Source organism: Hyaena hyaena, unplaced genomic scaffold, assembly GCF_003009895.1.
Source record: "Hyaena hyaena isolate Hyena2069 unplaced genomic scaffold, ASM300989v1 scaffold_30, whole genome shotgun sequence".
NCBI lineage: Eukaryota > Metazoa > Chordata > Mammalia > Carnivora > Hyaenidae > Hyaena > Hyaena hyaena.
Genome location: NW_024080662.1, coordinates 3551957 through 3622894, shown reverse-complemented (window position 1 = coordinate 3622894; position 70938 = coordinate 3551957). Strand labels below are relative to the sequence as shown.

The 70938-nt window shown below is 47.6% G+C and overlaps 2 protein-coding genes across 5 annotated transcripts; one reads left to right on the top strand and one right to left on the bottom strand.

The window, feature by feature from the left end:
- Positions 1 to 19539: 19539 nt before the first annotated feature.
- RTP3 (receptor transporter protein 3) lies at positions 19540 to 32794 on the top strand. 4 transcript variants are annotated; one of them, XM_039228237.1, is made up of 5 exons: positions 19540 to 19579; positions 25908 to 26117; positions 26993 to 27107; positions 28215 to 28423; positions 31247 to 32794. In XM_039228237.1, exons 4-5 carry the CDS (start codon positions 28269 to 28271, stop codon positions 32097 to 32099), a joined length of 1008 nt encoding a protein of 335 aa, XP_039084168.1. In that variant the 5' UTR covers positions 19540 to 19579; positions 25908 to 26117; positions 26993 to 27107; positions 28215 to 28268; the 3' UTR covers positions 32100 to 32794. The 4 variants fall into 4 exon arrangements, with proteins under 4 accessions (XP_039084168.1, XP_039084167.1, XP_039084166.1 ...); XM_039228236.1 differs by lacking the exon at positions 19540 to 19579 and adding an exon at positions 24863 to 24889; XM_039228235.1 differs by lacking the exon at positions 19540 to 19579 and adding an exon at positions 25749 to 25809.
- A 5286-nt stretch (positions 32795 to 38080) lies between these two features.
- LRRC2 (leucine rich repeat containing 2) lies at positions 38081 to 70714 on the bottom strand. Its single transcript, XM_039228306.1, has 9 exons — positions 70665 to 70714; positions 61288 to 61431; positions 52810 to 53017; positions 49811 to 49967; positions 48883 to 49019; positions 48523 to 48668; positions 46823 to 46978; positions 41944 to 42080; positions 38081 to 38292 (listed from the first exon to the last, which is right to left on the bottom strand). The coding sequence occupies exons 2-9, from the start codon at positions 61410 to 61412 to the stop codon at positions 38243 to 38245; spliced, it is 1116 nt and encodes a 371-aa protein (XP_039084237.1). The 5' UTR covers positions 61413 to 61431; positions 70665 to 70714; the 3' UTR covers positions 38081 to 38242.
- Between the last annotated feature and the right edge of the window lie 224 nt (positions 70715 to 70938).

The following is a 70938-nucleotide window of genomic DNA, read 5'->3' as shown; positions in this document are numbered from 1 at the left end:
ATCCAGAGAAATTTGGTTTGGGCTGTTTGCTTACATGGCACACCGAGAACTTCCTAGAACACCTGGGCAGTGCTAGGGAGGCAGCACTGTGAAGGGTGGGTGTGCAGCTGGCTGCAGCCATGAAGAGGCAGACCTGGACCTTAAGACCCTCAAGGAAGCCGTGGGGCCCCTCTGTCCCAAGTGTGGAGGCTGGCCAGGCCCGGAGTAAGGTCTGATCACACAAGACCTGTCTGCTTACCAGACACAAGAGTGGGGCTTGGGGTTCAGCCCTAGAATCAACACCTGGGTTTGGGGGGGGGGGGCGGGTGACAGATCCAAGGTCTCCTGTTGTTTGGAAACATAGTGTCACAACATTGAAATTTGCTTTCATCAATAATTGCAATGAGCCATTTCAAAATTAGTGAAGAAACACACAGTTGACTAATTCTCAAGAGTGCCGAAGCATCTTTGAACCTCAATTAGCAAGTCGGCTCTGCCTTTCCATGATTAGAAAGGAATGAAGAAATGTCACAAGCCATGTGACATGTCCCTGAGAGCAAATTTTTAAAATAATGGATTGTGAGATGGGGGCCTTTAGACCCTCTTACGTCTGCTACAGCTCTGGCAGGAATACGGAGGGCCTGGGGCCACAGCCAACACGCTGAGCTTCAGGGACACCCCAGAGACAGGACTGGGATCCGTTAGGCCACCGGGCAGACCGTTTTCGTGTTTTGTCCGGAGGGAATGGCCCAGCCCCAGGCCAGGCGTGTGCTTGGCTGGACACACACAGAGCAGCCCTCCATCTGCAGTGGACACTGCTGTAAGGGTGGGATCTACCTGGAAGATGGTGAGGTTCTACCAATCTATTATCAGCATTCATAGCATTCATGCATGCACGCCAGAACTGGTGAGTTCCAGGAGAGACAAGAGGGGTCTGTCCTTGACCCCAGGAGCCCACAGCATAGCCAAGGGGTGGGGGGCAAGCACAGGCACCTGGGAAAAGGCAAGGCAGCATAAACAAAGTGAGGGCAAGGGCCACTTGGGTGGCTCAGTAGGTTAAGGGGCTGACTTTGGCTCAGGTCATGCTCTCAAGGTTCGTGAGTTCAAGCCCCATGTCAGGCTCTGTGCTGACAGCTCAGAGCCTGGAGCCTGCTTTAGATTCTGTGTCTCTCTCTCTCTCTGCCCCTCTCCTGCTCACACTCTTGTCTCTCTAAAATAAATAAGCATTTTTTTAATCTTAAAAAAAAAAGTGAGGGTGGCAGGAGACATGACTGACCCGTTCCCGTCATGAGGGTTCTAGAAGAGTTCAAGGAAGAACATTTGACCCGGGTACCTGGAGGAAGGGCAGCACTTCTATAAGGAGAATATTCAGGTGGAGGAAACAGCCAAGTAAAGGCTTGGGCGCATGAGCACCCCGTGACTGATTACCTGAGCACGAGGAACAACAGAAGATCACTCGGGGCTTTCTGGCCTGGAACTCTTCTTGGAAGAAGGATTAACAAAGTCACCTCCCCTATCCTGAGCACCACACCAAGTGTCTATTGCCTCTGAACCGCTCCTCTAATGGGTCCTGTGGGTACCGAAATTTGGTGCATCTGAAATGAAATTCACCCACCCCCTCCAGCCATGTATCTTCCCTCGGATTTCCTACCACCTTCCACCCAGCCCTCCAAACAAAGAGCCTCAGAGTGGTCCTCAAATCCCCCAGCCAGCTAGCCCTGTATGGGTGATGGGCAGCTGAGATCAGTGTTGGTTGAAGGAATGTATAAATGAATGGGGAAGAGGTCCAGGAAGTGGGTGATGGATCCTGTTCCCAATGTGTCAAGTCTGAAAGACAGTGAAGCCCAGAGCTGGCTATGCCAGGGCCTCCCCAGAGCCTGCAGGAAAGTGGAGGACAGGTTTCCCAATGCTGAGACCGTGGCATGGCATGAATATAGGAGTGCAAAAAAGGGTGGCTATGGGACTATCTGCCATGCACTGGTGGGAGCTGGTGTCTGGCAGGAGGGAGAGGGAAGCCAAATAACATCTCCCACGTCCTCGCTCCCTCTCCACCCCTGAAATTCACATGGGGACCCTTGGCCAGGACAAAGACTGGCACAAAGCAAGCCCTCCCCATAGGCATGCCGTAAGCCTCATACCCTGCCCTCTACAGAGTCCTCCAGCTTCAAGCCCCAAGAGGAACTCTGAGAAGAATGGGTGGATCTGGGCAGAACCCACTCTAGATAGACTAGACGAGAGAAAAGGAGTTCTTGAGATATCTACTCACACGGGGGACCCAGCCTGGTCAGCAGGAGACCCCAGAACAGGGATCCTGTCCCTGCCAACCCAATGTGTGAGGTTGATGGCTGGGTAGAGCCACTTGTTAAATATTTAGGAATTTCGTGGTGGGTTGTTGAGCCATCGGTAGCTTGAAATCATTCATGGTGGGAGTATTTACACCATGGACACTAGCAAACACCATGAAGCAGGGCATTTTCCCTCCCAGAGAGCCAGTTTACTGCACATGGCTGCCTGGGTCTGTCACTGCTGGAGGCATGCAGTGCCCACATTAGCATGGGTATCTGGGGCTGGTGTGCCATCCCAGGAGAGAGACAAGATTATAACCCAAAGCCCTGAGTCTTCCCTGAGGCCCACAACCAGTCTGTCACCTTCAAGGGCCCAAAACTCCCAGAGAGCTCAGGATACGGAGGCTGAGATCCAGGGATATTCTCATCTCTTGATCTCGGCAAGAAGGAAAACCCACAGGTACCGAGCCCCTTCCATGGAGCAGGCTCTATCCAGCACCTTCCACACGTCAGCCGTGGCTTTTGTGCTCGTCGAAGCACCATGAGCTGCCTCATTAGGCCTGCTTTCCAAACGGGGTGGAATCAGGCAAAGCAACTTGCCCATGGTCACATAGTTGGTTAGATCTAGAAATCCACCACAGACCCCTTATCCTTATCCAGTGATACTTTATTGCCAGCGACCGTTCCTTTGCTGACCTCCCTGAAGGAGGGAGCAGAAAGGTGAGCAAAACGGAGGATGAGGTGGACAGAGAGCCCCTTGCTCGTTGGCCAGGGTGATGGTCATGATCTCCAGAACGTTCGGCCCCAAGTTGGTGCCCTGCATATAGCCAAGGGCCCTGGAGACTCTTCAAGCCTGTCAGTGGGTGGTGGGGGCTGCGATGGGGAGACAGCGGAGCTGAAGGGTGGCAGGCAGGAAAATGGTGGCTTTATTAACTAATATGTCTTGTTGCCAAACATTGCCTAATTTACAAAGAACCCACAGAGACAAAGAGCTTCTAGCTCCTTGGACAGCGCTCTCCCTCCGTCTCTTCCTCACCTACCTCCCCTCGTAATCAGGACCCTCTGCCCTCTCTGGACCCTCCCCTCCCAGGGCCAGCACCCTCACATCCTGCCCGATGGTCCAAGAGGCAATGGAAACTTGCCAGGTTTTCCGGTTGCAGATTTCAATCCTCCTGGCCGGAATAGAATCCCAAGTCCCTGGCAGAAATCCCAACTTCACCAACACCTAATCACCGTATCCACGGAGAGGAGAATGTGCAGCAGGGCTGGGCCCAGGGAAAGTCTTCCTGGAAGGTGCCAGCCAAGGGCAGCCTGGATGGCGGCAGGGGCTGGCCCAGGGCCAACCATGCAAATTTCTTCCCAGAAGGAATGAGGTCCCTGCCAGAGAAATCCTCTAGGCAGGAGGCACCTGAGCCTGGGGCTACCGCTGTCGCCCATCCCAGGGGACCGCAGTCTCGTAGGAAGGGGGCCTGGGCCATGGTCCTCAGGGTCTGCAGCTTAGCTGGCCGGCGGCCTCCACGTCTGCTGTCTGCACCTTCCAGGACAGAGGTGGTGGGCCATCCCCGGGAAGGAGCTTGAGTGGGCACCCAGAGGAGCAAGGAGCCCCTGTTTGCCTCCACCCCCCTGGGCACTGCTCCTCCCCAGCTCCCTGAGGCCGGGAGTGGCCAGCCCCACCTGCTCCAGGTAGACTTCTCTTCCGTATCCCCTCACTTATTTCTTCATTGGACAGCCTTACCGCCCAGGGGGACAAGGGACACACAGTTAGAAGCACGGGAGATTGGGTTGGATACCTGCGCTGGAATGTGCTCCACTCTAAATAGCACCTGGACCCGTGCTAGTCTCTTAACCTGTCTAAGCCTCAGTTTCCCCATGTGTAAAAAAGGCATAGAAATAATACCGATCTCATGGAGTGGGCAGAGTTAAAAGCATCTGATGTTTGAGATGCTTACAAAATGCTCAGCAGATACTCACGAGCCCCGTTGAGTGGGCTTGGGCTGGGCACGGGTGTCCAGGGGAAGGGGAGGCAGGAGGGGGCAGGCACCCCTGGAGCGGAGACCAAGGCAGAGTTATTCTTCCCACATGCCCCTCCTTCTACCAGAGCATATGGCAGCCCTCAGCTGCCCGCATTTTCTCGAGTGTCAGTCTTGCTCCTCGGCTCCTTCTCCAAGCCTGTCTCTGATCCTTTCCTCTTCCCCTCTCCTCCACTGCGGATCCTGGCTCAGCCTCCTGTCATCGTGATTGTAGCACTGACCCACCTGCCCATACCTGTCCCCTGATGCTGAGCTCTGGGAAGAAAGGGCTACAGCTGACCCATCTCTGGATCCTCAAGATCAAAGATCAGCTCATGGCCTGGCCCAGAGGAGAGTCTCACTGAGGGACTTGTTCCCTGGGTGAGTGTCAAGAGAGGCAGGTGGAGAGGTCGAAATCCCCACCCCAAAATCCTCTGATTACAAGTCTAATTGACAGTATCCTTCTCATCCTCACGGAGGCAGGAAGGCACTGGGTGGCTGGGGTGCTTAGGATGACTGGGGCGCTGAGCTCCCCCATGGCAGGCGTGGGGGCGGCCACCCTATCATTCCTTTTGCCCAGTCTGTGCCCTGCAGACACCTCCCAGCAGGTGGGACATTCCGGTCCTGCCGATGGCCTGCCCTCTATAGCATCTGGTGTCCTGAGGTCCTGAGCAGCGTCAGTATGAGAATAGCAGCTGGGGCGGGGGGGGGGGGGGGGGTGATGGGGAAAGCTGGAGGAGAGAGTCCTCCATCATGGCCAGCACCCAGCCCCCTCTCCTACAGGGAGGCTAGAACCACCTTTTACTGAAAGCCCTCTTCCCTCCCCTGCAGCGCACACTGGCTTCCAAAAGCAAAGCAGGGAAGCGTGAGGAGGGCACCAGGGAAATAGCAGATGTGAGCTGAGAGGACTGTGGAGTCAGGGGGTCCAGAGCCCCCCAAACTCTAATGTACCCCTTTTCCAGGCCAGTGTTTCTCTCATCTTAAGGAATTCGTTTGCAGCCAAAAGCTTATTGGCATGTCCAGGGGGGCCTTGGTGGCCTCTTACTCTAGCTCCTTTTCAGTGCTCTCTTCTCCGGGGATGCCTGCCCTTCCCATCCCCCCACCTCTCCCGCCCAGCCCCAGATTCAGTCCCCTTCCTCCCTGCCCCCCACCTACTCTTGTTCAGCTGAAACCAGAGGTAAAGCTCCCAGGAACCCAGATATCTATAGGGGGTCCCTGCATGTAAGTGGTGGCATTCAGTCCTACAAGTGTATTTTATCACTGAACTTGGACTCTCCCAAGGTTGCAGAGAGTCCTGCAACCCCTAGCTGGGTTCTCTGCAGGGCACCCTGTCGGCTCATCCTTAACCTCCTGTGTGCTCACATGGAGTGAGAAGAAGGGCGAAGAGGGGGAGCAAGATGGCCCCTTGTCCGGATCCACTGAGCAGGTCTTGATCCCAAGCAAAATCTTCCTCCATAAAGTATTAACCTCCAGAGAAATCCATCTGGGAAAAGACAGTGTTCAGCCACCTGCTGGGTCCTCTTGAAGCGAGAGCTGAAACCATCCCCCCACCCGGCAGTGTGGTGTTTGAGGGAGGACTGGGGGAAGCTGGGGTGGGGGTGGGGCACAGGGGAGCAAGGCTCTGACCAATAACATTGTTGCCCAATGTTGCCTCATTTGTAAAGGAAACTCGGCAATCAAAGAGCTTCTCTGCCCATCCTGCCTGCTGCTTCTCCCCTTCTCCCGTGCCTTCCTTCCTCTCTGGAACTCCTGCCCCCTTATAGCTTTCTCTTCCCCCCAGTCTGGCAGGGCTGGGCCTGGCTCCCAATCTCTCTAGGTCAGTACTTGGGTGCGTTTTCAGATTCCCCCTCTCCTTCACTCACTCCGTGCCATCTGCTGTCCAAGAGCACCCAGCCTTCCTGCATCCTGCCTCTCGGGCCCACGTGTCCCTTTCCATTCCGTGGTCAGGAGATGGTCCTGGGCTCCCGCCTCAGCTCTTGATCACCCTCCCGTCTCTCTCGACCCCAGGGAACTCTCCGGAAACCACGGAGCTGACAGGGGTCCATGGCTTCTTTCTACCCCGCCCTCCTTCTCCCTCTGCTCTTTCCCCCCGAGGAATCTCATCCCCCCTCTTCCTTAGGGCTGAACTACATTCTCTGTGCTGAACACTCCCAGGGCGGCACTGCCCACCCAGAGCTCACATCTCCCCTGATGGAGGTGTGCTTAACTGTGAGCCAGGCAGGTCAGCCTGGGGGCCCCAGCAGCACCTCAGACCAGCATGTCCGCCTTCCAGTTCTGGATCACGATGAGGCCAACACACCTCTCCCTTCCCTCCCAAGTACAGCTTAAAATCCTTGGGGATGATAGCTCTCGTGGCTCCAAACAACACAAATTTATCCTCCTAAAGTTCTAAAGGTAGAGGTTCATATCGCCCTCAGTGAGCTACAGAACACACAGCTGTCTGTTCCTTCTGGAGATTCTCAGAGGAATCCATTCCCTTGCCTTTTGCAGCCTCTGGAGGTGGACTGAGTTCCTCGGGTCTTGGTCTCACATCACTCCCAATTCTGTTCCCATCGTCACACCTCCGTCTTGGATTCCCCTGCCTCCTTCTTCTAAAAACACCTGTGATCCCATTGGGCCCACTTGGATAATCCGGGATACTCCCCCCAGCTCAAGACCTTTAATTTAATCATACCTGCAAAGTCCCTTTTGACACATAAGGTAACATATTTATAGGTCCTGGGAATTAGGACATGGACATCTTTGGGGCCCATAACTCAACCTAATAAGCCAGTAGATTATGATAAATCATGAATGCAAAGTCGTTCCTAGAGCAACCACTGAGTAAGCCACACAAGGAGATACACTCAAAACCACTACAGATAAATCAAAATGGAATTGTGAAAAATGTTTAAGCCACCCACAGGATGGTAGGAAAAAGATAATGATAAAAACATAAAACCAAAGGAAACAAAATTAAAGTGGCAGAGGTAAGCCTAGCATATCAATAATTATATCAGATATAAATAATCTAAACACTCCAGTTAAAAGACTAGGATTGACAGGTGGTTTTAAAAAAGACATAACCCAGCTATCAGCTGTCTCCAAGATACTCACTAGAAAATATAACAGCCTAGTTAAGTTTAAAGTCAAAGGATAGAAAAATATATATCATGTAAATATTAATAAAAAGAAAGTAGGAGTGGCTGTACTGATATCAGATAAAGTTAAATTCAGAGCAAAGAAAACTGTTAGGGGCACAGAGGGACTTTGCCTAATGACACCAAGAGATCATAAAAATCTTAAATATGCATGCGCCAAAACACAGAGCTGTAAAATACATAAAGCAAAAACTGATAGAACCGAAAGAAGAAATAGACAACTCCACAATTATAATGGGAGACGTCAAAGCTCTCTCTCCACAACTGAGAGAACAAAGACATAGCAAATCAACAAGGGTGCAAAAGAACTAACACCACCATCAACCAGCAAGACGTAGGCAACATTTATGAAACACTCAGCCCAACAGCAGCTGAATACAATTCTTCTCCAATTCCCATAGAACATTTACTGAGACTGACTGTGTCCTGGGACCCATAAAACAAACTTCAACAAACATAAAGAAGTTGCAATCATACAAAATATATTCTCTGATCAAAATCAAATCGAGCTAGAAATCAATAACAAGAAGAGGAAATTTTCCAAACCCTTAGAGACTAAGCACCCAAATAATCACTTGTAAATAATCAGTGGGTCAATGGGACTGTGAGATGGGGCAGGGGGTGGCAGGTAGGACTGGGGACCGGGAGTGCTTTCCCACAATCTCCCTCTTGGAGCTGAACCAAGCAGCATGTCCCCCATGCTTGACCCATGACATCTATCTCTATGATCCCTTGTTCCATCCTGTTATCTGTCTGTAACTCTCTGTTGCTCCCTCCTTCTCTGTCTGTTATGACTTCTAGCTCTTTCTCCATCTTCAGATCTCTCTCTGCCTTGTCCTCTCACTACATCTCTTGTTCTCGCATCACCCCTGCCCCCTCCCTCAGCCCCACGGCCCCAGTCACTCTCCTTGGCGCTTCCTGGTCTGTCTCCCAGCCCACTGCCTCTCTGCTCTCAGGTCCTAGTCTGCTCCACAATGCTGTCTCCCTCCCACTTGCACTTCCCTGGGCTACCGGGGAAGCTTTTCTAGGACCCTGTGGCCCCTTGATCTCTTCCCTAAGAGCTGAAGGTCATTGTATTGGCGATTAAGGACAGATAACCGTGCTTTGCCCATCAGCAGGCAATGGCAGGGGCCATGGATACTGCCAGGGACTGGATCCAAGTGGGTCCAGGTGAGTCCAGGTGAATCCAGGTGAGTCCAGGCCCAGTTGATTCTTAACCACCATTCCCTGGTCACCCGGGAAGGGACACCTTGCTGGGAAGGCAGCAGCGGGAAGCAGCATGGATGCCAGAGGGCCACTGTGAGGCTATAAAGGCAGAAGATGTCTTGTAGAATGAGGAAGTGGTTGGCAAAGGAGATGGGGGTCTGGTAGATGAAGCAGAACCTGATGGCTATTTGGAAACGGAGGAAAGAGCCAGGGAAGTGAGCAATTTCCAGGATATTTGGAAATATTTTGGCTTGAGGTTGCTCCCATGAAATAAGCTGACCAAAAAATCAGACACTTTCAGAGCTGACATTTAAAATGGAGTCCCTGAGCACAGAAGGAGCATGTGGCTCGCCCAGACCCACCCGGGTAGGGCGAGGTGGACTCTGGCCTCCTGACCTCTTGCACTTGGCAGAGAGAGGAGAGTGGGGAGAGGCAGGGTTCCCTGCAGTCGAAGACATCCTCACAGAGCATTTGTTCTGGGCCAGGCCCTTGTCAAGTGCTGTAGGTCATCAACTTGATCCCTGCCCCCAAGGACAACAGACAAGAGAGGTACTGGGGAAGCTCTGGAGGAGGCTGGCAAAGCCCTCACACTCCCCTACCCTGGCATCTTCCAGCAACCTCCACAAGGTGGACCTGGTTAGAAGCAAGTGACTGAGGGAGAGGTTATAGGGAAATGTGGGGCCTTGTGGGCAACTGGAAGAACTTTTGCCTTCACTCTGGGGGAGGGAGGAGCCACTGGGGGAGCTGAGAAGAGACTAAGAAGGAGGGGCAGGAGGAGAGCAGACAGATAATTGTGGGGGCTCAGCAACAATCCCTGAGAGAGACAAGACAGCTTGGCCTGGGTGCAGCAGTGGGGAAGTGGCAGCATGGGCTGAATTCTAGATGTGTTTTTTTTTTTAATTTTTATATTTATTTATTGTTGAGACAGAGAGAAACAGAGCATGAGTGTGGGAGCGGCAGAGAGAGAGGGAGACACAGAATCTGAACGAGGCTCCAAGCTGTCAGCACAGAGCCCGAAACAGGGCTCGAACCCACAGACCGTGAGATCATGACCTGAGCCGAAGTCGGACGCTTAACCGACTGAGCCACTCAGGCGCCCCTAGATGTGTTTTAAAGGTGGGCAACGCAGGGTTTACTTACATGACCAGGGGCTGTGGGATGTGAGCATTAGGAGAAAGGGACCCCGTGAGTGTGCCTGGCCAGAGGAGCTACAGAAAGGAGCCACATTGCTGAGAATGAGAAGGCTGGAGAAAGCAGATAGGGAGAGGTAGACCAGAAGTTCCATTCTGCACGCCGTCAGTAGGATGGACCCTTGGACCTCCAGGTGGGCCGTGATGGAAGAAGCCCCCTGATGCACTCCCACCCAGAGGGGCTCTGGCCCTGAGGAGTCAATGGTAGAAGTCTGGCACTTTATTTAAAATAATGCTGATGTCTAGTGATGCAAAATACCATTTCCAGCTCCAGGGCTCATGAAATACTGTGCATCACGTCCGTGGGTCGTTCTCAGGTGCTGGGAGTCTGGGGCTCCGCAGCTTTCCTGACCCCTCCCTCAACCACTCTGACCTCTGTGCCCCCCTCTTCCCCTCCAGTGTCTATGGCGGGGGTGGGGGGAGCAGTTAAGCTCCCGTTCCAGCCTTTGGCTCATCTCACTGTGTCATGGAAGTTGGTTCTTTCCTCACACGGGAACTTGGGAGGAGGGTGAAGCTTTTCTCTGTACGGTCACGTTGAACGCAGAGCCTGCGTCTTCTGGTTTCACGTCTAACACTCATTCGTGATTGATGGTTGACCCCACCACGGCCTCTGCATGAAAGAAAAAGCAGGAAATGTCCACCATGGCCGCGAGAACAACGGGCACATTCACAAGCCTTAAGGGCTTGTGTGCATTTGGGGACAATGTTTATTCATTATTTATGGGCCACTCAGTGTTGCCCACAGATGTCAGTGCACAAAAGAATTTATTGAGGTTGGAACTGAGCAGTGATACACGAGACATGAGACTTGAACCTGCAAGAGAAAGGAACAGCTTCCTCAAGCAAGGCTTCTGCCCCAGGGACAGCCCTTCCAGGGGGCAGTGGGTCTGATGCCTGACGGACAGGAGACCTGGGCAGTTGGGGCGCATCCTCCAGTGCAAGTGCCCCCAGCTCACTTGCCCCTGCTGTTGCTGATGAGAACGCCCAACATCTGTCCCCAGCACTCCCGGGCTGTCCTCACCCTGCACCTGGTGCCTCCACTGTCTACTCGAATCCTCGGGGCCATCCGAGTACAGCCCCCGCCAGTAAGCCAAGTGGCCACGTCTGCGGCCCGATTTCCCACAGTGGCCCTTATGGAAGTAGCATTTGCTTATGGAGTCTTTTCCAATAATGATCAACCAGCCTAGACCGGCTTGTTTGCTCAGCCTTAGCCTTAGTTTCGAGGAAACTGTGGGTCCTGAGATAGGAGTACAAAGTACAGCTAAATTTTGTCGTTAAAAGCCCACCACCAGACACAGAAGTTGTCATAACCGTTTGGGAGAAGGGTTTGGCGGGCCTGGCAGGAAACGCCCTCTGCTCAGTGCCAGGCTGATCAGGGCTTCACCCTAACTGCTTCTGGGAGCACGGCTCCAACAGAAATATCTGGGGGCTAATATTTTTGTTTGTGTTAAAATGTAACACGAAGGAGAAACAACATCGAACGTCACTCATTCGTCAGTGGTGGGAGCAGCTGACTTCTCTCCCGAATCAGATCACCGTTTTCCAGAAGTGGAGCACTACAGCTTCAGTTTTTCTGCGCCATTCACAAGGTCACCGCTGTAGAGGTGGCACCCTCGTGAGCTTAAGCAGCATTGTCAACATTTTCTCAGTCACTTCCTTTAGTCTAACTCGAGGCCATCCACCAAACAATACATCTATTAAGCCTTGATCAGTAACATTTGCTGATTTCCACCGTGGAAAGCCTCCCCATGGGTGATTTTATGCCACCCCTGTGGATGGTTATTGCTGAGGTGGGAGCTGGAAAGAGATAAGTAATGTCACGCTATATGGCACAGATACAATAAGCGTAAGCAACCTCAGGAGCCCCAGGAATGCAAGGGAAGGAAGGTGAGAATGGGGCAAAATGTTGCAAATTCCTGACAGTCTAACAGCAGGTTCTCATGAGCCAGGAGGGGCCAGGTCCGACACAGCACCGCCTACGAGTGCCTCTTCCAGAACTACGCTCGACAGAGATGAGCACGCGAATGCACCAAAAATAGGAGTGTCAGTGTGCATCAGAGCATCCCCCCAACATCCTACATGTCTGTGAGAGGTAGACTAATAAGACATACATGACAAGGGGTGCCTGGGTGGCTTAGTCGGTTAAGCGTCCGACTTTCGCTTAGGTCATGATCTCGCGGTTCGTGGGTTCAAGCCCCGCGTCGGGCTCTGTGCTGACTGCCAGCTCAGAGCCTGGAGCCTGTTTCAGATTCTGTATCTCCCTCTCTCTCTGACCCTCCCCTGCTCACGCTCTCTCTCTCTCTCTCTCCTAGAAATAAATAAAACATTAAAAAAGAAAAAGACATACATGACAAATAAATAAACAAAATAAATAATAATACTATAAACAAACCCAGGAGAATGAGCTTGTGGCTGCCACCTCCTACTGCATAGCTGAATCTCACAAACACAGAGCTGAGCAAAAGAGAAGGGACACAAAGGAGCACTGTCACCTTACTGCAGTTCTACAAGGCTCAAGGTCAGGTCAAATCAGCCTATGATGTCACAAGATAGAAGAGTGGTGGGGGCTCCTGGGGCATTCAGTAGGTTAAGCGTCAGACTTCAGCTCAGTCATGATCTCGTGGTTCGTGAGTTCGAGCCCCGCATCGGGCTCTGTGCTGACAGCTCAGAGCCTGGAGCCTGCTACGGATTCTGTGTCCCCCTCTCTCTGCCCTGCCCCCACTAGCACTCTGTCTCTCTGTCTCTCTCTGTCCCTCTCTCAAAAATAAACATTAAAAAAAGAAGAAGGGGGCACCTAGGTGGCTCAGGCAGTTGAGTGTCCAACTTCGGCTCAGGTCATGATCTCACGGTTCATGGGTTGGGCCCCGCGTCGGGCTCTGTGCTGACAGCCAGCTCAGAGCCTGGAGGCTATTTCAGATTCTGTGTCTCCCTCTCTGACCCTCCCCTGCTCACGCTGTCTCTCTCTCCTCTCAGAAATAAATAAAACATGAAGAAGAAGAAGAAGAAGAAGAAGAAGAAGAAGAAGAAGAAGAAGAAGGAGAAGGAGAGGAAGAGGAAGAAGAGTGGTACTTTTGGAGAGTAGGAGGGCAGGAAAGTGATTGCCAGGGGCAGAGGTGGGGCCTCAGGGTACTGGTACCATGGGGTACGTGGGTAGTGATCACGTGAAGGGATCCATGTTGTGATCACTCATCTAGCTCTACAAATATTAATGATGCACTTTTCTAGACATTGTTATACATAAATAAAAGCTTATTTTTTAAAGCCGTCAGTGTGAAGGCATATGCGTGGCTGCAAGCCCGGGCACAGCCTCCTTGGTGCCCCCACAGGTGCTGCCCGTGCTCTGGACACGCCGGAACTGCTCCTCCAGGGGCCCTCTGGAGACTGCAGAGCAAAGCTTTTCCTGAAAAATGACCCTCTCCCTCCAATGTCGGTGGCTGAAGAGAGAAGGGATGGGTGGAAGAGAGTGGGGAGGAATATTTGTAGATGGACAAAGTTATGGTTACCCAAGTCACGGTGGGATGGGTGCTTGAGCTGGGGCATGGCTCTGGGGGAGGAAGGGAAGAAGGAAGGAAGGGAGGGAGGGAGGGAGGAAGGAACAAACGAAGGAATGAAGGAAGAAAGGGAGGGAGGGAGGGAGGGAGGGAGGAAGGAAGGAAAGGGAGGAGGGAGAAGAACAGAGATATTCGGCAGACCCTGGCGAGCTCCTGAGCATATGACCAAGCACTGTTCTGGACACTGTGTGTACACTACTCATAGGGTCCTCGGCCGCCCCTGTGCGGTAGATCTTGCCATCATCTGCCCATCTCACAGATGAGGATGTTGAGGCTTGGGAACAAGGTGAAGCTGAAATGCCCTCCAGGCAACTGCAGGCCCCACAGCCTACACCTCCTCCTCTAGAAAACTGTTTGTCCCTGCGGGCAAGGCAGTGCCAAGAGGGGCCCGAAACGTTCTGCTAATGTCACCCTCCTTCCACACTGGCACTGAGCCCTCATGATCCTGGGGCCCCAGCTAACGCTGTTGATCAAGATTAACTGTGGTCGATGAAGCAGAGATTTCAAAGGAGCCCACAGGAGGAATAAGAAAATGAACGAAACATGGAGTCAAACGTTCCCAGCGGGTGCTGACATCTGTTCCCAGCCAGGGCTGACCCCTGACGGCGCAATGTCATCTCCCGCCCCCGCCCCTGCCAAGCTCCTGGGGCGGGGCAAGAGGCTGCACCTTAGGGCAGAGAGGACAAGCCTTCCACACACGTGGGGGCTGCTGAGTGGGCTCCAGGCAGAACAGAGTCACGGTGGCCTCTATGTCCGTCCCCTGGGGCCGTGCTTCCTCCCAGGCCAGCCTCCTGCCCTCCTGAGCCCCGGGCAACCCCAGGAGGAGCGTGTCTTATTCCTTTCATTGTTGACTCAGTTCTGAGTCAGGTCGGACCTCAGTCCAGGCCCCAGGGGAGTTTCAGGGAGCAGGGAAGACGGAAGCTCGGGGGTACAGGCTGGCCGAGCCAGAGGCAGGTGGCCCAGAAGGTGATGACAAGTTGGGCTGGCTGGGCTGCAGGCTTTGTCCTCCCCGGTTCCGGGTTCCGGCTGTGCTCTGGGCCCCGACTGGCCCGCCGTCCACTGGGCTCCCCGCTGGGGAGCAGGAATGAGCAGGAATGGGGTGCTGGGGCAAGGAAGGAGGCCTGGTGGGAAAGAGGGGGTTCTTCGGTGCAAGATGTGCACCCGCAGTTCCGTGACAGCCTCAGATGGCTATGGAGGACCGTTGCCTGCTTCGTGGCAGTCACAGAGACACTGAGGTCACAGGCGAGGCTGTGGGGGGGGGGCTTCGGAGGACCCAACACGGCTCCTAGGGAGAGTCATGGAGCCTTCTAGAGAAGAGGTCGCAGGCGGTGCCCACCGCCTAGAAGGCCCTCCGGCCGCTCCTTTCCTCTGATTTTACAGAACCCACTCCTGCTGGCTGGCTCCTTCACGCCCATGGGTGTTGGCAGTCACACCCAGAAACTGGTTATTCAAACATCTTCCTCAAAAGGTCAGAGTTCATAGCGGTAATGCTGGGAATTTGTGGCGCATTAAGTGTGGCCACTATTGGCTAGGAGTGGAAACAAAGGCCCAGTCAGGCGGGCTGTTGACCCGTCATTGCTGGTGCCGGGGTCAAGGTGTGTGCTGTGACCACTGGGTGACGACCTTTCCTCGTGTGACTGTGTGTGAGGGGGGCTCAGGTCTACACTGCTGGCTCACTTCTCCGAGGAGGAGGAAGCTGGGAGGCGTGAGCATGACACCCGCCAGGACGGCCACCCTCCACTCAAAGGCTCAGGAAGGAGCTCAGGAGAGAAGGGGTCCCAGAGAGCGGTGGGGCAGCCCTGGAGGGCATCTGTGGCCCCGGGAAAGGAAAGACGGAAGGGACAGGAGTGACGGGGGAGCGTCCTTTCTATGAAAGGAGGCCGTGGTTTCAAGACGGAGCGGCGTATCTGTGCTCAGAGACCCTGCTCTCCCTCAGGCCACACTATAGACCCCGGGCCCCGGAGGGAACAAGGAAGCTCTGGGGCATCCCTGCTTCCCGGCCCACGGCAGTGCCCACGTGGGCTATGTGGGAGGAAAGCCCAAGGCAGAAATGCCACCACGGGTGGGAAGGGATGATCTGAGCCAGGGCGGTCACCCAGAGCCTGATGGACGGAAACCAGCTGCAAGGTGAACGGCTGCCTTCAGCTTCTGTGCACCCGGCCCTACAGGAGTGGCATTTCCAGTTTGCTGATTTGAACCTCAGTTTTCTCATCTCTAAAATGGGAATGATAATGTCCATGGTGGTGGTGAGCATTGGATGACTTATAAGAAGCTTAACACGGTGTCCGGTCTACTGAGGAAAGGCTGGTTCCAGTCTTCCTTTTTTTTTTTTTCTAATTTTTTAATGTTTTATTTATTTTTTAAGAGAGAGAGAGACAAGATGAGCAGGGGAGGGTCAGGGAGAGAGGGAGACACAGAATCTGAAGACAGGCTCTAGGCTCTGAGCTGTCAGCACAGAGCCCAACGTGGGGCTCAAACCCACGAACTGTGAGATCATGACCTGAGCCAAAGTCGGACGCTTAACGGACTGAGCCACCCAGGTGCCCCTCCAGTCTTCCTTTTTGTCCTGTCTGCTGTGCACCAAAGCTACAGGCTGCTAGGGTTGCATCTACTGGTTATATGAATGAATCATTGAATCAATCAATGAACAAACGAATGAGTGATGAATGAATCAATCAGTCAATGAGCGAATGAATGAATGAGTGAGTGAATGAATGAGAATGGGTGAATAAGTGAATGAATGAGTGAAAGGAGGCAGGGAGGAAAGGGAACAAGGAGGAAAAGGTAGCTACTAGGAATGTCAACCAATACCGATTCCACTTCCAAATTCCTCAGAGCCTCCCTGGGAGGTTCCAGGCTGAGCCAGGGCTGTTCCCCACCCTGAGCCCTCCCTCCACCACACCTCACCCAGAGGGCCTGTCAAAGGCCTGCAAACTTTGCTGAACTTTCCAGGAGGTGGGGGCGGTTCCCAGCAAGAGCCAGGCTGCATCACCCATAATGCAAAAGTGCTTGAAGCTCTCGAAGCCTCAGTGCAGGCTTCTTGGCCTCTGTCATGGCCGCACAGGGGCCCCAGAGGGATGAGAGCTTGAGGGACCAGGTCTGGGAGGGGTCTGGCTGGCTCTGTGGAAGCGGTCTGTAACTCTGCTGTCTCTCTCTCTCTCTCCCTCTCCTCCTCCCCACCTCCTCCTCCTCCCCTCTCCTCTCTCTCTCCCCTTCTCTCTCAGATGGATCAGACACCCTTCCCAGAAGCCAGAGAGCTGTAGGCCCCAGAAGCCAGGACCCCCACCCCCACCCTGGGAAGGGCGGCCACAACTTGTCTCTAGAAGGAAAAACAGAAGCCCTGTTCCCAGTGCCGTCGGCAGAAGGGCTGGAGGCTCAGGCAGCCCGGGTTCAGGAAGGCTTTTAACAGCAAAAACTAGAAATCCAAAAGGCCTCCCCAGCTCAGCTAGTTCCCTGAGGGTAGAGGGAAGGAGGCTGGCAGCCGCTACCTGCCCTCCTTCCCTGGGGCTCAGATGCAGCGGTTGGGGACTCCTGCCATCCACTCACTCAAGCACTATTTATCAAGTTGTGGGCTGGGCGGGGGACCCACCAGTGTGAGCGCAACCAAAGTCCCTTTCCTTTAACAGACATTTCGGGCAACAGTGAGGTGGGGAGAGGCGGATAACGTCAACATCCTAGGGCGGAAACGTGACTGGAATTCTTAGAAGATAAACTAAGACTGGGGCGCCTGGGTGCATCTGACTCTTGATTTCAGCTCAGGTCATGATCTCACAGTTGGTGAGTTCCAGCCCTGCATCAGGCTCGGCACTGACAGCGCAGAGCTGCTTTGGATCCTTTGTCTCCCTCTCTCTCTCTGCCCCTCCCCAGCTCATGTGATGTCTGTCTGTCTGTCTTTCAAAAATAAGTAAACATAAAAAAAAAGATAAACTAAGGCACATTAAAATTTTTAAGAGTTTTTCTGAGCAAAAACCCAAGCAAACCAGGCAGTGCCAAGCCAGAAGTGGTTAGGAATGTTCCAGCGACAGGAGCAGAAAGCAAAGGAAGGAAATTCTTGAGTGGTTGTAGTTTAAAGCCTGGTTGGCTGTTTGTGATAGGTTGTCCTTATCCTTTTGTTTTTTGTTTGTTTGTTTGTTTTATGTTAGAGACAGGGCGTGCAAGCAGGGGAGGAGCAGAGGGAGAGACAGAGCATCCCAAGCTGGCTCCATGCACAGCACAGAGCGTGATGCAGGGCTCGATCCCATGACCCAGGATCATGACCTGAGCTGAAATCAAGAGTCAGACACTCAACCAACTGAGCCACCCAGGTGCCCCATCCTTATCATTTTGATTTCAAACCCTTGAGGATGTCCCAGGCTCAGATTTTACATTGCAGGTGTAAGGGCCACCCCAGGACCAGAGCCACCTCAGGCTGGTGGCCTCCCGGCCACAGGGGCTCCTGCAGCGGGTCCCAGCATGCTCACTCAGCATCCCCTCCACCCAGAGGGGTGCGACGGGTCCTGGGGCTCACAGCTGAGTGTGGCGGCAGGGGGGAACCCCACTGTCCTCACTCACAACTTTGTGCCCTGCCCCTAGAAGGGCTGAGGCTCCATTCCCTGGAAGTAAATCCAGCCAACCCGGAAGAGGGGTCTGGTCTCACCGCCTGGAGGGGGGTGGGAATCTCTGCATCTGCTCCTGGGAATTCTTCTGTAAGGATTTGTCTTTCTCTCGTATTTTTAATTTGCTCAATCATTTATTCCTATCAGTGTGAATTCATGTATGTCTATTTTATACTTTGGGTTATAATCCAATACTACGTTACTTCGTGGCTCAGACTGTTCCTTGGCGAGAGTCAGGTTGGTCCCGGCGGTGGACCCATCTTTCTTACCTTCTGGCACCACACGCTGCTCCGGGATCATCTTGTACTATTTCCTACCATTTCACCAAGGAGCCGTCATTCTTTTACTAGAGAATGGTATTTAAAAACCCAGTTGTGAGCACTGGGTGTGCTTGCTGCTCCCAGAGCCTTCCGCAGACAGAGCTGGGTGGATGCGTGTATGGGTAACAAATGTAAGCCTGGGCACAGACATACATCGCCTGTTTCTGCATCCACCCCTCTGTGCACACACTGAGCTCCCTGCGACCGTCTCCGGTTCTAATCCAGCGCTCGGATCCATCCCAGCCTCCTTCCCTGTGCACCTGCGGATGCAGCTTCCCTCTCCTACAGTGCGAACACCGGGCCTCCACCTCTGTCGTCCGTGTCCTTGTTTGTTCCGCCGCACGCCTATGAAGCAACTTTAAATTTTTTAAATATTTTTGAGAGAGACAGAGACAGAGCATGCGTGGAGGAGGGGCAGGGAGAGAAGGAAACGCAGAATCCGAAGCAGGCTCCAGGCTCTGAGCTGTCAGCACAGAGCCTGACATGGGGCTCAAACCCACCAACCGTGAGACCATGACCCGAGCTGAACCCGGACTCCCAACCGACCGAGCCCCCCAGGTGCCCCTAGGAAGCAACTTTCAAATGCTCCCCTCTGGGCAATACGTTTACCAACTAGAGTGCGATACATGCAGGTCCTTTTAACCATGCCCAGGCGAAACACTGCTTTCCAAAGTTAGTCGGATGGGCACCTTTTCCTCCAGCGGCTTCGGGGTGGTTCTGTCATGCATTTGTAGAAAGTTTGGGTCAGTCCTAACGGAAATCTCCGGAATCTGAATACACACTTCGGTGGATTTAGGAGGGAGCACGACTACTTTAGAGTAAGCTTTCTCGCTAGAGGGCGCTGGAGGGACACCGCAGGAGGAAGCCCTTTCGCCATCTGGGAGGGGCAGGCGGAGGAGGGGGCGGGGGAGGGGGGGCGAGGGGCGGGTGTGAGGACCGGCATCGGGGCTGCAACTTTACAGCCCGGGTCTGGTGCTAACCCTTTCAGCAGCCCTCGCGACTCAGGGCTTGGGGCCCCGTGCGACCTGTGTGCCCCGCAGGCCTGCTGTGCGCTGGCACCCAGGCTCCCTGTCGCAGGTTCTGTGTGGCCTGCACGCAGGGACCTGTGGCTCCAAGGGTCACACACTCCCCTGCAGCCCCCTGTACAAGCCTCCACGCCGCCCCGGGCACCCAGAAGGCCTCCTGCCCCCGCTGGTGCTCAGCGAACCTCACCTTCTCCACGGAAACCTGACCCTTTCCGAGTGTGTCTTTCCTGGAGTTTCCTCCCGCTCCGCAGCACCGTACAGAGTGGCCTTCTACCTATGGTTAGTCTTGTATAGTTATGTTTCTGTATCAACTCCTCTGCTACCCTCGGGGCAGCCCCCTGGGAGAGAAGGTTGGCCTTGGGCTCAGAGGAAGCATCCTAATTTAATAACGCTGCCCAAGTGTGGCACCCACCCTTATGCTGTATGAATGTCCTTATGTTTTAGGGTGAGTAAGTGATTCCCTGCACGACATAGACCGTGCTGTGGGTTCTGTTCTTCATATAAGTGGTATCATACTGTATCTATTCTTCAACAACTTGAATTCTTTGCTCAACACTACATTTGGGAGATAGGTCCGTGTTGATATAGGTAACTTTAGTTCAGAGGTCAGCAAGCCTCTTCCTGTAAATGGCCAGGTACTAGGTATTTTACTTTTTATGAAAGAGGCAAAATTGAGGGTATTATGTGTTGATGTAACAAAACGGAAGCCAAATTTCTATAAAACTTTTATTGATGAAATTAAAAATACAATAATAATAATTGAATGAAAATTGTATTCTAGGTCTAATGACAAGAAGACTGAAATTCTTTTTTTTTTTTTTTTTTTTTTGAGCCACCCAGGTAGAGTGCCTGGTATTTTTTATTAGATTTTTAACATCTATCAAAATAAATCAGTAGTGATGATGTCCCCCCTTTCATTTCTAGTATTAGTCATTTGTGTCCTCTCTCTCTCTTTTTTTTTTTTTTTTTTTTGCTCTGATATAATCATATATTTCCATCTTTGGTTACAAAATAACGGTGCATATGCTTAAAAACATAGCCACAAATCTTACAAACATTAAAAAGAATATTAAGGTAATATCAACGTCTTTATATTATCCTGATCCTCAAAACATATACACCAATCCTAAGGATAAAACTATAAACTAATATTCCTTCACATAAATACAATAATTCTTAAAATATATTATCAAATCAATTGGAAAATATATAAAACTAATACAAGATTACCAGTAGCATTTATCCTAGAAAGAAATATTGGTTTCATATCCATTATATGCATCATTGGAATTTGCCATTTTATTTTATTTTTTTAATTTAATTTAAATCCAAGTTAGTTAACATATTGAAATTCTGTTTGATTAACATCAGAGTTAATGTTCCCTGTCTACTGCAGTTGTTCATCTTTATAAACCATTCTTTGTTCTTGAGTTGTACAAAAACAGGTGATGGGTCAGATTTGGCTACAGGTGGTAATTTACTGACCCCTGGTTCATTCATTTGTACTGCTGTATAACCTTCCGTTGGGTGACTCTAAAAAATTCATTCATTTATTCAAGGGGAATGGAGGAGTTTCAGTTGTTTTGATATTAAAATGCCATTTGTATAAACAGTCTGGTTTGTATCTGTGCGCTGCATGTCTAAGTGTTTCTCTGGGTAGCATACATAGAAATAAAATTGCCAATAGTTGAGTAGGGCATGTGGATCTTTAATACTGAACTGCTTTCCAAGGTGGGTGTACTAATTTCTATTAAGGTCAGTAATGTATACATATACGTGCTGGGCCACATGTTTATATATACTTAGTATATAATGTTTTAGATTTTTCAAATATGTGTATGATACTACCTCATTTTTACTTTAACTTTCATCTCTGGATTACAGGTGAAGTTGAATATCATTTCAGATACTCATTAACCTTTCATACTTTCTCTTCTGTAAATTGCCTGTTCATACCTTTTGCCCATTCTTCTATTGAGTTGTTTATATTTTTTCTCATTGATTTGTGAAAGTTCTTCATATATCGATTAACCCTTTTTTAGTTCAGATGCGTTTGTGGCTTTGTGGCCTCTATTTTCCATGTTCAGGAGCATCTCATGAGGGAAAAAGTTTAGTTAAATGTATAGCTTTTCTTCTTGTGTCTTGTTTAAGCATGTACTTGAAAAAGTTTTGAAATTTTCCTTTTCATATTTAGGTTCTTAATCTACAGGAAATTAAGGTAGGGACCTAATTGAATTTATTGGATAGCACCTTGTCCTGGAAAAATGGATTGATAGCTCTACCATTTCCTAATAATCTTTAGAGCTGTCTCTCTCATATATCACATCTCTACATATGGGTGGGTCTATTTCTGGGCTGGGTCTATTCTGTTTCATTAGGTAATTAGTGAGCAATTTGCTTTGATTTATTAGTTGTGTGTGTTTTAATTAAATGTTGATACCTAGTAGGGAGAATTCCTGCCCCAACTTGATCTTCTTTAAAACGGTCTTAGTTATTTTGGCTCTTTCCTCTATACAAATTCTTCAATCAAACTTGTCAAGTTCTGTGAAAAATCCTGTTAGACTTTTTATTAAAACTGCATTGAGCTTTTAGATTATTTGGGGAAATATTGACATTTTTATACAGACTTATCTGACCTGTGCACATGTCATAGATCTCCTTTGGGAAATATTTGGGTTTTTCTAAAATGTCTTTCATAAGATTATAGAATTTTTCCATAAAACTTTCAACATCTTTTGTTAGATTTATTCCTAGGTCCCTTAATTTTTCATTGTTGTTTCTGTTGTAAATGTCACTTTAAAAAAGTGTTTTCTAATTGTTGTTTTGTTTTCTAATTGTTGTTGGTGTATAAAAATGCACATAATTTGGGTCTATGCATCCTGTATGTAGAAACCTTGTTGAACTCTTAATAATTCTTATCATTTATCTATAAATTCATTGGGGATTTTTTTTCCCTATGTAAACAATCATACTGTCTGTAAATATCGGCAGTTTTTCTTTCTCCCTGCCTAATTCCTAGAACCATTTTTTTAACAACTTATTGGGCTGCCTAGAGCCTCTATTACAATGTGGAATAGAATTTCACATGTTAAATGATGGCAGGTACCCTTGTCTCATTTCTGATGTTTAAGGGTAAACTTCTATTGTTTCAGCTTATAAAATGATTTTGCTGTTGAGTTTTATTAGATGTTCTATCAAACAAAGCAATTCCCTTCTATTCCTAGTTTGCTAAGATTTTTTTTCTTTTTGTCTTACATGGATGTTGGATTTTGCCAAATATCATTATTTTATTTTATACTATTTTGAATATTATATATCAATTGGGTGAATTACAATAATAATTTTCTATTAAGACATTCTTGCATTCCTAGCATAAATTCAAGTTGGTTAAGATGCATTTTACAATACACTGCAAGATTGACTTTGTTGGATTTTTTGTTATTGTATATGGGGTGTTGTTCTTTTTAAATATATATATGTTAAGTTCTTGGCGACATGGCCTACAATTTGTCTTTTTGATTGTTTTTTTTAATCAAGGTTATAGTGCACTAATAAAATGAGTTCTCAAGTATGACTTCTTTTTCTATATATGTAAAAAAACATTGTGTAAGGTTGGAATGATCTTTTCCTTGAATGATTTATAGAACTCAACTAGAAGACGTAGCTGGATCACATAACCTAGACCCAGTTTTTGTGGCTTTCTTTAATAATTATAGAAACATTAAGATGTTAATTGTAATGTTTTATAATTTTAGCCAAGCTGTTCATTTCCTTTATTTTTTTATTTTATTTATTTTAGGTAATGTGTATTTATTCTATTTAAGTTTATTATTATCAAGATCTCCTAAGTAGAAAGATGAAACATGTATTTGTCACACATGGAGCTGAAAAAGAACCAATATGGAAGATATATGTATTTTTTAATTCCAACAAATCAAAAAAATAAAATAAAGTTAAACCATTCAGTTTTCAAACTGAAGAAAAAGGGGAGCCTGGATGGCTCAGTTGATTAAGTGCCTGACTCTTGAGTTGGCTCAGGTCATGATTTCATGGTTGGTGAGATCAAGCCCCGGGTCGGGCTCTGCACTGTCAGCTCAGATAGTGCTATCAGCGCAGCGTCTGCTTGAGATTCTCTCTCTCTTTCTCTCTCTCTGTTGCTGCCCCTCCTCTGCTTGCTCCCTGTCTCTTTCTCAAAGTAAATAAACATTTTAAAAAATTGCTTTAAATTTTTAAAAGAATGAAAAAAAGACTTGACCAAGTACTTCAGAATAAGAATATCCAAATTGTCAATCAACTTTATGAAAAGATACTCGATTTTCAACAATAATCAGGAAAACATAAATTTAAATCATAGATATTTCTACATCCACTAGAAATGTTACATTTTAAAGTAATAATATCAGGGGCACCTGGGTGGCTCAGTCAGTTAAGCGGCCGACTTCGGCTCAGGTCATGATCTCAATGTTTGTGAGTTCAAGCCCTGTGTCGGGCTCTGTGGTGACAGCTCAGAGCCTGGAGCCTGCTTCAGATCTGTGTCCCTCCTCTCTTTCTGCCTCTCCCCCATTTACTCTCTGTCTCACTCTGTCTCTCAAAAATAAATAAATGTGGGGAAAAATTTTTAATAATAACAATATCAAGTGTTGATGAGTACTGATGCAATTGAAATACTCATAAACCCTGTACTGAGGGCTAACATATGCATACTCTATAACCAAGGACTTCTACTCTTAGTTGTATGTCCACCAAAAAGGCATAGAAAGGGACAAAAAAGATATGTCTAAATATACGGATAGTCTCATTATTCATAATAAGCAAAAGCTGGAAACAAACCACACAGGCAACAACAGCAGTGTGGGAAAATATATTGTCGTTTTCATTCAATGGAATATACAAGATCAAGAATGGAATGGAACAGTATGGATGAATCCCACGTATATACTATTGAGTAAAATAAGGGATGAAAGATAAACTGAGGTATATTAATATTTGTCAAGAATTTCTTTCAGCCTATTCAAATCAGGCAGCTCCGAATGCAAAGTGGCTAAGTGGGCTCCACCCACAAGAGCTAGGGGAGAGGTTTTTAGAGAGAAGTCTGAGAAGCTAAGCAAAGAAATTATTTGATTGTCTATAGCTTAAGCGGTGGCCTTATTTAGGGAAAGTTTGGTTGGCTGTGATGCATTATTCTAAAGTTTCATTTTTCTCAGTTTCTAATGCATTGACTCTGACTGAGTTTTTGGTTTGCTTATATATGCTACCAAGGCAATGAGCCACCTCAGTCTAACAGCCTCCCCACTTAATTAACAGAACCAAAACAGGGTGCCTGCGTGGCTCAGTTGGTTGTGCCTCTGACTCTTGATTTGGGCTCAGGTCATGATCCCAGGGTCACGGGATCAAGCCCTGTGTCAGACTGTGTCCTGAGCCTGATACCTGCTTGGGATTCTCTCTCTGCTCCTCCCTCCCCACCATGTGCTCTCTTCCTCTCTTTCTTAAAAATAAATAAATATTTTTTAAGTGTTCACTGGTGGCCTCTCATTGGCTGTGCTTGCCATTTCTGGGCAAAAAGATCTTCCTTCCTCCTGCTGGAACGAGGTAAGCTATGAGGAGTGGTGTGCATGAGAGCTCTCCCTTCATGGCTTCCTGATTCAATTTCACATAACACTTCCTAATATTATTCTATTTTTTGAACTTGGTGGTATTTATTACAAGTATTTGCTTTATAATTACTCATTATGCTCGTATATATGTCTTATCCATTCTCCTGTCTGTAAATTTCATAAAACATTTTTGAAAAAAATGAGTCACGGTCTTAGAAGCCACAATGGACAGATATGAATGGTCTAAAGATATGTACTCACACCTGTTTTCTTAAAATATGGTTAAAACAGGGATATTTTAGCTGTATTTAGGACAACAATAGTGACTGTGGGCTCAAAATGATTTAAACTAGGATGGAATGAAATATATAGAAATTAAACTGGACTGGCTTTCCAGGAGCCATTAGGAGGTGAGCTGGGGGGTTTGGTGGTGAAGTCATGGCAAGTCCCCAGTTCTCTAGCTGGGGACGAAAACACCATAAAATACCTTTCACTCTCTAAGCAGTGTTTTATTCTCTCTCCAACCAGCCAAGAACATAGTTAAATCCTCTTTGTTTAATCCTAATAGTGCTCACTTTCATTAAAAAAAAAATTTACTGCAGAAAAATTTTGTTATTTTGTGGAATGTGCATATCTTCAGAATGTTCGTTCTGCTTCAGGACAATTTACTGGAACTGGAGAGGCTCGGCTTCCCGCCAGAGTGGGATGAATATCAAGGGGGCCTGTTAATCCCGAGCTTCACTCTCCAATCTGTAACCGGAAGCCCTTCCCTGCAGGGGACCTCAACTCCAGCAACCCCATCCCGCCTCGCCCCTCCCACCCTTCTTCTCTCCCACACTACCCTCTGCCTTCTCCACACCCTGCTGGTGGTTGCTACTGGACCATCTTAGGACTGATTCCCCAAAAATAGCATCTGTAAGCCTGGTTGATTGGTGCACAGCACTGGGAGTGGGGGAACACCTCTGGCTCTGACTCTGATTGCTGACCAGGACCTGCCCTGTTTTCCCTTTCAGCCTCCCTGTCTCCACCATAACCAGGCCTTGGAATCGCTTGAGGAGTTTTTAGAAATCTGATGCCCAGACCAATTCAGCGAGACCTTCGGGGCTGGTCTGAGGAATGTGAATCGCTGACTATCTTCAGGCCTGCTGAGCTTATGTGCCTTTTCCCAGGCCTTGACATCCCCCCCACCAACCCCAGAAACTCAGAAGTCTCTGGAAGATCAGGTAAATGATGTTACTCATGATAGAGGGAAGACATTTAGCCTATGTTAATGTAAACGTGGCAGACTTTCTCACATTCTTAAGTGCTTGTGTTCAAATACTTACATCATTTAAGAATGCAGAATTTTCCAATTAAAAGATTCTTAGTAGATGGGGCGGCTGGGTAGCTTAGTGGGTTAAGCACCTGACTTCGGCTCATATCTTGATCTCATGATTCGTGTATTTGAGCCTTGCATCAGGCTCTCTGCTGTCAGTGTGGAGCCCGCTTCGGATCCTCTGTTTCCCTCTCTCTCTGCCTTTCCTGACTTGCGCTCCCGCGCTCTTTCTGTCTCAAAATTAAAAAACATTTAAAAAGAATATTCTGGGGCGCCTGGGTGGCTCAGTTGGTAAAGCCTCTGACTCTTGATTTCAGCTCTGGTCATGATCTCACCATTCGTGAGTTCGAGCCCCACGTCGGGCTGTGTGCTGACATTGCAGAGTCTGCTTGGGATTCTGTCTCTCCCTCTCTCTCTCTGCCCCTCCCCTGCTTGTGCTCGCTTGTGCTTTCTCTCACAAAATAAATAAAAAGAACATTTAAAGTTTTTTTAATTAAAAAATAAAATAGAAAAAATTAAAAATAGAATATTCTTAGGAGAACAAAGGGCTAACGATAATCTTTACATGACATAGAAACACTGAGACTTCAAGACTGAGATCTTCAAGGCCTCCTTGCACATTTGCTGTCAAGGGTAATTTTAACAACACAGAACCACCTATAACATTTCACACAAGATCTCACACCAGACTAGAAAGCTAAGACAGGCTCTTGCCTCAGTGCCCTCTGATCTCCTCTGTGCTGCAGATACGCATTTGCATTTATACAACTATCGATGGGTGAGATTGCTTTCTCAGGTGCAGCTAGGAGGCTGGTGCGGATGGAGAGGGGTGAGAGGTGGTGTGGAACACGGAGCATGCGCTGTGGGACCTTGGAACTGGACACGGGGCGGAAGCCATGTGAGTAAAGGCCGGTGCTCTGCGTGGGGCGGATGTGAGCACAGGACACGGGGCTGGGGCAGCAGGAGGGTAAGAGGGTGGCATGAAGCAAGGGGCTGTGGCTTAGGATGTTGGGGTGGAGACGGGCCGGGCAGGGCTAAGGGTGGCCTGTGAGGGGTCCAGTACCATGCTAACGTGCACTGTGCAAGCGGGGGTCCACCCCTCCCCCAGCTGCAGTGTGGAGAATTGCAGGACAACGTGGGGGGGGGGGGGAGGTGACGGACACCAGGACAGAGGCTCGTATGGGCGGAGAGGCTGAGGCGGAGACCACGCTGGAGGGCCGCCGAGGCTGGGGCTTTTCTCTTGGGAGGGAGTCAGTGACACAGGTCAGTGCCAGTCTGTCCGAGGAGGGGGTGGTGTCAGGCAGACACCCAGAATCTTGCCCACCCTCCCTGGGCTGTTGCCTGCCCCCTGTTCCTCTATCCTTCCTTTTCAAGCTCCTCCTCCAGGAAGTGGGGTCAGTCCACTGGCCTCTCACCCACATGGAGAACTTGCAGGCTCATCTGGACACACAGGGTGCATCAGCTTGTCTTCTAATGGTGGGGGCGGGGGGAGATGAGGCTCAGGAGTCTCCTTGGACAGCTTGGGGGCTGTGAAATCTGGTCATACGGACACCCACACAAACAGGAAGCAGAGAGAAGGGACACAGGGAGCCGGGGTAGGGCACAATGGCCACGGGCCTCTTCTTTGCACCCCTCCTCCCCAGTCATGAGCACGGCAGCCCAATGGATAAGGACTTTCAAGTGCTAGAACGAGAAAAAAACCCGGGCAGCCTTTCTCCATTCCTGGTGAAGGGGCAAGTATTCAGTGCCGGACGGAGTTCCACTCCCCGCAACACCAAGCCCCAGGCCTGCCTTCGGTTATGTTTTATTGGCTGAAACCATGCAGGCCATGTCTTTCGAAATTCCCTGTGGAGGCTGGCGCTGGTCTCTGAACTGGAAGCCAGATTCAGCTGACCTCTGACCTTGAGGCAAAGAGCTGGTGCACGGGACTGGTTCAGGTCCACAAAGGGAGAGTGGGCCCCAGCCCTTGCTCTCTAAAGCCAGAAGCCTTGCGTCCTGCTTCTAGATAACGTCAGAGTCTAGGAGATCCTGACATACCCAGCTCACCACAGCAACGGCCATGGCCGAGGACCTGGAGGTGTGGAAGCAGGTGTTTCAGGAATTAATTCAGGAGGTGAAGCCATGGCACAGATGGACCTTGACACTAGACAGAGGCCTTCTTCCCAACACCCTGCAGCCAGGGTGGTCCCAGTACCAGCAGTGGGCCTTCGCCAGGTGAGTGGGGAATGGGATGGGATGTTTTCCAGAAAATTCTTGTTTATTTGTTGCTCTGTATACTTGGTACTTTTTAAAAAAAATCTTTTAATGTTTATTTATTTTTGAGAGAGAGAGAAAGACAAAGCTCAAGCAGGGGAGGGGCAGAGACTAAGCAAAACACAGAATCTGAAGCAGGCTCCAGGCTCTGAGCTGGCAGCACAGAGCTCGATGCGGGCAGGACTTGGACTCAGGAAGGAGATCAGACACTTAACCGACTGAGCCACCCAGGCGCCCCTACTTGCTACTTTTCTTATTCCATTCTGTGCTTGCAGATTGAGCCCTCCAGGAAGTAAGGAGCCCATCATCCAAGAAGCTGTAGCTTTGGTGAAGGCTTTTTCCTCATTACAATGAATCTGATTTGAGGGGTTGGGTAGCAGTGAGGAAAACTGCGTGAGCAACATTCCCTGCATTCGCTCCGTGCCTCGGGGGACCTGGGGCTCACTACAGAGCCTAGGAGGGAGAGGCCCCTGGGCTGAGGAGGGCCCTCCGGGAGAGGGCAGAGGACAGGGGAAACTGAGGAACATGCAGCAATCTTGTCTTCTACTCCAGGCAGATGGACCCTTTTAAACTAAGATCTTCAGAAGTCCATCTAAAGCCTCACCCTTTTTTCTGGGAGGGAAGGCAAAGCTCCAAGGGTCGGTGGGTGGGGTTGCCTACCTGCACAGAGGGTGGGAGCCTGGGACTCCCTCCTGGGGCTGGGGCAGGGGCTCAGTTCCCTCCCACTGCCCTCCTCTTCGGAGCAGGGTCTGGGCAGAGGAAACGGAGCTCTCTTCTGCTGATGGCCCATGGCTTTCCCAGGCCAGGAGCATCCGAGCAAAATCTCAGCTCTTTTTTTAATTTCTTTTTGTGAGAACCTTGAACCCTGAGCTGGCACATGAGCAGAGCAGCATGACCCAGAGGGAAGGACAGGGGACAGCAGCCCAGGAGAGCAGAGTCCAGGTCCCCGTGTACCACTGACTCTGAATCCCAGTGCTGAGAGCCTCTGGGGATCTTCCCTTCATTTCATTGTCATGTTCACCCTGTGAGGTGAGGCCGTGATCCAGACTCAGGAAGGAAACCTTGACTGACTCGTTCTTCCCAGCCCCCTCCAACGAACCCCCCCCCCAAGACTTTAAGAGCCCCTGCATCAAGCCAGATAAGGCGAGGCTTGGCTGCTATAACACATAAACTACAAAATACCAGTGATTTTACCTGATGCGTGGTCCCAAGGTCACTGAGGCAGAGGAAGAAGAGCTGGAGGGTGTTCCAAGAGCTACAGCACTAGATTTGGAAGTGGCACATGTCACTGCCCACATCCCATTGGGCAGCCGGTCACATTGCCCACCCTAACTGTGAGGGGGCTGGGAAGTGGGAGAGAGTGCAGAATAATCGGAAGAGCATGAGACAGCCCTGCCGTATGCGGCTTCTGTGTCTCCCGTAATTGCTGTCCTGGGTGCAGCCAGGTGCTCCCCTGTCTTCTTCCCCTGCCTCCATCTCTCCTGACATGCATCGTCCAAATATCTGAGCTCAGGAAACTGCCCTCTTCCCTGGGGAGAGAGGTGCCATTCTTTTGTACCCTGAGGCCAGGCACACACAGAACCCAGTTGGGCTGGAGGGGTGTAAAGGGAGAGACAGCTGGACCCTGTGATCTCCTGTAATACTGGCAGATCAGGGGCCCCGGGCAACAGGGCAGAGCAATGCTTATCCTAAGACACTGGCCCCTCCCTGATCTGTGGTCTATGACTTATAGTCTTTGTCTGGGCGGCTAGTAAAAATCAAAACAAACAACAACAACAACAGGGGTGCCTGGGTGGTTCAGTCGGTTAAGCATCAGGCTTCGGCTCAGGTCATGATCTTGTGGTTCGTGGGTTCGAGCTCCACATCAGGCTCTGTGCTGACAGCTCAGAGCCTGGAGTCTGCTTCACATTCTGTGTCTCCCTGTCTTTCTGCCCCTCCCCTGCTCATGCTCTGTCTCTCTCTGTCTCTCAAAAATAAATAAATGTTAAAAAAAAATTTAATTAAAAAAAACAAACTGGGCATCTTATATACAACAGACATGCATTGCTTAGTTCTAAGGGCTGGAAGTCCAAGGTTAGGGTGCCAGCTGGTCTGGGGAGAGCCCTCCTCTGGGTTGCAGACTTCCTGTTGTATCCTCACATGGTGGGAGGAGCTGGGGAGCCCTATGGGATCTATTTGATCAGAGCACTAATCCCATTCGCCTGGGCTCCACCCTCGTGACCTAATCACATCCCAAAAGACTCCTAACATCATCCGTCACCTTTAGGATTTCAGCATGTGAATAGAGGGGAGACATAAACTTTCAGATGGTAGCACTTAACCAATACCCATTTGTACCATTGGTGGATTTCAGATCAGGGTTCTTGGGGGCTGATTTAATGGCTGCTGTTGCACCTGTAGCTTTTTGACCCACTTCATTCTACATGTGAAGAAGCCATGGTTTGGGGTCAGTAGCCTGGAGGTCTAGTCCTGCTTCTTACACCTACTGAGTCTCCACACGTGATTATGTGCCTGGGCTCCAGCATGATCGAGTTGGACTTAGAAGATCTCCCCCAGTGCAGACACCTTGTGATTAACTATTTTCATGACAGACACCAGTGGGCCCCAAGGCATGCTGGCGACACAGTGGGGACAGGAACGAGGGGCTCACTGATTTCTTTCCCCACTAACCACACCCCAGTCGAGCCATGTCCGTCTGTTGTTAGGCTCCCCCTCTTCCCTCTGGCCCAGCCCCTGACTCAGCCATCTCAGGCCAAGCTGAGGGTCTATCTTCTGTCTCTGCAGGTTCCAGTGCTCCCTGTGCTCTCGTAGTTGGGCCTCTTCCCAAGTTCAGGTCCTTTTCCACATGCACAAGAGTAAGGAGAAACCCAGGGGCAAGGTGAAGATGAGGGTCTTTGCCCAGAGATGTCGGAAGTGCTATCAGTCTCCATTTGAGGTTCCCGAGTTCACCAAAGAGAACATCTCAAGGATCCTGAATAACCTGGTGTTCCGAATTCTGAAGAAATGCTACAGAGAAGGATTTAAGTCCATGGAGGAGATTCCTACAATCAAGGAAATCTCTCTTGAGGGGCCGCATGACAGTAACAACTGTGAGGCGTGTCTGCAGGGCTTTTGTGCTCAGAGTGGGGTGGGTCCAGCCACCCAGGCACCAGTGTCCCTGGCACTTGCCCCCATCAGCCCATCTACTTTCAGGCCCACCATTCCCATGCCCACAGCGGGTGGCATCAGAGTGGACACAGTGAACACCGAGGCCAACAGGGGGAGGGATTTACCCAGAGAGGGGAGCACCGAGGCCGACAGGGGGAGGGACTTACCCAGAGAGGGGAGCACCAAGGCCAACAGGGGGAGGGATTTACCCAGAGAGGGGAGCACCGAGGCCAACAGGGGGAGGGACTTACCCAGACCCTGGTACTCAGGGTCCACGCAGCCTTCAAGCCTTCCCACCCACTGGAGCCCGAGAACAAACACCTACCACCACGTGGAGAGACAAGTCCAGGTCACTCCCTGGAATGAGAGGCTCTATTCCCACATAGCCCCAAATCCCAGGCACAGGTATTGGAATGTTTGCTGCTGTTGCATCATTCTAGTCATTGTGGTGGTGATTATCGTAGAGATTATTCAGTGGATCTCAACTTGATGCCAAGTTCAAAGTCATGTATGATGATCCCACGGAGAGGAAATTTCCAGAATAGGTCAATACGGAGACAAGGGGCAGATTGGTGACTGCCAGGGGCTGCGGGGAAGGGGATTAATCTGTACGGGGCTTTTCTTGGGTGGGAGGAGGTGGTGAATGGTGATGAAAATGTTTGGCACAAGATGGAGGAGGCGGTGGTACAACACTGTGAATGTAGTACAATGGGGTAAATGCCATCGAGTTGTTCATTTTAAAATGGTTGATTTCATGTGAGTTTTAATGGTTAATTTAATGTTAATTTTGCCTCAATTAAATGTTGTTTAAAAGACCTGAAATTCCACTCATTCTCTGTAGACAGAAACCGTTATAGCTCACAGAACCATCCGGAAATCTCATGAGACCCATGGGTCCTCTCTCCAGAGAAGCTTGCCCAGACCCTGTGACATCAGTCTGTGGAGGCACTTGCTGTGGTTTTCGTTAGGCTGAAAACCTGGGTCTCAAAGCGGTGGTGTCCACAGGAGGGTCCACAGCTCAGGGCCAAGGCAGGACCATCCACCCAGGTTGGAGATAGAGCCTTCAAACTCCATTTAATGTTTCTTTGTACTTTACTAATTCTTGTTGTGTGGCTTATGATGTGTGTTGATGTATTAGTAGACTGGGACTCGGACACAATGTGTAAATAAACAAATATACACCCACTTGGAGCATGTGCTCAGTTTCTCATTGACTTTTTCATTTTTAGAACTCTACACCCATTAAACAACAACTCCCCATTTTCTCCCTCCCCCGAGTCTGTACTAACCACCATTCTTCTTTCTGTCTCTGTGAATATGACTACCCTAAGGACCTCATCTAGGTTGACTCATACAGTATTTGTCTTCTTGTCGCTGGTTTATTTCACTTAGCATAATATCCTCACAGTTCCTCCATGTTGTAGCATGGGAAGGATTTCCTTCCTTTTTAAGACTGAATAACATTCCATGGTTTGTATATACCACATTTTGTTTATCCATTCATCTACACAAGAGGGGTGGCTTCCCCCTCTTGGCTATTGTGAGTAGTGCTGCTAGAAATACAAGTGATCATTATCTCTCTGAGACCTTGCTTTCAACTCTTGGATACATACTCAGAAGTGGAAATGCTGGATCATACAATAATTCTATTTTTAATTTTTTGAGGAACTGCCATGCTATTCTCCATAGCGATTACACCATTTTATACTCTCACCAACAGGGACAATGGTTCCAACTTCTCCATATCCTCACCAACACTTATTTTCTTGGTTGTTGTGGTGGTGGTGGTTTATAATAGCTATACCAATGGTTGTGAGGTGATCTCTTACTGTATCTTTGACTTGGATTTCTATAAAATGCAATTTTTTATGATGCAAGCTTACTCTTTTTTTTGAAGCAAGATCTCTTTTTATTTTTTTCAATGCTTATCTTTTATTTTTGAGAGAGAGTGTGTGTGTGTAAACAGGAGGGGCTGAGAGGGAGAGAGACACAGAATATGAAACAGGCTCCAGGCTCTGAGTTGTCAGCACAGAGCCTGATGCAGGCTCGAACTCACAAACAGTGAGATCATGACCTGAGCCGAAGTCAGACGCTTAACCAACTGAGCCACCCAGGTGCCCCAGCAAACTTACCCTTTCAAGGCAATATCAGGAATAATATTTGTACATCTCAGCACAGACAGAAAGAAGTGTTGAGAACACAAAACAAATGTGTAGGTAAATTCTTAAAATGCTTGCTATTTGTTTTCAAATATTGGAGCACAGTCTATATACCTATTCGGCGGACTCCAGAAACTTAAAATGTAATCGTGGACAAGACAGTTACAAACACATGCCTAAGGAACAAGCGTGCCCAGTAACCCATAAACAGTTGGCAGCTGAGTGACCAGTGAGGCAGGAGGGACATGCTGGGTCATTGATATAAAAAGGGTTCTAGGGTGCCTGGGTGGCTCAGTTGCTTAAGCATCCATCTCTCAGGTTTGGCTCAGGTCATGATCTCATGGTTTTATGAGTTCAAGCCCTGCATCAGGCTTTGTGCTGACGGTGCAGAGCCTGCTTGGTATTCTCTCTCTCTCTCTTTCTCTCTCTCTCTTCCCTACCCCCACTCATTCTGTCTCAAAATAAATAAGCTTAAAAAATTTTTAAAGGTGGTTCTTAGTGGAAGGCAAATCATAAAATATTTAAGATGGATTCAGCCTTAGAAATTGTCTTCTTGGGGCACCTGGGTGGCTCAGTCAGTTAAGCCCCTAGCTTCAGCTCAAGTCATGATCTCATGGTTTATGGGTTTGAGCCCTGCATCAGGCTCTCTGCTGTCAGCACAGAACCTGCTTCGGATCCTCTGTCCCCTCTCTCTCTGCCCCTCCTCCACTTGCTCATGCTCTCTCTTATTCTCCCTCTCCCCCTTTCTAAAATAAATAAAACTTTAAAAATATATAAAGACTTATTTTAATGTTTATTTATTTATTGAGAGTGTCCTGGCTCCCTATGTCCCAGTGTCCAGACTGCAGAAGAGTCTGGAACATGCATGTGTGTGTGAGTTCACGTTTGCACAATAAAGAGACGGCAGACACATGGAGGTGGGAAACACACGCCGATACCCCCCCGCCCCCAGAAAGACTCTACTGTATCCAAAGATAGGTGGGGATGGGTGGAATGATTTGGGGTGTGTCAGTAAGGAAAACAAACTAGAAAATGGTAGAACACTTAGATATTTGGGACATTAAGGGAAGCGGATGTGGAACAATTTGTAAGCTCGCTGAAGCCTAGAGTCAAGAACTTTAATTTCCAGAAAGAATTGGAAAATACTTTAAAATCCTAAGAAATGTTGTTCCGTGATCAAAAGTTACTCTGATAGCAAATATTGGTACTGACAAGTAGGGCAGGGGAAACTATGTGCTGTCCCTATGTATCAGGAAAGGAGCAGAATTAGGACACAGGAAATTAGAATCGACTGAACCTACATTCACCACAGAACAGTACCTCGAAGTATATTTTCCTTCCAGCTCAGAAGTAGTGAGAGAGATTCAAGAGATGCATTGACGTGGGAAGGAAAGGACGCAGAGAAGGAAAGACAGTAACTGATTTCTGGACCTTTCTGTTTGCCATCATCACGAAGTTACCTTAAACTGGAGTTTAGCAAGCACACCAAACAGTCATTATAGAAAGCTCGAGTCAAGAAATGTGATGCGGGGGCACCTCGCTGGCACAATCAGTTAAGCATCTGACTTGGGCCTAAGTCATGATCTCACTGTTCCCAAATTCAAGCCCTGCGTCAGGCTCTGGGCTGACAGCTCAGGGCCTTGACCCTGCTTTCGATTCTGTCTCCCTCTCTCTGCCACTCTCCTGCTTGCTCTCTCTCTCTCTCTTTCTCTCTCTCAAAAATAAATAAATATTTTAAAAAATTTTTTAAAGAAATGTGATGCGGACCTTGCTAGTAATTAAAATGCACTACCGAATGAGCTCACCTGAGCATCTTTACCCCTTTAATGTCCATTGTATGAAAAACAGGTTATACTAATAAGCTTTTGGAGCCAGAACATTTTTCTTCTAAATTTTTTTTTTAATGTTTTTTTTTTTATTTATTTCTAGGAGAGAGAGAGAGAGACAGTGTGAGCAGGGGAGGGTCAGAGAGAGAGGGAGTCACAGACTGAAACAGGCTCCAGGCTCCGAGCTGGCAGTCAGCACAGAGACCGACGTGGGGCTCGAACCCACGAACCGCGAGATCATGACCTAAGCGAAAGTCGGACGCTTAACCGACTAAGCCACCCAGGCGCCCCGAGAACATTTTTCTTCTAAGAAGCACATCTTATCCCCTATTCACATGGCTTTACTGCTCATACATATACCCTGCAATGGAAATTCCTTTTCCAAACTATGAATCAGTCCATATGCATCACATAAAATTTTCAAGTCTCTAGGGTATTTCCACTAAGATCCATATTCTACATTATAATCTTCCTCCATTTTTAACTTATATGAATAGATTAAATAGTGTCTTTACAAACATCATATTCAAACAATATGTTTGGCTTGGGATATTATGTAACATGAAATAATTCTATGCGGATGCAGTACTTTTTCCTTTCTCTGTATGCAACAGCACACAAGGTTTTTGCATAAAAGACTGGTTTTATTGAAATAAACTTTACAGAAGTCATGGCCAATTTGCCTGAAAGCTCATATTTGCTCTCTGTTAAGATTTATTTTCTACTTGGCTATCTATAACATACCTTGGCACGAAACAAAATTTCAAACTCATTGGAGTAGTACAATTAATACATTTCAGTCCCATTTTTAGGGAGTTAAAAAGAAAAATACAATTGTTTGAGGTTCACTTGAAGTGATTTCTCATTCTACTATTCTTTTCATCTCTTAACCTACCTTTCAGAGTTTGTTTTTAACTTGAGGCAATCCTCCACTGAAGTGTTACCATGTGGTTCTAGAATGCTCTACCTGTTTTGCATGTTGAGGATAAAATACTTGGAATTATGTTTAAACCTATCAAGACAAAATATGGAGGGTGTCATAGTAACCCTTCTGATAAGAGAAAATAAAAATCACCCTTCATTTTGTCCCAAAAATCCCAACTGGCTAGACATGTGTGTCCAATATGGTAGCCACCTGTGGCAATCTAAAATTAAATTTAATTAAAAATTCTTAATTAATTAAAAATTCCTGTTACACCAGTCATTATTGAAGTAGTCAAAAAGCACATGTATCTGGTCGTCACTACATTTGGACAGCCCAGATATAGAACATTTCCATCACTGCAGAAAATTCTACTTGACCACACTGAATTAGACCATGTAGGAGTCGATTCATATGTAAATATGTGAAATACACACTTTTTCCCTCTCAGTCATGAAAGCTACTTGTTAAAACTTATCTTCAACTCACAATCCTGTTGATTTTAGCCCAAGATAATGGTATAAAAATAGGTATTTGTACAATTTCTCCAAATCATGATGCATTGTAAGAGTCCAAAGCCCTGTACTGAATCCCGTCGTTGCCAACGTAAAACAGTCTCATGAGCTCCCCGTGGACCGTAGCATTCTGGCCACGGGCAGAGTTCTCTCGTGGTATCTTCAAGGAAGCCTTGCTAGGGGCTCCTCCTCAGTATGGACTAGTCATCCCTGCTACTCTGGGTGGCCACCTTGGAGGAGGAGTCCCTGAGGGTACCGCCTCTGCTCCCTGCTCTAAGGTGGGTCCTAGGGCTTCTGAGGTTCCCACTCAGGGCAGGGGTGCCATCCCTGCAGGCCACGTAAGGCTTCCCAGGAACAGCCAGGCCCCCACACTGCCTCTGCCAGGGCTACCAGTGCACCCTCTGTCTTGTACCCAATGGGTGTCTTGTACCCAATGCATCAGCAGACAATCCAGCCCTTCTTTCTACCATCAATGCCCAAATATACCTAAAGTCTCTCTCGAGACCACAAAACATAATTAAAACATATGAAAATAGCAGTTTGTATAAACCCAAGAAAAATGTTTCTCAGTAAAAGAAATGACGTATTAAAACTCTCTCAAAATAGGGGCGCCTGGGTGGCTCAGTCAGTTAAGTGTCCAGCTTCAGCTCAGGTCATGATCTCACGGTCCGTGGGTTCTGACAGCTCAGAGCCTGAAGCCTGCTTCGGATTCTGTGTGTCACTCTCTGCCCCTCCTTCTTTTGCGCTCTGTCTCTGTCTCTCTCTCAAAAATAAATAAAACATTTTAAAATTTTTTAATTAAAAAAAACTCTTAAAAAATGAAATAAAACCTCATTGACTAGTCCAATACAAGTGCTCTTTTTTACAACCCCTTTTTTTATCCCTGGTTTCCTAAAATCAGTGCGATCAGCTTCCGAATTTGGTCTTTGAGTTATAATTTTTTAAACAAATGCATTTTCTAAAATATTAAAGGTGCATTATTTGGAAATAAGTATATGCAAATGAACGCTTACATATTACTTAGATAAATCTGTTTATCAATTCTCCAGCCCACAGGGACAAATATTCATAAATGTGAAATCTGAAAACCATTTTTCCTAACTATGACCATGGTGTCTAGCCTTGTCCTTAAACACAAACCGTTATTCCGCAACACCAAGATTTACATCTCCACGGGACAGGGAGATTCTGCAGTCTTCTGACGGAAGATCTCAAAGCTGAAGGCTGAAAGATACTTTGGTGGTATAGCTGGGAACAGATTCTGTAACAAGAGGAACACATTGACTCAACGATCCCCCATTTTATCACCAATTGTAGCTATATGCCGTGGCTTATATCACTACACAAGTTACTACCACTTCATATGTTAAGTATAGAGATAAAGGCACTTGCCCATCCCAGTTAATGGTGACATTTGCCTTCACAAATGTTTAGTTATGCTTTAGAAATGTTTAGATCTGGGACAGAATCATTAGCCCTCATTCTTTGGCAATCTTTTCAACAGACTCACACAGCTACATCAGGCTCTGGGAATCCGTATGACCCTAAGATAATACAAATTGACAAGACAGAAAGAGATGGCCAAGGACCTGAGACCATGGACACCAGGGAGATGGGAAGATGGTTTGTAAGCAAAGTTTGGGCTATTCCGAAACCAAGTAGGATCTTGGGAAGTATGCCTTCTCTCAGTCTTGCTCTTCCCACTGGCTACCGCCCACACTCTGCCTTCACAGCCAAATATTGTCAAAGGATAGTCTATTCTAATGGCTCTCCAGGTGAGGCTCCCAGACCCAAGGCATCAACATTACCAGGGAACTTGTTAGAAAGACACACTCTAGGCCCTACCCCAGACCTGACATGTCAAAAATCTCTGAGGGACAGGGCCTGAAGGTGAATTTTAGGTTCACCAGTGCTTGAGGACCAGTGAGGAGTTTCACTTCCTCATCATGCTTTTTTTCTTTTAATTTTAATGTTTATTCATTTTTGAGAGAGTAAGAGAGACAGAGCATGAGCAGCAGAGGGATGGAGAGAGAGGGAGACACAGAATCCGAAGCAGGCTCCAGGCTCTGAGCTGTCAGCACAGAGCCCAATGTGGGGCTCGAACCCGTAGACTGTGAGAACATGACCCAAGCTGAAGTCAGACACCCAACCAACTGAGCCACCCAGGTGCCTCTTCCTCATCATGCTTGAATCACATGAGGTTGGAGGGTCACATGACTTGCTAAAGCTACCTTTTTTCCCTACAGCTTTGGACTCTGGATCTGACTCAGACACTAGTGTGAGGGGGAAAGAGAGAAAAGAGGGAAGACACCATGATGAAGAAAATAAAACAAACTTTAAAAATATGCCCAACCTCACATAAGTTGAACTGTTAAGAAATTGTCATCTTTACAGGCTTTACATTTTACATTTTTACCAGCTGAATATTGGCAATATCATGTGAACCAACATGAATATATGAAGGATAGAATTATTATAATTATTTAGAAATAACTGAATGAATTAAAAAACTATCATCACTAGAGGCGCCTGGGTGGCTCAGTCCGTTAAGTGTACGACTTCGGCTCAGGTCATGATCTCACAGGGTTCATGAGTTCGAGCCCCATGTCGGGCTTTATGCTGACAGCTCAGAGCCTGGAGCCTGCTTCAGATTCTGTCTCTCCCTCTCTCTCAAAAATAAGAAAACATTAAAAAAATTAAAATTACAAAAAAGTATCATCACTAAAGTCCACTTTTTAAAAGCAAATTATTTTATCACTGACCAACAGATCCAAAGCTAAACACCTATTTTCTCTCATTCTTTCTTGCAGTTTTAAACAATAGCTCTAAAATGTAATTATGAACAAATCAATAAAATACAACAATAAAGGTTTCCCCAAGAGGAAAATTATACAACCCAAAGATAAATTTTGGCAAAATAAATGGTTCTGCTATTTGTTTCATGTTTCACACAAATTTCTAATTTATTTCATAAAATGTGTTTTTTTAATATTTTTAATGTTTATTTTTTAAGAAACATTTTTTTAATGTTTTATTTATTTCTGTGAGAGAGAGAGAGACAGCATGAGCAGGGGAGGGTCAGAGAGAGAGGGAGATACAGAATCCGAAGCAGGCTCCAGGCTCTGAGCTAGCTGTCAGCACAGAGCCCAATGCGGGGCTCAAACCCACGAACTGGCTCGAGCCCACGAACTGTGAGATCATGACTCGAGCTGAAGTCAGGCGGACGCTTAACCGACTGAGCAGCCCAGGCGTTCCTTTTAATGTTTATTTTTGAGAGAGAGAGCAAGAGGAGGGGCAGAGAAAGAGGGAGACAGAGGATCTGAAGCCGGCTCTGTGCTGAGAACAGAGAGCCCACTGTGGGGCTCAAACTTGTGAACCATGAGATCATGACCTGAGCTGAAGTTGGACATTCAACCGACCAAGCCACCCAGACACCCCTATTTCATGATATTTCAACATTCAAGATTAAGGATGACTGAATAGATCGGAGGTAACTGCATAGAGATTTAGTTGAAAAAAATTGTAATTTGCCAAATAAATGGTATTTTTCATTCCTGTCAGGAAACCCCTGACTATCTAAATGTGACCAACCATCTTTAGTCTGTGAACGGGGGAGGAGCAAGCCCACATGCAGATTTTCCGAGGGTGACTGAGGTGCACATTTTCAAAGTCCTGGTGGCCAGGGCTACCTCCTGCCTAAATCCACCTGCATCACATCTTTTGGGCAGGTCCATGCTTAACTTACCAACAAAAGAGAATTGGAAAAGTAAGAGAGAACTCTCAGGTATCCATACCCAGGAAGCAGGTGGAGATTAGAAAATCAAAGAGTGACTTATGCCTTTTTCCTGTGTTTGTGTGCTTCTGGCAGAAGGAAGGGCTTCTAACCTTTGGAAACAGCCACTGGAGAAAAGGCTTCCCACCCTTTCTTGAGGTCTTTTGATGCCCCCCATCCCCTTAATATCACCACCCCATGGGAAAACCAAAGCTAAACGAACCTAGGTACCAGTTTGCCACCTCACGCTTTTCCTTTTGTGATTTTTATATAAGTGGACCTTGATTTACATAAGACACGGCTTTTTCTGAAGTTGAACTTAAATGGACTTTGAAATGGAATCTCTTCTTTTTTTTTTTTTTAAATATTTTTTATTTATTTCTAGGAGAGAGAGAGAGAGAGACAGCGTGAGCAGGGGAGGGTCAGAGAGAGAGGGGGAGTCACAGACTGTAACAGGCTCCAGGCTCTGAGCTGGCAGTCAGCACAGAGCCCGACGCGGGGCTCGAACCCACGAACCGCGAGATCATGACCCAAGCGAAAGTCGGACGCTTAACCGACTACGCCACCCAGGCGCCCCAAAATGGAATCTCTTCTTGCCATTAATTAGGATACTCTTTTGTCAATGTCATTTAGTTAAAAATTCATATACAGTTAGTAATGCCCCGTCTTAAGAGTATGTTCTCTGACCTCCGTCAAATAGCTGATGATGTAACAGGTACTCAAGTGCACTGGAAAATGTTGATATTTTAGAGAAACTATATATATTTTGTACATGGAAAAATAACCAACTAGCATTTTCTCTCTCATTGTGACTCGTGTCAAATGTGTTGCATGAGCACATGGAATTCAGTACATTCATTTAAAAGAATTTTAGGGGCGCCTGGGTGGCTTAGTCGGTTAAGGGTCCGACTTTCGCTTAGGTCATGATCTCGCGGTTCGTGGGTTCGAGCCCCGCGTCGGGCTCTGTGCTGACTGCCAGCTCAGAGCCTGGAGCCTGTTTCAGTCTGTGACTCCCTCTCTCTCTGACCCTCCCCTGCTCACGCTCTCTCTCTCTCTCTCGAAATAAAAAAAAAAAAACCTTAAAAAAAATTTAAAAAAATAAAAATAAAAATAAAAGAATTTTAAAGATGATTAACGTACCTCTTTCTTTAATATCTTCAATATAGGCTTTCAAAAATTCTTTATCAAAGTGTTGACGATCTTGCTCACTTTCCATCACTTCCACACCATCTTCACACTGGGTATTATCAATAGGATTGTCCATAAGGCTTACAAATCTATGCAAGAAAATATGGACAATATCACATTTTCACCTGTGCATTTTTTACTGCAAAATTCCTCTCATAGGAAGCGAATTTTTATGGTACTGAATTGCAAGTTCTTGCTTATACTTGAAGGTCACAGCGGACCACATAATATTAGCGTCACCAGTGGAACTGCCCTGTGGAATGATCTCACACGATTATGGGAGCAATCCTGCTCGGGGGCCTGCTGGGAAAATGTGAGCTACTTAGCCACAGAGGACAGCAGGCAGGAGGCCGTGAGGCGGACGCTAGCACTTGCTCACAGTCAGGCCCTTTAAACTGGATGATGTCCTACTAAGGTCTGCTATTACTCCCAGTTAGTGATATTAAACTCTAAAATGAGGTGGGGTTAAATTACAAAGGACCCAACAGACAAAATCCCCACAACGAGAAAGATGGACATCCGCTACCCAGAGATAAAGAAGCTTGAGGAGAGAAACTGAAATGGGATTTGATCTGTCTTCATAGTTGTGAAAGATGTTTTGATGTGAAAGTTGATGTTATTATTTTAATTCAAAACAGGAAATCACTCAGGGTGCCGAGTAGGGCTCATTTGGTTAAGCATCTGACTTTGGCTCAGGTCATGATCTCACAGTTTGTGGGTTCAAGCCCCCATTGGGCTCTGTGCTGACACTGCAGAGCCTGGAGCCTGCTTTGGATTCTGTGTCTCCCTCTCTCTCCGCCCCACCCCCACCTGCACACACACACTCTCTCTCCCTCTCAAAAATAAACATTTAAAAAATGTTTTTAAGTTTAAAAATACAAGAAACAAAAAAAAAACAAAAAGGAAATCCCTTGAATAGTCTTTGGTCTGTGGGCCCTGTCGGGTTGGGTGTTAGGTGTTGTCATTGGTTTGTAGAAGTTCTATAAACATGGAAGACAGAGTCATCCATCTGTCCTATTTCAGTACATATATTCCTTAGTTCATCTTCCTTTTCATTTTATTTAATGTCTAAACGTGAAGAGAGCAACAAAGTTGTAATTTCTACGTAGATTGATCTATTTAACTTTTCTTTTGCAAGCTCTTTCATTGAATTAATTTTTATCACCCTTCCGTATCAATAAATAAATAAATAAGCCTATATTTTATCACTCTTCAATGTTTTATCAAAGTAATCACTGTCTGTATTATAGTTTTTTTATGTTTATTTATTCATTTTGAAAGAGAAAGAGAACATGAGCAGAGGGGAAGAGAGAGAGAGAGAGAGAGAGAGAAAATCCCAAGCAGGCTCCTGCCATCAATGCAGAGCCCAACACAGGGGCTGGATCCCATGAACTGTGAGATCATGACCTGAGCTGAATCAAGAGTCAGACGTTTAATCAAATGAGCCACCTAGGTGCCCCTGTATTATTTTAAAATTTGATTAGCACAAAGATACTTTGTATTTAAAGCCATGGTCTCTTACCCTACCTCTGTCTCTCAGATCCCAGAGACAATCTCTTTCATCAGTCAATCATTATTTTTACGTTATTAACCTCCTGGAAATCTCTTTTATGCAGGACCAACACTTCAATGTTATTGAATCATGTGAAGGTCTTTCTTCTCTTCAGTTCCCCGACCCTCGCACCTCCCAATTTTTATGATCTATACTTTTACTTTTTCAACATCCTATTACAAAAATTTTCCAACATTCAGAAAAGTCAAAAAAATTTTACAGTGAACATCCCCATACCCACTGCCTATGTTCCACATTTAAGATTTTACTTCCCCTACCTTGTCACATACCCATCCGTCTGTCCACCCCTGTCTACTCATCAAGCCATCTTATTTTTTGAGGCATTCAAAGCACATCACAGACAAACATACTTTTACTTTTGCCTTGTTAGCACCAACGCCATCCGCAATCTGATCCAAAACCATATTTAACTTTTCTATCTTGCCTGCTATTTGATTCTCAAGTTGAAAAACTCATATTCTTGTGACAATTATCTGGGAAGGCTTGGTGATGCCTTCATATTTGGGGCTGAGACCACACAGTACGAGCTGGGTACCTGCACATTTGGACAGCACTTGCCCAGGGGCCAGCTCCACCGTGGGCTGCCACCCCCTCCCCCTGGGGAAGCCTCCAAACACAGAAATCTGGGGTCTTTCCCCCAGGGCCACCCTAGAGGAAACCTCAGACTTTGGGTCAGGGGGCCAGACTGCTGGGGGTGAGTGGTCTGCCCGATGGAATCAAGGAGGAGATTGGAAGGTGGGGAGTCATCTGTTTACATTAAATTTTTCTTTATTTTTAGCACCGTGTCTCAGTCTACTCCAAAACATGCCTCGAATTTCTGACCTCAAGCTTCTGTGGAGTTCTCCAGGGCAAATGGGCTCAATTTCTTGGTTTGATCTCTGAACTTGAGCCTGTTTCATACAAGTTTTATCAGTCACCACTGTTCTGTCTGCTGTAACTCTCCCAAAGTTGTGTTAATATCTCTCATTCTGGGAAAGCCTTCTCCCACTGTCTTGATCATTGTGGATTGTAGGTTTTATTGTTTTCCTCATCTCAGTGGGGTCTCAAGAGGATAGGTGTCAAATACATGGTCAGTCTACCATCATTAACATGGCATTTCTTACTCCTTTGATAGTTTTCTTTTTATATTTAAAATGTGACTTTATCTATATGTCTTCCTACATGCTATACACGATATACAACATATACATGGCTATATGCCCTAAGCTGTCTTATGCTATAAAGTGACGAACAGACTTTATCTTTCCCTAAGTAGCCAACTTTCTTAATGGCATATTAAGTCACTCATACCTTCCTCATTGGTTTACGAAAATCCCTGTATCATATATTAGAGTCACTTTCAGTACTACCTATTCTGTTCTAATAATTCACCTACAAATCATTGCCTAACACCACCTCATTTTGATTATTACACTGTGGTTTTTTAAAGTTTATTTATTTATCGAGGGGTGGGGGGAGGGATAGATATAGAGAGAGAATCCAAAGCAGGCTCTGCACTGTCAGCATGAAGCCCGATGCGGGGCTCAAATTCACAAACTGTGAGATTATGACCTGAGCTGAAACCAAGAGTCAGACACTTAACCAGCTGAGCCCCCGAGGCACCCCATGATTATACCTTTTAAACACACTGTAATTCTCAATAAGGCAAATTTTGCCCCGTCACTCTTGTTTTCCAAAATTATCATTGCTATTCTTAGCTTTTTGCCTTTCAGGTATACTTTCAAATCACTTTTTCAAGTTCTAAAAAAAGAAATCCCACTGGGGTGGTGGTTGGAATCATATTACATTTAAGTATAATTTTTATAAGAATTAATATGTTTATAGTCTTTTCATCCAGAAAAAACAGTATGTCTTTCCAAATATTCAAGACCTCTTTGATAGCCTTTGTGGGCACTTTGAGTTTTCTTCATATAAAAGAGCTATTCTCCTAGCATTTTTTTCTAGACTTCTTTTTTAGGTTTTTTAAATATTTTTGGCTAGTACTATTACTGTCATTATTTCTTCCATTATTTTTCTATAGGTTATTTATAGAAGTCTTCATGCAAACTTATATCTAGGGGTTTTTTTTCAATTAAACTTTTATTAATTCAAAGAGCTTCCATCTCATTCTTTCAGATTTCCAAGTTCTATAATTATTATCAATTGAAATGACTTTAGTTACCTGCACGAAGGTCAGTTTTACCCTGACCGGAAGTCCCCTTCCAGTCTGCCCTTGGTTATGAAGCTATCACACCTGCTCCCAGCTGGCTGAATGTGGGAGGGGCTCTGAGGATGGGTTCTGCCCCCCTCTCACCGGGGGACCTCTTCTCATCCAGAAGACATTCCTGAGACAGCCAAGGACAGGGGAACACCCATTCTGATGGAAAGAGTATGGTGGGGCAGTGGGGAGAAGATGTCACATCCCTGTTCACTTTGTGATTACACAGGAACAAACGTAGTCTCTCTCTTCACAATTGTCAACTTGTTTATTTTTGTCTGCTATGCCTCTTATTGCCCAGATTGGAAGATGAGGAAGATTTAAGCTAAAGTGAGCATTTACCACTTACAGAATTGGACACTCCTGGAAAATAGCCCCCTGAATGGTGGTTTTAGCCAACAACTGGTACTCAAGGCAGATGGAAACTCTTGACACAGTGATGCAGTGGCTCTCACTGGAATGGCCTCGTGTAAAGGTTTCTAGGAATGAGTCAAAACGGGCTCAGGATAGAGGTGATGTGGGGACCCCCAAAGCCTCAAATTCTGGCAGGACATGCTAGCTGAGAGCCAAGGGGATACGCCCTGAAGTCAGCTTCATGGGAGGGTGGAACAGGGGCTTTTCAATCCCACTTCCAAGGTAAGAAAGACCGTTCAATGTCTCAAGCCAGTTTGGAATCTATTTGTGTCATGTTTACATGGATGGTTTTTCTTGGTTTGGGGTAATATACACGAACCTCTAAGGAAATCAAAGAAGAGTGAGGCAACCAGGAAACATTCAAGAGCCACTGACCTTCCACACTCCACAACAGACCAGGGAGCCCTGGACAAATGCCCTGTCACACTTCAAACAGCGGTAGCATTTGTCCAGAAATCCTCTGAGTTCTACCTCCCTGTGCCAGGGGCCAAAACCTTCAAAATCCTATAAAAAGTCATTGGAATTTCTGTGAACAGGGATCAGGTCCTCAGAGTACAAGAACCACCTGATCTGGTTCCTGAAACCAGTGGGCGCCCAGGATCTAGGCACTCCTTACCTTGTGTCTGTCTCTACTGTGATCTACTCACTTTAGAGGTGTGGACGAGTCCCACAGGGCAGTGGGGAGCTCCACCAAACGGTCCCCGCTGACAACTAGCAAGGCGAGCTTCTTCAGGTTAAGCAAGGCATACGGAAGATAGGTCAGCTCATTCTTATACAAGATAAAGGTCTGCAATTCTTCTAGCCTAAGAAGGAGAAAAAGGGAATAGAATATACGGATTATATTCATAGCTGAGAAACCAAAGTGAATGACAAATAAATTCTGGTATGAAATCCCTATGCCATTTATCTTATATAGGTGACCCTATCTTACATAGGTAACCCTTGTGAGAATAAACTGACTTAAATATTTAAATAGAGTCATGCCAGGAGACATGAATTTTAAAGGTTCGCTGACTTAATTGCCAGTCGAAGACCTAAAGCGAGTAGCAGGATAAGCAAATCGCACAACGTGCATGAGGCCAAGAGGGGACCTGGCACCCAGCACAGCCCTCTAAGGGTCCGTCGCATCCCCAGGGTCAGCAGGGCATGGGAAAGGACCTGCCCTGCACCTGGGCTGAGAATGAACAGATTTGGGCCACCTACTCCCTAGTGCACATCTTGAAAGTACAACCTTCCTCTCCCATCATATTCCCTACTTTTAAAATGGAAAGCAACCTGCAGAATGAAAGGAAATGAGCAAACTACGCTCCCGCCGTGTTTCACTGATTTCCCATTTTATTCTAACTCAGTGACCCCCTCCCCAGTTTTTTCTTGCATTTGCTTGCAAAAGCTTAACTGATCCCACAAATATTTCAGAGTTCCCCTTGGGTTTCAAACTAAAACAATTCCCACTTAGTCCCACAACCTGGAAAGCACCGATATGCCATAGGTACCAGGAGAAGAGAAAGGTCGTAGGAGTGACCTTCAGAACTGAGCCAGTTTTGGCTTCTGTGCCAATGTAGCTTACTTACTATTTGCAAGGTCTGCATAACGAAGACTGTGGATTTGAAACCACGTTAAGCTCTGAGCCTGCCATATAGGAGCCTAATATTATTGGTGGAATGTATGAACGAGTGAATAAATGAATGAATGAATGAATCTTACATGATTGAGGGTAATTTTTTTTTTTAAAGTAAGCTCTACACTCAATGTGGGGCTTGAACTCATGACGCTGAGATCAGGACTCACATGTTCTACTGACTGAGCCAGCCAGGTGCCCCAGTGTGATTATTTTTTTAAGCATGACATACAAGGATATAATTGGAAAAACCTTACTAATCATATCAATTTTGTTTGAAAGATTTTGTATAATAAATCAATAAATGAAACCAAAAAAAATTATCCTTACTGATACTCTAAGCAGAGTAGTATGTTCCTATTCCATATATAATATATGTATAAAAACAGAGTGATAGTTTTCTACCCCATACATAATAAACATGCTTTTCTATTTCCGTGGAACAAAAGAAAGTTAATGATACCATTCTATTGAGGAGGGAAGTAAAATTCATCAAGACAATGAAGATGTGTTCAAATGCACATATATATGCTTACACGCGTAGGGCACAGATTGGAAACTGTCTTATTATATAAAGAACCAGACTCATTTCCCAGAAACAGTAAACTTTTGGAAAATCCATTGATTTCAAAGACCATTCACGGGTTACGCATGTTTAACATGGTAACGGTGTTTAAGGCGTTAGTAACTAATGCATACACACCTCACCTTCAGAACGCGAGTAGCTACCTGTCTATATCTTGAGGCAGATCGGTCAAGCTATTGTTGCTGATATCGAACCACTGCAAGTTAGGCATCCTCAGGACACAGATCGGGACACTGGCAAACCTGTTTGCCGAGATATCTACGAATGTCACTTGCTTCAAGTTACTTAACTAGAAAGGAATAACAACATGTATACTCTAATTACTTTTGCGAGAGCAGGAATGAAGTTCGACTACTTGCTGGTATCGTGATTGAAATGTCAAGAAAGTGCGATATAACAAAGATGGCCTCCAGCTTGTAAAACATCTTCCCCACGTTATAGATCATCCCATGTCGTCAGCCAAATAAAAGTAAATCATAGTGCAAACATGATTGCTTTCTTACTTCAAAGGGGAGCTCAGTTAATTCTAGATTTCCAGAACAATCCAGTTTCTCTAGATTTTCACAGTCCCCCAGTTCTGGAGGAATGCTCCTCAGATGGTTGAAACTCACATTGAGTTCTCTCAGGTTCTTCAAACAACCTGTCATCAGAGGAAATAAACATCACAGGGTAGATCCCTTAAAGTTTTTTTAACAGCAAAAACAAGACAAGGATACAAAACATTTGTATAAATGATGATGGGTGAGACACGAAACGTAATTTTGTATTTGTTTTTTAAGCACTTTATTCAATGTCAGCTCCTCTTTTATCCTGAGCATGTGTCCTTGATGAGTGTGTTTTGCTTACTCTCTATTTAATCCTTCATCAAACTACAGGCAGCCCCCAGACCTTCACCCCTCACACCCCAAGACAAAGAGGAGCAGTAATGACCATTGCGGTTTTCATTTCCAGGTACTGCAGCTGAACAGAAAAATGGCGGAAATGTATAAAATGTTGATCAAAATGACCTAACAGGCTACACTAAACTCATCAACGGACTAATATGTGGGACCAACTGGTTGTAGTTTATGTTTATGTTTATGTAGTTTATGTTTATGTTTATGTAGTTTATGTTTATGTAGTTTATGTTTATGTAGCACACATATCATTGTGTGCTTGTCTTTCTCAAACTAAAAGAAGACAAACACAAAGTTCCTAAACACAGCATTGTTCACTCATGACACGTCTAGTTTCAGAGCGACTGGCCAGCGTCTGCCTGTGTTGAGTTCCACAGGTGGGAAGGTGGCCCCAGGGGGCGCTGCAAACAAGCCACTGGCTCTGGGGACACAGGAAACAGCGCTGGCCAGCAGTTTCCTGGAGCGCCGTGCTGCCTGCCCGCCAGCTGCTTGCTCACCAGAGCAGAATGTCAAAGGCTCCCACTAAGGAACATACCAATTTCACCTGGAAGATGAGAGATTTGGTTTTTTGGCAGATCCAGAATTCTCATGGCTTGAAACAGCTCGATATAGGTAGGAATGATTTGAATCAGGGTATTGCTGATATGCCACTCTTTCAGGTGTGTCTGCTCCTTCAACGAGTCAGGGAGCTCCTAAAATAAAATGATTACATCAGTCACAACCAGTTCCTCAACATCTTGGAGCAGAGGGGCAGCGTGTACAAAGCCAAGTATATTAGGGCATCAATGTAGAAGACGAGAGAGCATGCGAGAGAGCACTAGGCCCGCCCTTCGCCAGCTCGACAGCTGCTGTGTGAAGCCACTTTTAAGACTCTGTAGGGGCACCTGGGTGGCTCAGTCAGTTAAGCGTCCGACTCTTGAGTTCGGCTCAGGTCATGATTTCACAGTTTGTGGGATCGAGCCTCAAGCCAGGCTCTGCACTGACCATGTAGAGCCTGCTTGAGATTCTCTCTCTCTCCCTGCCCCCCCCCCCGCCGCTTGTTCTCTCTCTCTCTCTCTCTCTCTCCAATAAACTTGAATTAAAAAAAAAAATTTAGAGGCACCTGGGTGGCTCAGTCAGTTAAGTCCAACTTCAGCTCATATCATGATCTCACTGTCTGTGATTTTGAGCCCCAAGTCAGGCTCTGTGCTGACAGCTCAGAGCCTGGAGCCTGTTTCAGATTCTGTGTCTCCCTCTCTCTCTGCCCCTCCCCAACTCATGCTCTGTCTTTCTCTCTCTCTCTCTCAAAATAAATAAACATAATTTTAAAAAATTTTAATGTTCATTTGTTTTGAGAGAGACAGAAATAGAGTGCAAGCAGGTGAGGGGCAGAGAGAGAGGGGGACACAGAATCCGAATCAGAATCTGAGCTGTCAGCACAGAGCCCGATGCAGGGCTCAAACTCACAAGCCATGATATAATGACCTGAGCCGAAGTCGGACGCTTAACCGGCTGAGCCACCCAGGCGCCCCTCAAATAAACTAAAAAAAATACAACAGAAAAAAACCACGCCGCAGTCGTCATTAATTTCACAAAAGCAGGTTAGCCCAATTCCAAAGCTGCTATGGATTCATGATGTCACTAAAATCAAATGCACGGTGAACACAAACAGCCGGGCTCCCCCCATAGCCATGACATACATGATTTATTTACAACACATGAACTTAACATCTTCTAAAAGCAAAATCTGTCCGTGCATTAGATTTTAAAATGTGTGCTACCTTTCCCTTCCTGCGTAGTTGCTTGACCAACAGCTCATGTTTGCTGCGGCAAATTTCTAAATGTTTTTATGAATCTATGATAGGAAAGAGCACCTGAATTCTGGGCCAGGCTCTGTCATTTTCAGGCACACCACCTCCCTGGGCTTTCATTTCCTCGGTGACAGAAGAACCCAGCTGTATCCGACGCCTCCCCTGGCTCAAGTGCTCTGGGATATAACCGTCAAGGTGCTGAGAAGTACTTATCGTTGTAGGCGATAGCCTCCCGGTGGGCTGGGTAACCCCTGTGGGCTGAGCCCTAAGACCAGGACCATGTTTGATGATAGCAACTGGAAATGATTTACCAGCAGTATTTAATTAGAAATCCAGATGTGGGATGCTTGGGTGGCTCAGTCGGTTAAGCATCCGACTCCCACTTGGGCATGATCTCATGATTTGTGGGTTCGAGCCTCATGTCAGGGGGCTCTGCACTGACAGCGCGAATGGAGCCTGATTGGGATTCTCTCTCTGCCTCTCTCTCTGCCTCTCCTCTGTTCTCTCTTGCTTGCTCTCTCTCGCTCTCAAAATAAATAAATAAACATTAAAAAAGAAAAGAAATCCAGATGAGTACCCACTGCCCACTGATCTCGATGATGGGGACGCAGGAGAAAGAACACTAAGGTTGTACAGTAATAATCTCTCCCTGCCTCTCCCAGAGGGCAGTGCCACTAAGAAATGAGAATATCTGCCCATCTCACCCCTGCAAAAGCCCTCAGAGGGGCCGACGGAAGCTTTAACACCATCTTACTGGGGAAAAGATAAAATATATAAAAGTGGAATAAACTGCCCCAGGTCACATGGCCAATAAAGGACGGCCCCAGGATCGCCCCCCAAAGTTTAGTCTCTCGGCCCAGAGCCCCCTCAGTAGAAGTCGGGGGGATAAAAAGAGTTGGAGCGCAGGCCCCAGAGAACCCTGGCCCCCAGAAAGGGATCACAGCTTGGGTGCACCTTCTCCTGGCGCACGCAGGTGCTGCTTGCACGAGGAACCGTCAGAACACGGGCAAGCTCTAGGGGTGCCTCTCCAAGCAAAGCAGCAGGTCAGGGGCGGAGGGAGAAGGAAGCCACTGGAGAAAGAAAGGGGGCACCTTTGTCCTGGCCTCAGAACCTCAGAGGAGAAGCAGCTGAAGGGTCTGCCCAAATCCCTTTGCGGCTCTGCACACCCTGACACTTGAGCAAAGTCGCCACCCTCTGGGAGTTGTTAGGTGAAGGTCATGCTTCATTTAGAAAAAAAAAAAAAAAAGGCAAAGTGAGTCTCGTGGTTTGTGAGTTTGAGGCCCCTGCGTTGGGCTCTGTGCTGACAGTTCGGAGCCTGGAGCCTGCTTCTGATTCAGTATCTCCCTCTCTCTCTGCCCCTCTTCCGCTTTCTCTCTCTCTCAAAAAAAAAAAAAATTAGTAAATAAACAATTTTTTTTTTAAAAAGGCAAAGTGATTTTAAACATCTGGGGGCGAGATGGCAGGATTAAGCATTTTAAAGGCTGAGCCATCCGGGGGGGGGCCCTCTCCCCCGGGGCCCAGCCCCTGCCAGCCTCCGAGGTACCCTAGGGGACCCTGCGGCCCTCTCCAGCAGGAAGCACGGTCTTGCACAGAGGAAAGGATGTGAAAACCCCGCTCCTCCCCATCCACAGGAAAGCTCTCTAGAAGCAGGAGCGGAGCGCTCTCTGTGTCAGGGCCAAGGCCAAAGCCAAGGCCAACGCCCTGAGCTCAGCTCAGCAGCGCACATCACACATCCGGCACTCACCGTCCACTGCTCCCCCGAAAGTTCAAACACAAACGCACTGCTCCGTTTGTCTCTTTCTTTGGAAAGTAAACTCTGCCTGGTGAGAGAGTTCCTTTCGATCTTTTCCAGAAGCCTCACGCTGGTATCTACGAAGCCATTCTTGCAGTACGCAGCCTGGGGGATGCCCTTCCTCCTGCACTCAGCCACGAAATTCCACTCTTCCTTGATCCTACGTGGGCAGCAGAAGCCACAGTCACTCTCCCGGGGAACGCCCTGGCCTCCCCAGAGCAGCTACAGTTTCCCACTGCGGTTTCCCAGCTGAAACCGAGGGTGACTTAAGCACCCCGCCCAACCCTCAGCAACCCCCCCACGCCCCCAACCTCCTGCCTGGTTTCCTCTGCTGCAGGAACATAGGGGGACCTTAAACCCTCGGAGATGTGAATTATCAACAACTCTGATTTAGAAAGTCGAGAAGGTGGGTGGGATGGAATTCCTGCCTAAAATTTCTACCACATTTACCTATGTATTTGATGCATTACAATTTACTTTGATACGATGTGATGCTAGCCCAAGTTTTGCTACTATTGTTGTTGGGTTCTTTTTTGTTTTTTTTTAATGTGGAGCAAAAAGAATAGGCTGATCATTCAAGGGCATCTTGATCGAACTACATAGGCAGCCCCGGTTTGGGAGATACCTGACAGGTTTTGACAACTCTGTAGAGATCAAGGTGAACTTGTAGGAAACTGACAGCAACACAAATAATGCTCGACTACAGGTGCACAAATCAATTCTGTCCGGTGGAGGGACGGCCCTCCCCCACCTCTGGAGACAGTCTGTTCCGTGTGCAGATGCATTTCAAGTTTCCTGCCATCCACATGCGTGTGTCCTCTGGACTCTCCTTTGACCCGGTTGTAACACCTTACGGCTCGTCCTTTTGTTTAACCATGAGAAAAATGGAATTTTAACACACATTCCTGTTCTATCTGCAGCAGCGCGAGGACTTCACGTTTTTTAAAGATTAACCTTTATCACAAGTTGGGTGCCCTCTGAAGCATTCGGAGTTTCAAAAGTTGGGCAGGGGTGCGGTGAGGTGAGAGAGGAAGCCCAGACCTCTTCCCCTCATCTCTCCTTGGATTGGGACCCTCAGGGCTCAAAGTCATGATCACCTCCTCATTTCTGTCGTTGCAGCTGCTCTCAGTCTTGCTTGGGTTTTGTCTGACCCACCAAGCATTCTGCATTAGTTCCTCACTTCGTAAGATCATAACGGCCTGCTTCTGACTAAACGTGATGTGCAAATCCTAGAGAATGAGTAAGTAGGGAAACCACAGCTGTGGAGATGGCCCAGAGCCAGCAAATGACCCCTGATTCAGAGCTCGGACCCTGCTTTTAAAGGAATAAAATGTGTTGAAACATTCTAGCAGGTGCTTGATAGGCTGAGTCTTTCCTCCAGTCAAATGTTAGAAGTGTTAGCAAAGCTTGGTAGCAGGGCTAATGTGTCATTAAATGTCAATAATTCCCAGGGCACCTGGGTAGCTTGGTCAGTTAAGCACCCGACTTTGGCCCAGGTCATGATCTCACTGCACATGGGTTTGAGCCCTGCATCAGGCTCCATGCTGACAGCTCAGAGCCTGGAGCCTGCCTTGGATTCTGTATCTCACTCTCTCTTTGTCCCTCCCCTGCTCATGCTCTGTCTCTGTCTGTCTCTCTGTCAAAAATAGTAAACATTAAAAAATTTTTACATAAATATCAGCAATTTCCCAGGAGTGCCACATGTGGGGGTGAGTGGTTGGGGACACAGCCAGACCCTGCTAGCCACCAACCCTCAAGATCTCAATGGATTTTTTTTGGCGGGGTGGGGGGTGAGGAAAGGGTACGTGTGTGCAGGAAACAGGGTGAGGGGCAGAGGGGGAGAGAGGCTTAAACAGGCTCCATGCCCAGCACAGATCCTGACACAGGGGCTCAATCTCACAACTCTGAGATCATGACCTGAGCTGAAATCAAGAGTCAGACACTTAAGTTGGCTAAGCCATCCAGGTGCCCCCACAATGGGCTTTATAAAGAGCATATATTTACCATATGACCCAGACATTCCAGCCCTAGGTATTTATATAAAAGAGAGGAAAGCATATATCCATACAAAGACATGGGCATATGCACATATTAGCTTTATAGCCCCAAACCGAAAACAACTCATATACACCTTCACAGGTGAATGGATGGACAGACTCGTTTATCCATACAATGGAATAGTCCTTGGCAAGAAAAAGAAATGAACTATTGATACACACTACAACATGAATGCATCTCAGTGTTGGGGAGCCTGGGTGACTCAGTCGCTTAAGTGTCCGACTGCAGCTCAGGTCATGATCTCACGGTTCCTGAGTTTGAGTCCCGCATCTGGCTCTGTGCTGACAGCTCAGAGCCTGGAGCCTGCTTCAGATTCTGTGTCTCCCTCTCTCTGTCCCTACCCTGCTCATGCTCTGTCTCTCTCCCTATCAAAAATAAAAACATTTAAAAAAAAAAAAGAAGAATCATCTCAGTGTCATTAGGCTGAATGAAAGAATCCAGACCAAAAAAGAGAATGATTCCATTTATATAAAGTGATTGCATTTATTTGGAATATAATAAATGCAAAGTAATATATAGTGGCAGGAAGGAGCAACTGCCTGGGCACTAGGGACAGGAAATGAGAGGAAAGAATCACCAAGAGTGAAGAAGAGGCTCACAAGGTGACAGATATGATCATATCTAGATTGCGGGGATGGTTTTACAGATGAATAGGTAGGTCAAACTTTTCAAACTATCTACTTTAAATACGTATAGTTTATTGTGAATTGGTTATACTCATCAATAAAGCTTTTATAAAATAAATGTCATGGTCCTCACTTTAATCACCTCCTGAACCCCTCCTTGACCCCCTCGTCCCTCTCTTACTCTTTACTGTGCGCTTGGACAAAGTTCAGCTAAGGGGGCATCCGCTTCTCCCCTGCCCCGCACCTACGCCCACCCGGTTCGTGAGCACGGAGGAAGATTCACAGCCTTGCAAACTGGCCTTCCTTTGATCGTGACTCCCATCCCCAGAAGCCCCTCACTGCTGCTGGCAGCCACCGCATCCCGAGGTGACTCTGGCACATCTTCTTCCTTTTAAGCAAACCTTCTCCACCGCCTACCCCATCCTCAGTCTCAGAGCTTCTGGCTCAGGGAGGGAGGAGACAAATGAAAGGGAACATTCCCGGGGCCACATCTACGCCACCTACTTGCACCTGTTCCCTTCAGGCTTGCCTGGAAGGACTCTCCCACGTCTTCCCTGGGCCAACCCCTGCCCCCACCCCCTTCTGGGTTAAATCCAGCCCTCACAGACTCAAGAACTTTCTGCAGCAGTCCTCTCTCCTCAGTGTTTCACTTTGGGAGAGTGTTCCCATCAGCGCATGTGCACGCGGTTACCTCTCCCGGATTAAAGGGCACCACTCCCCCACCCCACCCCCGTCATTCCCGCAACCTTAAGTCTTCCATCAGGCCAACCCCGTGAAAGAGCTGTGCTGGCTCACAACCCTCCTTCCCGCCCCCCACCCCTGCCTCCTCCACCACCCGTTCTCGGTTGAACCCCCTTCAGTCACCGTCACTGTCTTTGGAAACTCTTCCCAAGGTCATCGTGACCTCCATTTTGCTAAACTCAATGGTCAAATCGAGTCCTCGTCTTCTCTGGCCCATATGCAACACCCCTTCCTCCCCCCCCCCCATGAAGCCTGAAGGTCCCCTTGGTTCCCAGGACCCCTCTCTCTGCTGATGCCACCCCTGCCTCTCCAGTGGCTGGGCTGCCTCCCCCCTCTCCTGACCCTCCCCTTCCTCGCCTCTCTCTTCCCAACCTCCGAATCCCTAAGGGCCCAACACCCAGCCCTTGGGCCTCTTCTCGTCTCTCTCTGCACTCACACTCGTTCTTTGGCTTATCCCCCAGTCTCATGGCTTTACCTACTATCTGTATGGTGATCATGACCAGTTCTATTTCTCTATCCAAGACTTCCTCACTGAATCTGGTTTCTTTGCCCTCCCTGGAGCTCCACCTGAATGTCTAAAAGGTGTCCCACAGTTAACAGGTTCCAGACCAAACTCCTAATCTTCACCCCAAAACCTGCCTTTTCCCATAAAAGCCATAAAAACCTTCCGGAGACTCTGGCTAAAAACCTCAGGCTCATTGTTGGCTCTGTGCTTTTTTTCATAACCTTATAGCAAATCCATCAAGAGATGTGATCAGTTCTACGAGAATCCAGCCACACCTCACCACCTTCCCATCTTGCCCATGTCATCATCATCTCCAGACATCACTGTTGTCCCCTTTATGGTCTAAACTCGCCCAGTGGTTCAAGTAAGCCCGTCCCAATGTCCCTGGCTCCTCATCCCACACAGCAAAGCAATGTCCCACTGCACTGACGGGGCCCTACTGGTCTGTGCCATCGCCTTGACTGAGTGGCCACACCTGCTACCTCACCGTCACTTGCTTTTTCTGGCCCTCGCACTGGCCTCCTTGCTCTCCCTTGAACACTCACGCCAATGCATGCCTCCGTATTCACACTGCTGTTGTGTCTGTCCAGAACTTTCATTCCTGGATTTCTGCAGGGCTGCCCCCCCCAGGTCTCTATGTAGACGTTTTGGGTCTTCCAAAACCACTTTGGAGATCACTGGAGTTTCAAGCTTGTCATTTAGCTGGGAGAAAGGGGAGCGTTTGAGCAAAGTATTTCACCTGTGGCCCTGGCTGGCCGAGCTACCACCCTACCCAGATCCTAGCCACTGAGCTGTGCTGAGGATAAGCACTCAGCAACCAAGCAGGCAGGGCTTCAGGATCTACAGAGAAGTCTATACATAATGCAATAAACTTAAAAATACATGGAGAGAGATGAATTTAATTCTGGGAGAAAGTGATGGGATTGGCTTGGGATTGTTACTTTTCATGATTAGCTCTTCTGTATAAAGTAAGTATTTTAATACCATATGATAAAGAGAAATGCAAATACCTGCCCACAGATCTAGAACTGACTGTGGCAGTCATGGCTGTGGGGCAGACCCTGGGTCTCAGACTTGCTCCCCAAACAAATAGAAGAAATCGTCTAGAACTGTCAGCGACCAGAAGTACAGCCACCACCGGGTCTTGTGTTCACCCAGCACTTTTCAGGCTAACGTCTCCAGCTTTTCTACCCTCATTTTTTTATATCAAACCTGAAGGGACCCCCTGCCAATGTAACGAAATGATGCCCATTAAGCCCTACAGAATACATCCTTCCTATATCACAAATTACAAACCCACATTAAGTGGCTCATGTCTTTTGGTATAGCCAACATTTTTAAAATGGAGGAAAAAAAGGATATTAGACACATCTCATCAAAAATATCATATACCATGGGGCGCCTGGGTGGCACAGGTGGTTAAGCATCCAGCTCTTGATTTCATTCAGCTCAGGTCATGATCTCGTGGTTTGTGAGTTCCAGCCCCACAGTGGGTTCTGCGTTGACAGTGGGGAGCCTGCTTGGGATTCTCTCTCTCTCTCTCTCTCTCTCTCTCTCTCTGTTCCTCCCCAACTTGTGCTCTTTCTCTTTCTCTCTCTCTCAAAATAAATAAATAAACTTTAAGAAAATAATCATATACCAAATCTTTTTTGGATTTCTTTTTAAATATTTTATGTCTCATTTCCTCCAAAACCTCATAAAAATATGAGCTGCTTTTTAGTGAGAGTAAAGATGACCATATATATAAACATTTTTAAATTCTGTCCTCTTCCTTGAGAGTAATTCAGATAAGTAAATATGTGAATAATAATGTATAGAGTTGGGGCACCTGGGTGGCTCAGTCGGCTAAGCGTCCGACTTCGGCTCAGGTCATGATCTCACAGTTTGTGGGTTCAAGCCCTGCGTCGGGCTCTGTGCTGACAGCTAGCTCAGAGCCTGGAGCCTGCTTCTGATTCTGTGTCTCCCTCTGTCTCTGACCCTCCCCTGCTCACACTGTCTCTCTCTCTCTCAGAAATAAATAAACCACTAAAAAATTTTTTTTAAAAAATAATGTATAAAGTTGTCGAATCACTACATCATACGCCTGAAGCTAATGTGACACAGTGTGCCAGCTATACTTCGATGAAAAAAAAAGCAAATGGGAAAAAAGATCAAATGAGATCAATAAACTGTCATTGTCTTTATACTTTATCACCCATGTAATTGAATAATCTTCCCCTTGAGTCAATTTTAATAGAACTTCAAATATGAGACAAACATGTAAAATGATGCTGTTAGAGTTCTACTAATTAAATCAATAAATGTGCAAATAAAGTGCTCTTCCCTTAGCAAATGAACCCACAATCCTAGCCTGGATGGCAAAGAGTCTCGTTGGATGAGAAAGTCATCACTCAGAGAGGCTCTATCTCTCTCCTTCCGTGATTGAGTTTCTTTCAGGTAGAGTGATATTCTGTATTATATCTCTACTTATAATTTTTAAGTTTTTTTCCATGTTTCATGGAACAAATACAGTCTTACAAAATGAAGTACCATGAAGGGGGGGGGGTCACAGAGCAAACAGGAGGGTTTTGCCTGTTTTTGTAAAATTAAATTCAACAGATAATTGCCATTTGTGAAAAGGCATTTTCATCAGTTTTTCAACATATTAACTTCCCCGCAGAAAACAGATCTTGAGAAACTAAAGATTAACCTCCAAATAGTATTAAGAATCACATTATGGAAACTCAGAAATACCTGCCAAAAAAAAGGTGAATTTACTACATTTTTTGCAGGTCTTGGGAAACTAAGAAACTTCATCCTTGAACAGCTACATTCCTCCCTCCACCATCCCCACTTCCTCCTCACCTGCCCAGCAAATTTGATGGCTCTTTTTCTTAGACTGAGCTAGAGAAGCCTAACAAATCCCTAAGAGGTTTTCTGTTCTTAGGACAAGATAAGACACAGCACAAGCCCAATGACACCAAGCCCAATTCAAGGCTGACCCGGGGCACAGGAGACGCGTGAACCTGCTCATGAAGGCATTTGGCACCATGATGAACGACAGAGTCCAAGAGGCAAACACCACTCCAAAAGAGTTTGTGGACCCTGGGTCTCTCCAGGTGCTTCCTGCTCCCAGAATCCTCAGGGGGTTACATCAGCTACAGGCACTTTCCCCAAAACCCCAGGGCTTGGGTCCCCATTCAGCAAGTGGTCCTCCCCAAGGGTAACCCCGGATGCTAGAAGGGAGGAGGAGGGAGGAGAGAAACAGAACCGAGGGTCACTCTGGGCTCACGGGGCACGGGGACCTTGTGTAATTCATGCTAGTGTAGATCATTCGTGCTAGTGTAGATCACTCAGAGCCACTGATGCCGAGTCTGAGGTGCCAATTCTTAAGTTCAAGATCCACATCATATTGGATAACCTCAGCTGAGTGCCAGTGAAAAGAACATCCCAACTCTCTGGGATTACAACACGATGCAGGGGGAAGAGCTTGGCCAAACCCTCCACTGACCAGCTGTACCAACCTGGGCAAAATCACTTGGGCCCCAGCCGCCTTGTCTTCAGACTGGGGATAATGATAACCACCTGGGTCAGCGGGGAGGCTTATAATCACAGCTGAACCATCAAGTGTGGTCAGAATAGGTATTCGTTGCATCCAAATAGTTTGTAATAATGGAGAGCCCAGGATAGAGAGACGTTCACACCTTACACATTTTGTTTTTTAGCCTCAAGCATAGAAATACATCCCCACTTGCCAACTTGAGATAGGGTCACGGGCCTCCTCTGAAATAGGTCTGCCGGTCGGAATCCCATTCTGCCTTTCTTAGGTAAGTCACACCCTTCACACGTCAGCCGGGAGCCCCGGTTTGGACTCTTTCTTGGGGGAGAGGGGTGGTAAAAAGTACAGACGTGCAAAGCCACCCGCATGTGCAACCTTTCCAGCTCGTCATATTCAGACTTGCGCAGTGCAGAGTCCATTGCATGCCTCATATTTATCACAAATGTAGTTTTTTCCAAAGCACGCGACTTCATTTCATATACAAGCAACTCCCTTTTCCTCAAACTTCATGAGTCGACACGATCAGTTCATCAAATCACATCATCTCAATCCAAGTAAAAATGCATCAATACTTATCGAGCATTCAGTTCAACAGGTGAGGGCCAAAGCGCATGATGGAGATGGCCTTGAGCTGCCCTAGGGCACTGTCACATGGGCTGCCTGTGTGGGGTGCAGCAGACAGCCTCGTGCGGCCAGCCTCGCAGCCGTCCACAAAGCTCACTGCGGAGTTTACTGTGTCATCCGGGGACTGGAATGCACGTGGGTCCTTACGACACTGGGTGCGACTATTATGGGAATTGGACGTTCACTAGCCAGGCAACAGTGTGGTGGCTCTGAGGACCCCCCGAGCAAGAGTCACTGACTGAGAGATCCCAGAAGGAAGGCACCCCCCTCCTCCGCCATGCTGCCTGCAGGGTCCCCATCCACTAGAGAAGCCACAGTCAAGGACAGAAAACACATACTTTTCCAAGGCGCTTTTCTCAAGCCTCTCTGCCTCCTTCTTCTGCCAGGCTTTGTGCTTCTTGACACGAGTTTCCCACAAGGCTCTGACGACAGAAATGTCGAATACGACCACTTTGTGGCCCATTTTGGAAGTGTGAAATTACCTGTTTAAGAAACATACATTATGTCAGCTTTGTAAACACAGAAGCAAATAGTGTTGGCATGAGCTTTAAAATGAAACATGAGGGGTGCCTGGGTGGCTTAGTCAGTTAAGGCGCCAACTTCCACTCAGGTCATGATCTCGTGGTCTGTGGGTTCAAGCCCCGTGTCGGGCTCTGTGCTGACAGCTCAGAGCCTGGAGCCTGCTTCAGATTCTGTGTCTGCCTCTCTCTCTGCTCCTCCCCCACTCATTCTCTCTCTCTCTCTCCCTCTCTCTCTCTCAAAAATAAATACACTTTTAAATAAATAAATAAAATGAAACATGAATGGGGCGCCTGGGTGGCTCAGTCGGTTGAGCATCCAACTCTGGATTACGGCTCAGGTCACGATCCCAGGGTCATGGAATTGAGCGCCACGCTGGATGTGGAATCTGATATTCTCTCTCTCTCTCTCTCTCTCTCTCTCTCCCTCCCTCTGCCCCTCTCTCTCATTCACACACACATTCTCTCTCTAAAATTAAAAAAAATATTTAATGAAACATGAATGAATCAATTCCCTAAAGCCCCGATGAAATGCCCTGTTACTCCAGGGTGGCAGTTTGCTAATGTTCTTAAAGCCTGATCGTATTCTGAGGAAGTCAAGTTCAACACTCACCCTGCAAGCCTCTCCTCTAGAAGGTCACACTTCTGTCCCTACCTCTCAGCTGAATTGTGGGTTCCCAAAGCCCCCGGGCATTCATTCCTCAAGTCTCATAGTTCCGAATTTTCTAGCATCTAATATTCTTGCAGGTTGTAACATGCTCAAGGGAAGTTCATGAGTTAATCTGAAAACACACACACACACATACACACCATGTGTTGTCTGAGGCTACATACCAGCCATCATTAAGTAACAAAACCATTCCCTGCACCAAGCACAGCTACCTTCCCAGTCAGGACTGACCCCACGACACAGCACAGAGATGCGTCCTGTGAGGTTCCCCTCCAACGTGAACCCTCAGAAGCTGCCGATCTCTGTTGATGTGGTTTTCCAAGTGCAAAGAAAGTCAAACTCAGGTACATCTTGGCCCATACATGGAGATGAGACCTAGCATAGTGCCTGACACACAGCAGGTCCCCACCAAATGTTTGTTGAATGAATAGATGAAATATGAATATGATCCGCATCCAGATTGCTTCACTCCCAGGCCCATGAGCTCTCTCTTTCCTGCTTATGTTCCCACCTCATTTTTTACTGCTTCCTTTAAGTGATTCTTTGTTCACTGTAAGAAAAATAAAATGATCAGGACATCAAAGTACATTTCAATGTTCATTCCACTAACCTACTCTTGTCTCCCTTATCTAAAAATAACTTCCTAGTTATTGTTTTAAATTTCCCCTACTTAACGGCATTGAAATCTGGCTAGACCCATTTCCTGATTTGCGTGCGGGCGCACACACACACCCAGCATGTCAGTTGGCAAATAGCAGGCCTGTTGAATATCCTCTGTCCCAGTTCCAGACGCTTCTAAATGGCAGTCAGTGGGGATACAAAACCAAATATTTAATCTTCTGACTCAGCTGTGTCCTCGCCATTAATGGCCTGCCAGTCGGAGTAGGGGGGCCAGCTCGTGTTTGTGTAGCAGGGCGCCGGGGAGCCATAATTTCTGTCTAACTAGCTGAAAATGCTGGCCCCAACTTATTTCCATCTTTCCCTTCAGTTCTGACAGCTGGGACTGCCTTTTGCCTCCCTTAAAACTCTTTTACCCACAGGAGATTTCTGATTCAGGTGCAAACAGAGCGCGTGTTTGTGCGGACATACGTTTTCAGATCTCTTGGGTAACTACGTGAGAGCGGCGTTTGGAGATCATCTGATAACTACGTGTTTGAGCTCTTTAGGAACTGCCAGACTGTTTTCCAAAGCGGCTTCATCATCTTACGGCCCCAGCAGCCGGGCATGAGGCTCCAGTGTCTCCCCGTCCACGCTTGTTCTTCTGTTACTTTCCATCAGAGCTGTCCCGGTGGGTGGGAAGTGGCTTTAGTTGTTTTGACTTGCATTTGCCTGACAGCTAATGATGTTGATTGAACACCTTTTTATGTGCTTGTTGGCCATCTTTATACTTTCCTGGGAGAAATGTTTCTCAGATCCTTTGCCAATTTTTAAATTGGGCCATTTCTCTTTTTATTGTTGACTTGTAATGAATACATCTTTAATTATTCTAAACACGCCAAGAGATGATTTGCAAAACCTTTCTCCCATTTTCTGCGTTGTTTTTTCACTTTCTCAATTCTATCCTTTTACTTTTAGCCTAAGTACGTATACGGTTATATTTGGTGTGAGATTTTGTAGATAGAATTTTTTTTTTTTGGTAGACTCCATATCCAATGTGGGGCTTGAACTCACAACTCTGAGGTCAAGAGTCAAGCTTGAAAAGAGAAGGGGTGCCTGGGTGGCTCAGTCGGTTGAGCATCTGACTTAGGCTCAGGTCATGATCTCACGGTCTATGGATTTGAGCGCCGTGTTGGGTTCTGTGCTGACAGCTCAGAGCCTGGAGCCTGCTTCAGATTCTGTGTCTTCCTCTCTCTCTGATCCTCCTCTGCTCACACTGTCTCTCTTTCTCTCTCTCAGAAATAATTAAAACATTAAAAAATAATAATAATAATAAAATTTTAAAAATAAATGAAAATAAACAAAACCAAAAACCATTGCTCATTAGTTTCCATGCATTCATTTGGAGAACTGTTGTTCAAGTTTGCATCTTAGAGGAACAGTCTCTTCTTTTTATTATTTTTCTTTCATAAAGATATTTTTTTTTAATTTTAACCTTTATTTATTATTGAGAGACAGAGAGAGACAGTGCATGAGCAGGGAAGGGGCAGAGAGACAGGAGACACAGAATCTGAAGCAGGCTCCAGGCTCTGAGCTGTCAGCAGAGAGTCCGATGTGAAGCTTGAACTCACAAACCACGAGATCCTGACCTTAGCCAAAGTCAGATGCTTGACCAACTGAGCCACCCAGGTGCCCCAGAACAGTTTTTTCTTGATGCCTTTGGGTTCTATTTTTAAATGGTTATAAATCAGTGTTAGTGTCAGTATTTTGGTGGGAAAGAGCATATTCTGTCTGTCATCTAACTACGTTCCCCATTTCCCCTGCATCTTGCAAAGCAGTGAAGGAGGGTCTAGTCTTCAGTTAGGAGGGTTTTGAATGGGCTGGGATTTTAAGTCAAGGTCTTTCCTGTGAGATGTTCTGTTTGAGAATGAGTGTAACAAAATGTAGAGGCTTTAAGAACAGTAAGAGATGACCACATTTGCTAGAGGTCTACACATAATGTGAAATCCAAGGAGGCTGAGAAATACCAACGCCTGAGTGCCACGTCCAGCCCAGCGCCTCATGTCCTGTGCAGGACAGGGCCGCACCCAGGCCTCCCTAAACAACCAGACAGGTTCAAAGGTAACCCTTAAGAGAGTAGCTCTCCGGATAGATGCCAGATCAGAAAAATGGTTTTACCACAGAAGCTCGTGAGTCATCACAGGGCAGGTAGGGGACACTCCATCCAGGAACAAAGCCACTCTGGGGAACAGATGGGTCACTCAGCACATTCAGGAAAAGAGAGCCAGCTCCCTGGCAAATTTACAAAGCTAATCTCTTCTTTGTAGCATGAGTTCTCGTGGACACAACCTTTCATGCAAATATATAGAGTGTAATCTCCTGAGCATTAACTTTCTCCAGCACTATAGAAATAGCGAGCGCCATGATATCCTATACCAAAGCAGCAGTACAGAGAAAAGTTCACCTCTACTGGACCCTCATTGCAAATAAAGCGGTATCCTCCTAGAGAAAACTCAACATCCAAGTAGACCCTCCTGAGGCACCATAAGAAAAGCAGGGCTTTAGCGAGAGCTCTCACTGAATTTTACAGCAAAGAATCTTGGATCCAAGGAGACACCAGATTCCAGTTCCCTGCGGGAGGTCGGGCTTTGCACGGTTACAACAGAATCACAAGAGAACACAGATCCCTGGATTTGGGCTGCACGGTCCGCAGCCACAGGGCATCTCCCCGAGAAGAAACCACACGGGGCTAGAAGAGAGCAGGGGACAATGGTGATGTCACTCATGGCAACAGAAAGGACACTGGGGCAGAGTGTCGTCAGGTTCATTTCTGTCCAGCACTTGGTATCCTGGGTCCTGAGTGAAAATGTTAACCATCAGGGACTCTCAAAGGTTGGATTTGTAGCAGAAAGGAGAAGCCCTCCGAGGAAAGCCTTTCGCTTTACTGCAGGGGTCAGCAAACCTTCTCAGGAAAGGGCAAGATAGTAAATATTGTAGGCTTCGCAGGCTCGCTGGCAAAATGGAAGATACTGTGTAGGCACTTTCATAACAAAAGAGAAAACTCCTGGCCTGCCCCTCCCAGCGGACTTGGTCTTGGGCTTGCCAGAGCCTTGAGCTTGCTTCTGTGCTTTGTGATCAGGTGCCACCTGCTGGGGACATTCTCAGGACAAGAGTCACTGGCCCAGGAGGAAAAGACGCCCCCCGCAGGCGAGCATGCAGAAGGACACTGGGACCGGGAAGGGGACCTGCAGAGGTCAGTTTCACTCTCCGCCTTTGTGACTCCAGGATGCTGGTATGTCCTTCTCTCCTCTGCGTCCATCCGCTTAAGTTGGGTGCTGGCTGGAGGCAGGGTGGACTTGCTAAGTCACCAACCCCTGATTCCACTGCTGGGTGCCTGGCAGTTACTGTATAGCAGTCTCCAGCATGTAGGTGGCAGCCAGCGTGGGCCTCGGGCAGCAGCAAGACACAGCCGGCCAGGCAGACAGGCACTGAGAAAGAAGGGAAATGGAGGGAGTGGAGGGGGGTACTCCAGCCTGGTCTCCGCGGCTCACAGCGCCAGCCCCCTCCAGCAGTGCCCCCGTGCCATACAAAAACAGGTGCCGGCCCAGTCTGTGCCTGCCAGCTTCAGTGAACAATAAAATATATTGTTCTGTGGACATGATGGCTTTAAATTGTACCCACAGATTCCTTGACATTCTTTCCTTTAAGAAGGTAGAGCTTGGGGCAGCCGGTCGCTCAATTGCTTAAGTGTCTGACTTTGGCTCAAGTCATGATCTTGCAGTCCGTGAGTTGGAGACGCCATCAGGCTCTGTGCTGACAGCTCAGAGCCTGGAGCCTGCTTTGGATTCTCTGTTTCCCTCTCTCTCTCTCTCTCTGCCCCTCCCCTACTCGTGCTCTGTCTCTCTCTCTCTCTCTCTCTCTCTCTCTCAAAAATAAAAACTAAACATTAAAAAACAATTTTAAAGGGTAGAGCTTAGGGTGCCTGGGTGGCTCAGTCAGTTAAGCATCTGACTCTTGATCTGGGCGCAAGTCACGATCTCACAGTTTATGAGTTCAAGCCTCACACCGGGCTCTGCACTGATAGCATGAAGCCTGCTTGGGATTCTCTCTCTTCCTCTCTCTCTCTCTCTGCCTCTCCCCTGCTTGCACTCTCTTTGGTCTCTCAAAATAAATAAATAAACTTTAATAAAGGGAGTAGAGCTTAATTCCTCTCCCTCCTTGAACATGGGTTGGATTCAATGACTCATTTCTAATGAATAAAATGTGGTAAAAGTGATGGCATGCAGCCTCTGAGACTAAGTCCCACCAGGCACTGCTCTCTCTCGTGGGGGAAGTCACTCTGGGGGAAGTCAGTGCTATGTCACGAGGATGCTGAAGCAGCCATATAGAGATGCTTCATACGGAAAGGAGCAGAGGCCCCCTGCCAGCAGCCACATGAGCAGAAATGGTCTAAAAGCAGATCCTCCAGCCCCGGCTGAGCCTTCAGAAGGCATCAGCCCCAGAAGACATCTTTTTTTTTTTTTAATGTTTTATTTATTTCTGAGAGAGAGATAGAGACAGCGTGAGCAGGGGAGGGTCAGAGAGAGAGTGAGACACAGAATCTGAAATAGGCTCCAGGCTCTGAGCTGTCCGCACAGAGCCTGATGCGGGGCTCGAACCCATGAACATGAGATCATGACCTGAACCGAAGTCAGACACTCAACCGACTGAGCCACCCAGGTGCCCCCCAGGAGGCATCTTATATGCGACTTCACGACAGACCCTGAGCTAGAGCCGCTCAGCTAGGCCATTCCTGACCCTCAGAGATGGAGACAGTATGTTTGTTGTATTAGGCTGGTAAGTGCCAGGGTGATTTCTTACACAGCAATAAGTAATTAATACAGAACACAGTAAAATAAGAGCCACTTAAAGAATCCATCTCCATCTATAGCGACATCTGGTGCCTAGATGGCACTGCTTCCTTGACCTATCCACTTGGTGTCTCACACATTTCTCAAAGAAACACAATTCCTTTCCAAAGTTACTCACTTAGACTGTCCATCCCTGGCTGCCTTAGTTCCTCACCTTGACTTCATCGTTACCTGGAGGTCACTCCCTTGAGCCTTCTGTGTCCTCACCTCTCCCGCCAGGTGGGCATGGACTCATACACAAACACACACATTCATTCACGCACCCAACGTATCACCCAAGTCCTAGAGGGCATGCATGTCTCACTGCCGATGAGTATCACAGCTGGCCTCGCTCCTGCAAAAGCCTCGCAGCTGGCATCCCGACTTCCCACTCACCCACGTCCAATCCATTTGTCACACCAAAGTGAGAGTCATTTTCCGACGAGGATGAGATCATGCGGCCACCTGGCTTAAGTGTTCCAGAGACTCCCCTTTGGGATGACGGGGGAGACCCCAGCCCCCCACAGGGCCCTGGCATGGTCCACCCCCGGCCTCTCTCCTCCTCAGTGCCTCTGCCTGGACCCTCTTCCCTCATCCACGTGGCATCCCTGCACCCCATACCCTGAACTCCGAGTTCTCTCCTTGGTGTGTGGCCTTCATGGCCTCTTTATCTAAGCTAGATCTTCCCCCTCGGGAAGTATTTACTTCACAGCACACAGTGCAAGTTGAATTGCTTGCTGGTTGGTACAATTATATACTTTGTCCCTAGACTGCCCTGAGAAGGGCCACAGTTTACTGACAGGAGCAGCCATTGGAGAAGCCCCACGTGTGGGCTCTGCGGTCACCAGTTGACTGATGGTAGCCCTGGAGTCCTGCTTCTGACCCCAACGCAGAAACCCCGCGTACTGAGCCAGTTCGCTTGCTGTGTGTTTCTGCTCTTTGATTCCTGGGAACCCCAAGTAACTGGCATTTACGGGCACTCATCAAATGCAGAGAGATGAATGTCCCTGCGTCTGAGCTCTCCATCTGGAGAGGAGAGATGCTCAGAGAGAGTTCAGCACAGCATGGGGGTCTGACAATCCGGTGGCTGAACCGGCGCTGTGGAGGCAGATTAGGAGGGGTGCCCTCAAGTGCCTGTGGAGAACGGGGTTGGGGGAAGTCCCAGAGGGACCCTGAGCAAGGGGAAGGGGACTATCCGTGCAGGTTTGCTTGAGTAATTGTCCATGCTCCCTCTGCAGCCCAGGTACATTAGAATTACTTTACACAACCACCCACCGTCCAAGCCAGAGGGCACGACTAGAAAAAACATGTCCCCTGGCACCAGAACACACGTTTCCACTCAGAAGATGAATGCCAGCATTCCAGGCGGGAGCAGGAACTTTCTGGTCACCTGGTCCTCTCCCTTCTTGTCAAACAGCAGACTGGGCAGAGAGGGGGTGGGAGTTGGGGAGAGGGCTTGCATCTCTGTGAGTCTAAGGTGCAAAGGTCCTGGGGTAGGAGACCCAGTAAAGCCCACCATGCAGGTGCCCAGCCATTCTGGGTGCTCGCTCTGCCAGGCTGGGAGAGTCAGGGGAGGTGGGGAAACAGGGATGGCGCTGAGGTCAAGGGGTCACCTGGTAGCCATGGCCCCTCATCCCCACCTGCTCTTCAGAACCCCCTCTTTCCCTCGGGCAGACCAGCTCCAGACCCTCCACACCATTCTTTCCAGTGTACCCCCCACGGGCACAAGACACCCACCGTCAGCCTCACGGAGCTCAGGGAATGAGCTCCATTCCACAACCAGCGGGAATTCCCAGCGACCCCAGTGTACAGAGTAACACGGTCAACGAAGGGCATTAGTGTCCCACAAATCCATTCTAGCCTCACCTAAGACTGCTGCGTGGACCCCCGAACCCAGAGTTTTCGGATGGAAACAGTAGGGTTATTAAGGGCTAAATGCTCAAGCGAGGTCAGTATAGTCACGATATTTCGGCCAAATTCTGAATTAAATGACATTTTATGTCACAGGGTCAGAGCTTCCCAGGGAGCACCCATTGTTTTTATGCTAATTTGCTAAACCAGAAAATAGGACGCAGAGGACAGAAATAGGACAGTCAGCCTGCGGGGGCTGAGTCCCGCCTCTTCCATTTATGGCTGCACGTCCCTGAGACAGTCACCTGCCCTCTCTGCGCCCTGCTGTACTTATCTGAACACGGGTGTGACAAGGGCACCCGCTCACAGGACTGGCGACTGGATCGCGGGTGATAATTTGTGTCAAGTGCTTAAGACCTGGCACCTAGTAAAGCTCCAGAAATGTCAGTTACTTAAAGGAAAACAAGAGAAGAGTTGAAGACGGACATCATCACCTATGAATGTAAGGTACAAACAAGGGGTCCATGAGCACCTGTGGCTTCTCGTGCCCGCGGCATGGTCGCGGAGGTTTCCTGGGAGATCGGCCCCAGCCCCTGAGTTTCCGGAGAGGATTTGGTGGAGAAGAGCAGCCAGCACAGCTGAGTGGCTCACAGATGGTTCTCCTCTGGGTCTCCGATCACTTTATCACCCTCACTATCTCTCTCTGGGGAGGGGGGAGACAATCCCCAGGAGGAAAGAGTCTCCACCCCGCCCCGGATGTCAATCATCCCTTTCAGGGCACCGAAGACACAAACAAAGTTGATTTATCTCCCCCAGACAGTACTTTGGACCAGAACGTTTTGAGCTCAGCCTCGGGCACCAGGGGAGTTTCCTGGGAAAAACTCACTAACCAGAAGCATGAATCTTGGGGACCCCCTTGCCAGAGCAGCAGGCTTGCCCGGGCACCACCCACCTCTGCCACATTCTCTCCTTCTTCTCCACTCAGTTCCATTTCTTGCCCTAAAATGCAGAGAAATGCGTAATCCGCCCCTTATGTTCCACTGGGGATGTTTACCAGGGTCCTGCCGTGCAAGTCACAGTGGGAAAGGCATAAACAAGGAGGCACTGCCCTCCAGCCTCCCGCCCACAGGTGCACAAGCCCCCTCGTTCCCACTTCCCCACACGTCCCCACCCCCACGACGGCCACCTACCCGCGAGTGCACCGCGGCCCCTGCCCGCTGCCTGCCCGGTGGAATCCGGGCTGTAGACTTTGTTGACACCCACGGCGGCCACGCGCACTGCCGCCTCCGGCCCTGTGCGCTAACGGGCTAAATTTGTCAGTTGATAATATGATCTGTAGGACATGTGCTGATAAACTATCTATCTATTCTATGTGACTCAGCCCGGCATGAGACAAAACACAGTTCAGAGGGGAGGGCCTGGCCCGGAGCAAACGACAAGCTGGCCAAGTCCAGCCCTGTGACC

Excerpts from the sequence above, each read along its gene's own strand:
- RTP3 (XM_039228237.1), top strand. The coding sequence starts at position 28,269 with ATGGCCGAGGACCTGGAGGTGTGGAAGCAGGTGTTTCAGGAATTAATT. Across the intron at positions 28,424-31,246 it reads CAGCAGTGGGCCTTCGCCAG|GTTCCAGTGCTCCCTGTGCT; the intron begins GTGAGTGGGGAA and ends CTGTCTCTGCAG.
- LRRC2 (XM_039228306.1), bottom strand. The coding sequence starts at position 61,412 with ATGGGCCACAAAGTGGTCGTATTCGACATTTCTGTCGTCAGAGCCTTG. Across the intron at positions 53,018-61,287 it reads GAGAAAAGCGCCTTGGAAAA|GATCAAGGAAGAGTGGAATT; the intron begins GTATGTGTTTTC and ends CTGCCCACGTAG. Across the intron at positions 46,979-48,522 it reads CTGCCTCAAGATATAGACAG|GCTAGAAGAATTGCAGACCT; the intron begins GTAGCTACTCGC and ends TCTCCTTCTTAG.